Source organism: Fukomys damarensis, unplaced genomic scaffold (assembly GCF_012274545.1).
Source record: "Fukomys damarensis isolate Sample0158 unplaced genomic scaffold, DMR_v1.0_HiC HiC_scaffold_21, whole genome shotgun sequence".
Lineage (NCBI taxonomy): Eukaryota > Metazoa > Chordata > Mammalia > Rodentia > Bathyergidae > Fukomys > Fukomys damarensis.
Genome location: NW_022900933.1, coordinates 34,388,405 through 34,460,129, shown reverse-complemented (window position 1 = coordinate 34,460,129; position 71,725 = coordinate 34,388,405). Strand labels below are relative to the sequence as shown.

The 71,725-nt window shown below is 46.6% G+C and overlaps 1 protein-coding gene and 1 long non-coding RNA gene across 2 annotated transcripts; one reads left to right on the top strand and one right to left on the bottom strand.

Moving 5' to 3' along the window:
* Positions 1-27,482: 27,482 nt before the first annotated feature.
* Positions 27,483-58,392, bottom strand: LOC104851812. The gene is made up of 5 exons (XR_777299.1): positions 58,324-58,392; positions 44,019-44,164; positions 41,726-41,875; positions 30,159-30,403; positions 27,483-27,588 (listed from the first exon to the last, which is right to left on the bottom strand). It is a non-coding gene; the product is annotated as an uncharacterized LOC104851812 (long non-coding RNA).
* Positions 58,393-58,466: 74 nt separating this feature from the next.
* LOC104851811 (T-cell leukemia/lymphoma protein 1A) lies at positions 58,467-62,336 on the top strand. Its single transcript, XM_033766811.1, has 4 exons — positions 58,467-58,689; positions 61,439-61,609; positions 61,949-62,011; positions 62,321-62,336. Exons 1-3 carry the CDS (start codon positions 58,561-58,563, stop codon positions 62,003-62,005), a joined length of 357 nt encoding a protein of 118 aa, XP_033622702.1. The 5' UTR covers positions 58,467-58,560; the 3' UTR covers positions 62,006-62,011; positions 62,321-62,336.
* Positions 62,337-71,725: the final 9,389 nt, after the last annotated feature.

Genomic DNA, 71,725 nt, shown 5'->3' with positions numbered 1-71,725 from the left:
CAGAATGATGGGCAGCCCGAGCTGTTGGTGGAGCTGCCAATGGAGAAACGCAGGGAACTTGAGAGTTGTTAGATTAGATTGGATCAGCCCCAAAGATTTGCTGAATGTGGAGAAGTGAGGGGGACGTGGGTAGCCAGGGGGATGAGAGCAGTGGCATTTCCTGAGACAGGAACCAGGGAGAGAGACAACTTGGGCTCTTAGGTCATTTGCTCTCCGAGGGCCACCACCCGACCCAGGTGCCCTTGACTCATGGCTTAAGAGTGAAGTCCACGCTGTTTGCATCGAGCTGAACCCTCCCCTTTCCTCCCACCAAAGCCCTGACCTTTCCCAGCCCAGCTCGCATTGCGCCTTCTCTGCAGAGCCTTCCTTTGCCACAGCAGGACCCACGACTCCTTGTTGGGGACATCGCAGCACCCTGCCTGTTCAGCAAGTGGCCTTGCCTGCCTGGGGGACACAGCAAACTGCCCACAGTCTGAGGCCCTGGCCCTGTTCTTCTGTTTCTTTGCTTGGCCCAGCACCCAGTGCCACACCTAGGATTTACTAGGATAAGCAAATGGGTGTCACAAGAAACCAAACTGCAGACTTTCTGCTTAACTAGGGCAGGGAGAGGTGGGAATTTCTAGATTCCACACCTGGAAGCCTCATGAGGAAACCGACCAGCCAGTGCACAATGAGATCCAGCCTGGAGGGAGGAGCCTGCAACTGTGTGCACCTCTCCAAGTCATCTGCCTTGCAGGGCTTTCCTCTGGGACAGAGGCTGGCCCCTAAGTGAAGGTGACAGGCGGCTGGCTGCGGCCGCCCACGCACACGGTCATGGCCCTGTTCCTGTGGCAGCGGAATTTGCAATCTGAATCGAGGCACGGGGCAGCCTTGGGCTATGGTCTCCCTGCTTTCTCCCTGGGCTGCCCTTCTCCTCCTGCAGAGAGCGACTGCCCCTGTGTGCTCCACGCACTGCTCAGCACCTGCTTTCAGGGAAGCCATGGAAGGCTCTGTCCTTGGATCCTGGCTTTGGACTCTGCCCCTCACCCAGTGCCACCTACCGCACCTCTCACCACGGACTCTCAAAGCACCCTATGTGACTCCACGCCTTGAGCCAGGGGGCCTGCAAGAGTGGGGGCCACACTACCCCCTTGGGATTGCACGGACCAACACAGGCTGGGTGCCCAGTGGGTGTCTGTTAAATGAATTCTAGCTGCAAGAAGAACCCAGCCCAGGATCTGGCAGAAGAGAGACACTGGGGACCCGGGGTCAGACTGTGATCCCAATGCAAATTCGGCCGCGTTTTTAATGGGCGACTTCGGTCTGTGTGCTGCAGTTTGGTCATCAGTGAAAGCCAGGTAAAAACGATGCTGGCTCACAGGGCGGCCGAAAGGATTCAGTGAGATGGCAGTGGAGGTGTACGGCAGTGTGGGGTGCAGCAAGCGCTCAGGAGCCTCCGAGGAGTGAGTGTGTGAGGAAAGTCCTGAGTGGGTAGACAGAAGGCCCAGGGGCAGGTGTTGTGGGGGAGCTGGATGGAGGCAGGAGCGAGGCGAGGCTGTCTCAGTAGGTGGCGCTGTGGGCACAGCCCAGCAGGGGCAGAGACCGGCACGCCCCGTGGCTCCGGGCTACTCTGCGCAGGGCTGGAGAGGTGGTACTCAAGGCCTCGAGTGCCACCGCACAGGAGTCCCCCAGGCCGTGGGGAGTGCAGGGCACCGGGGCCGGCAGCGCAAGCGGATGCTGCCAGAGGACGGCAGAAGGAGCCGGGAGCCGAAGCACTCTGAGGAGGGGGCCAGAGCCCTGCGAAAATCACTTGACTCGCTTTTCTTTTAAAATGTTTTATTAAAAAGTAAAATATGTATGTGTTTGTGATACATACTATTTACATTCATTTGGGGAAGTCGATACATTTAGTATTTTGATCAGTTTTGGTCCCTTCCCCTTGTCTGTTGATCCCCCTCCCATCTCCAGATTTCTACCTCCCTGCTTCCTGCCATCTCTTACTTGCTCTTTGAATTTTTCTGTTTGGGGTTCCTCATACAAGAAGGTGCTCTTTCACCCTCCAGTGATCCACCTTCCTGCTCGGGGCTTGGTAAGCACTCCAGGCCCAGGGAAAACCCAAGCTCCTTGCCGTGGGCTCCTCCACCTCCCAGGGCACAGCTGAGGGGCTGGGAGGCCCAGGGTGGGGAGGGACCTCTGAATGTTTCTGCTCAGCCTAAACCACCCTCAGCAAAGTCAGCCCTCCAGAGGCTGCGTGTCCACCCATCACTCCAGCACCAGCTGCGAAGAGTTGGCCTTTTGTCCTTGAAGAAGTGATGTTGGGTGTGGATGACAGCAAAATTCACAGAAGACAAGATATAAAAGTACTCTACATGCCCATCAAACAGTGGGTGAACGGGTACACATGAAAATATGACATATAACTGTGGAGATGTGATATATATCATAAATACTGTACCTATATGATCATGTGACATATATACGTGTGTGTGAGCATGCATGTGTGTGTGTCTGCGTGCTATTCGCCATAAGGCACAAAATTATGCCATTTTCAGGAAAATGGGTGGAACTGAAGATGATCACGTTACACGAAATAAGCCAGGTTTACAGGGACAGGTGTCATGTTTCTCCTAATATGTGGAATCCAAAACAAAATAGTTGGCGTGAAATTAGAGGGGAGACCATTATTAGATGAAAGGAAAGGAAGGAGGGAAGGGTTTACAAGGAAGGCAATGGTGAGAATAGATGTGATCATCCATGCCAAAACATGCAGTATGTACTCTATTGAAATTCAATATCTTATAAAATTAATATACACTCTTGAAAATACATTGAATAAAACAGCAAAAGGAAGGCGAGGCAAGGTGCCATTGCCTGTCCAAGGAGCTGATCACCGACAAAGCCTGTCTTTCAAGGTAGCGAGGCATGGGCATTCATTTATTCATTCAGCAGGTGTCCACTGGGTGCCTTCTCCATCGGGCACCACTGTGGGTGCTGAAGGCTGCCTAATGTTGAGAAGGCCGCAGGTTCCACACCCAGCTGCAGGCTCACTCTGGTCCTCCTTTTGCCTGTGTGTAACCTTGGGCCAGTAACACAGAGCCTCGCCATCGTTGTCAAGCGAGGACTCAGAGCAGAGCTGCTGGCCTTGGATTCAGCATTAAGCAGCCGTGTGTAGGAAGTGCCCAGCTTCCTCCCATGGAGGAGGTGCAGGGCAGGTGCCATCCTCAAGCAAGGCACTGCACTCCTAGACAATCTTACCATCCTCCCCCTGAGCTCCCAGGGAGATCCCAGGTTCTGGGGGACTTAATTGTTTCCCTCTGATAAATATCACCAGCCATAAAAGCTGACAGCCCCAAGTGGCGTGTCTGACATTTGAAGACATTGACTCTCCTTGTGGAAGCATCATCTGTGAGTCAGGGAGATGAGGAGGGGCCCGTGCTGCTGGCAGAGAGGAGGGAGCTGTGACAGCAGCCAGGATGTGGTGACAGATGAGGTGCTGTCACTCCCCATCCACCACCGTGCTCAAGTATCAGAGCACTTGGTTGGAAATGCCAAACAGTTTCCTCCTCCAGAATTCATCACAGGCCATGGGGGTTTGGGGACTAAAGAGAAGAGACGCCAAAGACAATTGGAAATGTGTCCCTGAAATGATGAGGTGGGGACATCTGGTCACAGCACAATGGCTCCCAGGCCTCTGGGCAGGACCACGCTTGGGCTGGACCATGCACGGGCTGGATATTGTGCGTGCGGTGCTCAACCAGGGACTGCATTGTCCTCACCAGAGCTACAGTAAGGGCTGGTGTATGCGGGAAACTTTGAGTTTCTTTACTAGATAGCCCTTGTAGCCAAGGAATCTTAGCCCTGGCTGTATGTGAGACCCAAATGGGAATCACTGAAATTACTTTTGCCAGGGCCCACCTCTCAAGACTTTTATGTCACTGGTCTGGCCTTGACCTGGACATTGTTTAAAGCTTTTTAGGTGACAGGAATATACAGCCAGGGGTAAGAACCCTGACGCTGGATCTGCCTGCTCACTGAAGGTTTTCACACAGAGGCAACACGACCGTATTTATGCACCAGAAAGATACCTCTTGGAACTGGTGGAGAATGGGTAGGTCGTGGGGAAGCCTTGGGACTGGGCTCAGGGACACGGATGGGAGCCTTTCTGCTGGGCGTGTGGTCCAGAGACCAGCAGTGCTGGTCTCCTTGTTGGAAAGGCATCATCTCGGGATGCATCTTGAGGTCCGGCTAGTTGAGAACAGGCACTGTATCAGGGTCCGAGGTACCTTCCAAGTAGGAAGCTGGATCAGAAGACAGCACACTGCAACGGCCAACGCTGGAGACCATGACAGCCCGCCCCGAACGGGAGAACAGAGATTCTCAACAAAAAGGTGTGAGAGGAACGAGATGGAAGAAAAGCAAAGCTTGTGGCAGATGACAGAAAGGAGTGGAGAACAAGCCCGTGCTTCTAACTGGGGCTCTGGGGGAGGGAAAGCCTCTGTGCAGGTTTGTAGAGAAAGGCTGGAGAGCTATGTTCTTCAGTTCAGTACCACATTATTTTGCAACCTTAGGACATCACTTAATGCATAGTTTTGCCATGAACACCCTCATTCTTGTATAATAGTGAAAGAGGTTACTCTAACCCAGGTTTCCAAATTTGGAAACGGGCTTGAGGAGGCTCGGTGCTCACTGTTGTTCATATGCCGAGGAGTTGGCAGGATGAAGCCCAAATGCAGGTCTTCTGACTTCAAACCCTGGGCCCTTTTCCAGGTGTTTTTTCTTCTGTTTTGTCATTTTTGTGTCCCAGCAATGTTGGTTGTGATTGCCCATGAGGTGTCCAGTTGCATCAGCTGCTTTGATGGAGCCTCTTTTATTAATCCCTGGTCTCTTCAGAGCCCTCTTCCTACATACAACAGGCACATGTTCAACACAGAACAGCTCTGGTCCCCGAAACATGTAGGTTTTTCTCCACACTGACCCATTCTTTGATAACAGCTGGGTGTCCTATTATTTAATTTAACTATGATGCTCTCTCTACCTGGGCTTGGAGTTAGACCCTACAAGCTTAGGGTTCGGTCCCTCAAGACCACCCCCACCTGGGGGTTCCCACAGCCTCCTCATCAGGCTTGATCAATGCTAGAATTGTTCACAGATCTCAGGGAAATATTTCGCATGTTTTTATCCACTCATTATAAAGGACATGGCAGAGGAACCACGAGATGAAAGGGATGAATCAGGCAAGGTAAAGGGGGAGGAGTGCATTTTCTGTGCCCTCTTGGCATGTACCTCCCCTCAACAACCTAGTGTCTTGCCAAACCTGTAGCTCACCAGGTTTTAGAGCAGCCCTATAATGTAGCTCAATAGCTAACTCAACATCCAGCCCCTCTCTCTGTCCTGAAGGATTGCTGTGGGGACAGCTTTACACTGCCACTCTGTTCTTTCTAGGGACCCAGGAGCCCACCAACTGTTGCCTCAGTAGAGCAAAAGATGCTTCTGTCAGCCCTGGAATCCCAAGGAGGTCTGTGTCAGGAACCATGCACACAAAAACCAAGTATCAGAAAGAAAGGCTGTCCTAGTAACCCCCGTTGTTCAGGAAATTACAAGGCTGTTAGGAGTCCTGTGTCAGAAACCAGGGATGAATAACAAAGAAAATATTTCTTATTGTAAATAACGATATCACAATTAAAAACCATATTGTCTCCTGCTCGGGTGAAAAAAACAACATTTCTCTTCAGGAATCTTCTCATTAGTCATGGTGAAATCATTATTTTTTAAAATGCTGCTAATGGTAAAATGATGTTAATGATAACAACTGTATTACAATAATGAAAACTTACCTACAGCAAAGGTTCCGTCCTCTGTGATCCCCGCAGAGGTTGGCTGTGGTCCTGGAGAAAGAACCTCCTCCAGCCTCTGTCACCCACATCCGTGTGCCTCAGAAGAGCTAGTGCTCCTCTCTTAGTGCTCCTCTCTGGCTTTCTATTTCCCTTCCCGTTGTGTAGTATTAATTAATTCGTATCTGTTTTTAGTAATTAAGTGTCTGGTTCCAGCCAGGAATTCTAATGGACCATCCAAAATCACCAGAACACATTGCTTATGCTTCTAGGTCAAACTGTGCTGTTTTATTGTGAGTAACTGCAGGGTTATCTGTGCATTTTTTAAAGATACCGGAATAGCATGGAATCCTCAGTTCTCCTTCAAGGACTCTGAGCACCCTGGATCCTTAATTTGGGAAGAAGGCCTTTGGAAGGTACAGAAGGCAAAGCAAGAGGGGTCTGGCGCTCTCTTTGAGGGTGATAAACTGATCTTCTCACGAAGCTGAGAAAACGCTCAGGCCCATCCCTCCCTGTCCCCTTCTTGGGTACATCTCCTTTTGTTTCCACAAAGTCAAGCCTGTGATTATTTACTGATCCAATATGAGCTTGTCAGCATGTGAAGGGGCAAGAGGGCAGATGTCAACTAAATACCCCGATGGACTTTCTGCCTCCCAAACTGGAGAAGTGCTTGGAGAGCTTTCAGCTCAGAGGAGAGTGCTGTTACATGTGTCTCAGGACCGTGTTTCTTTGATCAGAGTTCAGGCCTTCAGCACCTCCCCTGGATTCCATTTCTGACTTGGATTTTGACTCCCTCAATATGTCCTGCACGCAGCATCAGTTCAATGTCCAAGAGGGCAACACCAGTCAAGTGACTCCCCTGCTCCAAAATCCCTGTGGCTCCCTATTGCCTTCCCATACACTGTGGGTACTGAGGGCCCCCACAATTTAGCCACAGGCCTCCTCCAATGTGGCCAGACGTTCATCAAAAGCACCAGTGAAAGGGTAGGTGGGAAGTCAGTATCTTTTCTAAGCTGGTCGAGGAAAGGACACTTGCTCTGTGATATTCTCTCACACAGCTATTTGACCTTCTTCAGAATATTTGCCTCAGTGTCTCAATATGGAGACACTGAGACATGTCTGTATTCACCACTGTTTGGGGGTCCCTCAGGGGCAGGAACCCCATCTGCTTCTGTCTCTGAATTTCACACAATCTAACTGGACAGGCAAGGTGCTCAGGAAACCTGTGTGAAAGGGGACCGGTCAACTTCTGCACCTTTGGAGATAGCTGTTAGCTCTCAAACTCAAACCCAGAGAATAATCTGCCAATAAAATGTTGACCCTGGGCAGTAAGGAAATGCATAGGAACACAAGGGAAGGCAGCATTTGGTTACTTAAGATGCAGAAAGTTGCCGTGAACTGGAACCCAGAGAAGCAAGTTTCTCAGAAGGCACTCATGCAAAAATTGGCAAGTTAGTATTGGCTGTGACAACGACAGAGTATGCTTAACCTGCCTGGTGCCATTTAATCCTTACAACGGTCCAACCGGTGCAGGCACAGTTACCATCCCCATTGTGTGTCGAGAAAGGCCAGGCTTAAAGAGGTAGGAAACCTGCCTGAGTTTAGACTCCCACTGCCCTACTTGCTGCTTATAAATTTAAAAATTTGCTCTTCCTGATTACTTCGTAAGAAACTGCAATTTTACCAGAGAGAACTCAGAAGTGCCCTGGGCCAGTTCTGAGGCGTGGCTTCACAAGTGGTCTGCGGCAGACAGGCTTGGATTTTGTCCCAGTTATTCCCAAACTCACAGTGTGACCTTGGAAATGTTACCTTCTCGGAGTCTTAATTTTCTCTTCCGTATACTAGGTAATCTTTAAGCTTCAGTGTAATTCCAACAGTCTATAAGCTCTAATTATAAGCTTCATAAACAATTCCCATTGCTTTGCTAAAATACACACAAAAATCAGCAGTCATTGTTAATTTTGCAAAAGAAAACCCCTCTTTTGATTTTTGTTCAAATTTTTTAAAGGGGGTGGACCATTTAAAGTTACATTTCAAAATGTCACCATGGAATAAAGATAATAAGCTTTAGTTATACTATTTGGGACATTTTTTAATGAGGCCTTTTAAGAAAATCTTGTCCATAAGTCATAACAGACTGCATTCCCTATTATAGACCCGGAGGGTCCATTATGGACCATTTAGAAAGATTAAAGAACACTCTCTCCGGGGGTACTGGGTTCTCAGAGCATTCAGGATATCACATTAAGCATCTGAGATGCTGGTTTTCAGTTCCTAACAGTGGATTAATGAATCTACAAAGAACACACTTATTAACACCGACATATGCCGAGGGATAATGGGACTAATCCACACTTTCATTTATCTCCTTGTGTCTGTGAGCAGTGAGAAGAGGAGGAGAGGGAAAGAGGAACTGCTCTCCTGCCCAGCCCCACCCGCTCCGGTGCGCAGTGGACAGGAAGCTGGACATCACACCAAGCAACGGTTTTGGGGTCAAGTATTTGGGACCCAGGTCCCAATTGTGTCACCGCCTTGTAGAAACCACTTGGCCCTCTCTGGGCCTCAGTGTCTTTGATTTCAGAAAAGGTCAAACCAGTGCTTTTCAGTGTGGCCTGTGCAGCTCCTGGCGCCTGTGGGGAGACTGCTGGGTGATAAACGGACGAAAGTGTTTCTCATCTTTTAGTGTTTTGTGTTAGACAATCCTGGGCTGTGGGGGCCTAGGGTGCCAGGGTCCTGCCCCGACAGCCTGCAGTGTGTGTTTCCCCTGCCATCTTCTGAGCTGCAGCCATTCATCATCATCGGGCAGAGAAAAGGAAGCTTTAGGAAGACAAATCTGTTTCCTTCACTTCTTACACTGGAGCCTCCTTGCACACATTATGGAGTGCACACACCGAGGTGTCATCTCCTGCAGGGAACGATGATTCACCGCGTTTTCCTGCTGAGTGATTTAAATTGGGCTGCCCATCAGCCGGGTGTCAGCCAGCTTCTCCTCTCCGGAGACCCGCAAGCGGAGTTGGAAATAGCATTGCACAGCTTCTCTGCGAGGTAAGCCAGCCTAGGTTTTGTCCCATGGACTTTGCTGGTGGACAAACACGTAGGTAGCAAGGATCTCCTGGGTACTGGGCATCATGCAGGGTGGGGGTGTAAAGATGAAGAAGGTGGACGTCAATCACAAACTGCCGCAAATGTGGTGACTTCAAACGAGATGAATCAGTCTCACAGTTTCTGTTCATCACAAGTCTGACATGAGGGTACAGTCCAGCATCGTGAGGGCTGCGTTCCTCTCTGGGGCTCTCAGGGACAATTTGCCTCTGTGCTTCTTAGGTTGACAGCCAACATTAGTTACTTTGCAGTTGTAGGACTGAGGTCCCTGTGTCCTTGCTGAGCATCAGCAGGGGGCTTCCCTCTGTCTCCAGAGGCCCCTCTCTGAGGCTGGTGTTTGGCCCCTGTGTCTCAGAATCAGCATGACCGGATCCTTCTCGAACTCGGACTCTCTCTGACCTCCCCTCCTGCTCATGTCTCTGCCAGCTAGGGGCTCATTCAATCAATGTGAACACCCAAAAATAGTCTATGGCTCTCTCCTTATGCAAAGGTCCCTCAGCTCAACTACAAAATCACCTCAGCTGCAAAATCCCCTCACACTCATACATAGATGGTGCTTACTTAGTAACCAGGAGATGGAATGTGATAGCTAATTTTACCCCTTGACCAGCTTGGGATGCATCTGGCCCTACATTGTTCTGGGTGTGTCTGTGAGGGGCTCTCTGGATGGGACTAACGTTTGATTTGGAGAACTGAGGACAGCAGATTTCCCTCCCTGTTTGGAGAGACTTCTAGTTGGAGACACCATCAGAACAAAATGCTGATGTTTCTCTGAGTGAGAGTAAATTCCTCTTGCCCAACAGCCTTCCCTGGGACATCAGCTTTTTCCTGCCTTCCTCTTTGAATTGAAATATTGCATCTGCCTGGGTCTTGAGCCTACTGGATTTTAGACTCATGAGCTCTCCTTTTCCTCAGGCCTTCAGTCTCAGCCTAGTTCTGTGTTGTCACTTCTCCCAGGTCTCCAGCTTTTCAATTGTGGATCTTGAGACTTGGCAGCTTCCATAATCGTGATTCCATTCATGTATAAACAGATTCTTATTGGTTCTATTTCTGTCTTATTGGTTCTATTTCCCTAATCTACAGGAAAATGTTATTGAAAGTCCGCCTTTAATTCACCGTTTGCTGGGGCTAGACTTTCCAGCAAGGGTTGCAGACTCAAGGGCCTTAAGGAGTAGAGCAAGAAACCAAAATGTCTGAGGGAGCAGAATGCACTGCAGTGGGGCAGTGATGGGCCTGCGACCAGCTACCGGCTCTCGGGGGAGATGTTCAGCCTCAGGTCCGAAATACCCAAGAAGCTGCCCAGACAAACATTTGTAGTTGGATGTAGCCAAGAAGCTTGAAGTTGCTATGGAGCCACACACACACACACACACACACACACACACACACACACACACACACAAAGGAAGGCTAGAAATGTTTTCATAGGCGAGATGGTGCTTGCTTTGAGCCTTGATGGGTAAGGGAAGTTCTCCAGGCTAAGGAGGAGGAATGGCACTGTGGTCAGATCCCAGCATCAGCAAAGCACAGGTGCAAAGCCCTGACCGGGCCCACACCTGCCGTGCAGTGGGAGGAGCATGGAGCCCAGGTATGCAGCTGGAGGGCAGGTGGACTTGGCCTCAGGAGGCTCTGCTGTCCAAAGAAGTGCCAGGCCACCCCCATACACCTTGGCATTGGTATCAAGTGCCTCGCAGGCTTGGGTTGGGAGGCTTAGGTCAGCCGAGATCCATTTCAGCTTCTACAAAGAATCTGTGTTGTGAGGGACTGAGAGTATCACAGGTACAATAGCAATGAAGTCCTCACACCCTTTCTGCACCGCAGACAGGCTGTCCCGCACATCAGGAGCTGGGCCCGCAGGCACTTGCCTTCTCCTACTTTACTCACTCTCAACCAGTACTCTCTTGCCATTGGGACTTTGTTCTTTCTCTGCCCACTTGGCTTCCAGGCAAGCCATCTTCCCGCTAAAGCCAGGAAAGCCTGCAGCCCCCAGGCTGCTGGAGGGTAGCACCTACAGGATAATGGGCCCTCCAGGCAGGCACGATCTGAGGACTGAGTCCAGCCTTCTTCCTGGGATCACAGCCCCTCCTAGGCCCAGGAATGATGGCCTTGGGCTGTGGACTTTCCAGCTGATAAAGAAACTGAGGCACAAAAAAGGCCATCGGATCAAAGACCACTCACTTAGTGAATGGCAGGTATTCTTGTCTCCTCCTCCTCCTAGTTTACATGTGCATGTACACGCCCACGCATGTGTGTGTGTGTGTGTGTGTGTTACTAGGGATTGAATCCAGGGCTTTCACACTAAGCTGCATCCCCATCCCAGCCCTTTTTTTCAATTTCTTATTTTGAGACAAGTTCTCACTGAACTACTAAGTTGCTTATGCTATGTTCAGACTCATTATCCTCCTGCCTCAGCCTCCCAGAGTGCTAGGATTACAGGTATGAGCTACCATGCCCATCTGAAGTGGCAGGTGTTTAGATGGCAGCACCTTCTCCTCATCCCTCACCATAGACTTGCACTCTTTATGACTGTGGGACTGGACATAAGGTCAATTGACCTCCCCAAGTCTTGGGTTGGTCATCTGTAAAAAGGCCATTGGAATATCCCGGAGCACAGAGTTGGTGAACATCGTGTACCAGACATCACTTCTACTTGTGCTTAATCGGGCTGGACAAACAGCTCATGTAGTGGAAGGATCGTGGCAGGAGAATCAGCCAGGAGATTCAACTCCCATACATTTAAAAGGGAATGGCCATGCCCACCTCATGTAACTCTATGTGTACAGCATAGCATTACTGAGAGAAAAGCTGAAAAAATGCCTGAGCCCTGTCATTTTGTTGTTGCTGCTGTCCTCATTGCTACAGGACTCCCGCCCTTCCTCCTCCACTATAATCTGACCTGCTTCCTTCTGTGTCTCCAGAACTACTGTAATGTCTGGCTGCAACAGCGGCTCTGTGAATATTAGGTAAAGTGGACAGACATCATTTGCTTCCTCTCTGGCCCCTCCACCCACACAGCTCAGGCGAGGTCCCCAGCCACACACTCTTTGGCATCCTGGGCTCCCACTGGAGAGAGCACTCCACACTCCTGTAACAGGTTATTTTTGCTCTGCCTTCCAAACTGTCAGCATCATTCCAGGAGGGCTCGATCTTTCCTGCTCACTGCTCATCCCCGCCCTTAGCAGAATACTGGGAAGATGGAACTCATCAGTGGCTGTCTAGCAGATGGATGAGTGACAGGATGCACAGGTGCGTGAGGGCATGATTGCAAAGAACAACAGCTCTGTCTCAAGCCAAATGTGGGAACAAACCTTGGTCCTGTGCAATTCCAGGCAGGACCAACAGAAGGCTCACATCTCTGAGGTACTTGAGTCTATTGGGATGTGGGCGTGAAATCCATTTCCAACCCCAGCACCCTCAAGCGGACTGTGTCGGATGACGGCAGCAGAGGAAACTCCCGGGAAGTGGCAGCCCTGGAGCAACATCTGCAAGGGCAACGAGTGGACAGGTGAGGGGCCTAGAGAACAGGAGGTCTGGAGGTGCCTGTCCCCACTGCAGTCACAGTGAAAGCCCTCGTGCAGGGGCCAGACACCAAGGGCTTCGAGGGCCAAGTTCCAGGGGCAATAAGGGGCTTTTGAAGAGTTTTAAGCAGGAGGATCAGAATTATGTTTTGAAAGAACACTCTGTTGACCGTGCAAAATGCTGGGGGAGCTGGGGAGAAAGCTGGCATCCCGAGACCTCTCTGAGCTTTCATTTTCTCACCTCAAATGTCTGAGGGCAGAAAAAGATGTCCCCTGTGGTCCTTCTGGACTCAAAAACCCTGTCTTCTATGAATAGAGATAGACTTCAGTCCTTCAGCATGAACAGAGGTTAGCAGAGACACGCCGGGCAGAGAAGAAAGTTCTCAACAAGCTGGGGTCTAAAAATACCAGGACGTCCCTGGCTTGCCTGTCACACACTTCCTCTGGCTCCTGAAGCAGTGTCAAGGAGCTGGTGTCTGTGTCTGTCCTTGGTGCTGGTCGGGATGCAGCTGCAGGAAGCAATCAAGAAGGGAATGTGTCACTCAGCCTGCTTGACAGGCATCCTTCTGAGACAGCTGTATCCCACAAGATGTCCAGAGGTGGATTCTTTCCCAGTCTGCCTTGACTTTCCGGGGAGGCAATGGCTTTGGCTGCCTCCAGAAATAGCACTGGTGTGGTCTTTGTGGATCACGCCCTCCCTTCGCAGTGCCTAGGAAAGAACTGTTCTGTTCTTCATCCCATTCACAGAGACCCTGGTACCTGAACTTGGCACCAAGTATGACTTTGACTAAAACAGACTGCAAACCAGCGGGCCACAGGCCACATCACCCCGTGCATGTGTATTTGCAGGTTTGTATGAAATTAGGAAAGTGCACCAGTCAGCTAACTGCTGTAACAAAATATCACTGGAAATGTGTTTCCTTCCAGTCCTGAAGGCTGGAACCCTGAGCGCTCACAGCCAGCAGTGTTGTTTTCTGTTGAGGATCCCTTCCTGGCTTGCAGACCCTGGGCTTTGTCTGGTGTACTCATGTGGCCTTTTCTCTATGTGCATGCAGGAAGGGACCAGGAAGAGTGAGAGACGAAGACACGGAGACAGAAAGACAACCAGCTCGCTAGTGCCTCTTCTTATAAAGACACCATTCCTACTGTGTCTGGGCCCCACCCGTCTCCTCTCATTTAGCCCTAATTACTTCCTTAAAGGGTCTTTGTCCAAATAGACACTCAAACTATGGACTTTGGGGGAACACAAACATGCAGTTCCTAGCTGAATGTGATTATCTTGCAGCACACACACACTTACCACTTCCGTTCCCTTCTCCTTCCTGCTGTTACCCAAAATGACCTTATTTGTCTCTAGCTCACAGCCTAGCTCAGCCGTATCCTGAGCCGTGTTGTCACCCAGAATCCTGGAGGCCCCGAAGCCAGTCCTCTTCTGCAGACTATGGCCTGCTACTTACTGTCCCACTGAACTGTTACCTTGGATAAACTGCACCTCTAAGTCCCAGGTTTGGGGGTAGCTCTCTAATCAGGATCCTTGCTTTGACTTTTCTCCCCGAACTCTCACCATGCATAAGACTGTTTTCATCACTGTCTCATCTTAGAGAAACAAAACGCAACATCCACCACTTAAAGGAAGACAGGAATATTTTGGCCCACAGTTCAGAAGTCTCAGTGCATGGTTGGCTGCTCACACTCAGAAACAGCACGGTGGATGGGACTGCCTTGCAGGAGCATGGCAGTGGGGAAGCAGCAGAAGAAGGGAGGAGCCAGGGAAGGAGATGCGCCCTTCCAGGCCACGCCCTCCTTGACCCGCCCCCAGCCAGCTTCTGCCTCCTTACAGCACATTTAGGTCTGATCTCATGCGTGGATTACTCCACTGATATATACAATGCTCTATGATCCAAGCACCTGTCCAAGTCCCACCTTGGAGTTCCTGAGGCTTTGAGGGGACATCCAGATCCAAACCACAGCCCTGACAGCCCAGCTCACAACATTGAGAGAGCACCAAGAAGAACACTGGGACTGCTAGGAGCAAATCACTTAAGTTTTCTGAGCCTCAACTTCCCCATCTGTAAACGGGAGGAACCACTTCCTCCTTTCTGAGTTTTTATTCTGGGGATTAAACGGTGTGTTCACAGGAACTGTGTAAATCACAAGCCCTGAGCAGATGGGTCACCTATTACCTGGGAAGCACATTGGGCTACTGGAAAGATAGCACCCCCTTATCCAAGTGGATTAGGGTGTATGCATGTGTGTGAGGGTGTGTGTGCATGTGTGTATACGGAATTGGCCCACATGATTAAGGAGGCTGAGAAGTCCCAAGATCTATAGTGGTCCAAAGCTGAAAAGCCAAGAGAGCCAATGGTGTCATTCTAGGCTGAAGACTGGCACACTGAGATCCAAGAAGAGCTTATAATTCAGTTCAAGTTTGAAGGTCAGAGAAAAAACAATGTCCCAGCCCAGTGCCAGGCAGCAAGAATTTCCTCTGAGTCAGACTTTTGCTCTACTCAGGTCTGCAATGGGTTGAAAGAAGCCAGGCTCCATCACAGAGAGCCATCTGCCTGAAACAATCTACTGATTCAAGTGCTAATCTCACCCAAAAATGCCATCCCAGACACATCCAGGGTCACGTTTGACCAAATGTCTGGGCACCCTGTGGCCCAGTCAAGTTGACACACAAAATTAACCATCACAATGGAGGACACAGAATTTTCAAGGTTGAGAATTTCTTTTTTGTTTCATACACACAGATGAAAATTCAGTGATTTAAACAGTGCTGCAGGGAGTTTTTTCAACAGCTTTGGGCCTTGTCTGTGTTCAAGGACGGTAGACTTAATAGAACAAAGGAGGTAAGGGGAGGGTGATTTGGACAAATGGACATTACCAGACATGCCTGTCAGTGTTAAAATCATAATTCAAATTGCTCAGATCAATTGTTATTTCAGAGAACCAACCCCAGGCTGGAGGCTGGAAACCCAGCAGGAGAGAGATGTATGTCTTAGGGTCTTGAAAGCATCTCATCTCCATGTACAAGTGAGTCCAGTGCAGAGTGTGTGGACAAGGTGACCCTGGGCCACTCCCTGGGCCCCACTATCCTCACTTGAGCAAGGCTCCACATGGGGTGAGGTGTGCAGCAGTATCAGAACCTGGAGACCAATGAGCAGTAGTCAGCCCCGCCCCCAGCCTTGGTTTCCTGGTGAGTAGATAAAGAGATGGTCACCAGTGCCCCCATAGTCCTGCGAGCACTCATGACATGGTATCAAAAGATGCTCCATGCATGTCACAGGTGCCTGGTATGGGACAGTACAGGTGTCACTTACTTGTGACTGTTTACTTGTTAAACATGCACTCTCCGAGGACTTCTATGACCTGGGCTTGTGCCAGGCTGGGCTGGAGGCACAGCAGCAGAGAAAGCAGGCATCTGGGTCTCTCCTATGAGGACACAGGCAGAACCAGCCCAGCTGATACTCAGCATCACCTGTGTAGCTAACACTATGGCAGGAAAGACAGGGCTGTGGGTCCCAAGTAGGGTGGCAACCCTGGGCTGCAACTGGCTAACAGGAATGGCTTCCCGGGGCAGATGGCTCTGGATCCAGTCTTCAATGGTCAGTAGAAAGGACCTAAACACAATGTTCAAGATGTAATCCAATTTTATTGTGGGTGTATACATTAAAAATGTATTACAGGGCTGGGGATTTAGCTCAGCGGTTCGGTGGACTGCCTTGCAAGTGCAAGGACCCAAGTTCAATACCCGGTACCAAACCCCCCCCATAAAAAACAAAACAACAAAAATGTATTATAGTAAAAGACACTTAGTTACTTTTCTCATTGCTGAGACAAAACACCAACACCCAAAGTTAAAGGAAAAGGTTTATTTAGCTCACAGTTTGTAGAGTTTTTAGTTCATAGTTGGCTGACTCCAAGGAAGGGTGGCACAGCAGAGAGGCTTCATGAGGAGAAACAGTTCATGGTGGGCAGAAGGCAGGTAGGCAGCAAAGCAATACAAAGTAGCAAAGTAGCAAGGAAGCAAGCAGCAAGAGACAAGCTAACACAGCACCCCTCCTTCTGTCTCTTATATTCTATCCTGGCTGCATGCCCTAAGGGTGGGTAGCACTGAAACCCGTTATCCACTCCCAGAACTATGGCAAACCAACCAGTGGACTAATTTAGTAATCACACACCCTTGCTCCCAGCATCACACACTTTAGATCGAGCCACCTCTGAAAAGCTCCACTTATGACCTCATGAGGCTCTGGGAGAACATCTAGACATAACAGACACATTGCCATTAAAAACCTGTTATGGCTTATATCTAGATGTCCCCCAGAGTCTCATAGGTGGGGCTTTTGGGAGTGACTGGATCATGGGCATGTGATATTGGATCACAGGTGTGTGATACTGACTAGATCATAGGTGTGTCATGCCAATTAGTTCACCAATTGGTTTCACATAGATCTAAGTGTGGGTGGTAGATTTACTGAAGAGGGAAGACCCACCCTGGCTGTGGGTGGCATCAAGCAATAGGCTTGTAGCCTGGATGGAACAAAAAACTAAAGAGGAAGGAAATCTTGCTGCTTACTGTCTGCCACACCATAGATTTTTCTCTGCTGTGCTGCCTTGTCTTGGCACCAGCTGCCTACAGACTGAAACCACTACAAACTGTAAAAAAAAAAAAAAAAAAAAAAAAAAAAAAACTTTTCTCTCCTTTAACTTGTGGGTATTTTGTCCCAACATGGAGAAAGTAACTAAGACAGCTCCCCTCAAAACTCTCCACCTCACTTTAAACACACTTACCCCATTATTCTTTCTACTTTCTGAAGCAGTTCTGGAAGTGAGCATTTTAACAAGGTGCGATCAAAAGTATGGTGAATGCTGCTGCTCAGCGCCATCCAGCAGACAGGCAGGCTTGTGAAGACATCACAGTGTGTCCTTGTCCACCTTATTCACAAGGTCAGGCACTGCACAGCTTCTGGCTCTTCCCCAAAGTCAAAATGACCACGAAGGGAAATGTACTGAATGGATTCAGGACACTGAGGCAACCAAAGCAGTGAAACTAAAGACACTCAGGAAAGAGAACTTCCAGAACCGCACTGGAAAGTGACAGGTACAATGGGGGAAGTGCGTTGGAAGTGACGGGGAGGATTTTGAGAGGATTAATGGCAACGTATCTTTTACTGTAAGAAAAACATTTAAATTTAAATGTTCACTGTATTTTTTTTTTTAATCACACTGCATAGTTTACACCTTGTTTCTTCCTCCGTATGTGCCGGGAGGACTAAGACTTCCTTTCCTGGGATCTAATGTTAGACGCTAAACATTCCTAAAAGCATCCCAGGACCCACTCTGGCCCACAAGGATGCCCCACTGGGCCCAGTTTTAACCTGCACTCAGGTGGGTCTCTCTGGTCACAAAGAAAGGAGTCACACAGCTGAAAGGGAAGCCCCTTTCTCCACACCCACAACATGTCCCAGATGGGTTATGGAGGTCACATGTGTGTGCAAAAACCAGAGCAAAGCTGGAAGAACTAGATATGAAAATTTACCAAATATCTGGGGGAGAAAAGACTTGCTAAATATAACAGTAATGGAAATAGTGGACAGAGTCAGCAGCAAAAACTTTTAAAGTTTCTGTTTCTGCAGGTGGGTTGGGTAAGGAGGAACCAACAGGAGAAGTATTTGTAGCCAGGCGTGGTTGTGCACACCTGCAATCCAAGCCTTCGGGAGGCTGAGACAGGAGAGTCACTGGAATCCAGAAGTTTAAGACCAGCCCAGATAACACAGCAAAACTTAAAACAAAAACCTGGAGAAAAGAAGTGTCTTTTGGGGGGTATCGGGGATCGAACTCAGGTCCTTGCACTTGCAAAGCTAGGTGGCAAAACCACTGAGCTAAATCCCCTGCCCCAAGAGATGGTATCTTTATACTTTATTCATACAGATTGATAAGAAAAACATTGAGGGTTTGTTTTTCGTATTGGTTTTGTTGTCGCTAAAGGAGTCGAAGATGTGATTTCCAAAAGAAAAGGGGCCACCATTAGCAGGAGGCATAAAGGAAAATGCACCTTCTGCCTCTGTGGCAACAGAGAAAGTATCAGCTGAAACAAAGAGGAGCTGCCATTTGCACACTTAACAAAGCTGCTGCTCTGGGATGGTCCTGAGGCTGGCAAAGGACAGGGGGAAATGCTTTCTGCTTTCTTGCTAACGTACTGCGAAAGGGGATTCATCATCTTTGGGTTTGGGTAAACAACAAATCCAGGTTTGTCTATTATGGGCAAGAGCCATGGCTAACCATTTCTCTAGAGTTCTAAGATCAACCTAAGAAGTGTGAAGGTTCATATTGAACCCCTCTGTGATTATTTCACCTAGTCCAAAATCATTTATTGAGCATTTACTACATGTAAGACGCAGAGCCTCAAGGTCCTCTGATCCGGCCTTGAAAATGGGGCACAGTGTTCCAGCCAGCTGCTCCTCTGACCAGCTGCAGGGTTCCAGCCCACTGCTAGCGGCTTTTCCCAGGATTAGCATCTTCTCTCCAACATCTGAAAGTGGCAGGGACCTGTGACTTCACAGAACCTGCAGCCTGTGGTAATTACAGAGGAGGCCTTCCGTAATTTGTGCTAACATTAATGCCTTGGGATGTTGGCCCAGGCAGGAGGCAGCCCTCCTGGAAGCATCTGAAAGACACTCACCTGGCCACCAGTCCTGCCCCCAGGGGTGAGCAGCTGGGCTCACTGTGCCCTGGCTGTGACACACGGGGCACACTGTGGCACGCTAGACACACAAGAGGGGCAGCCCTGACTTGGGTGCCAGGGCTCCCCTGGAAGCGGGGCATTCTGGTCATCCACCTGATGCCTGCTGCTTGGGCTGCAGCCTCCCATGGAGGCCTGAGCTGCTCCCCAGCCTCGAGCTTGGAAGAGGACCTCGCCACGTGGCCGGAATCCCCACCCGGCCATCACAGGGCAGTAACAACTTCATGACCCGCTTTGTTCGGATCTGTATATTGCCTAATTAGAACTTTTAGCCTGTAACAGATGGCTGTCTCCATTCAATCACGATCCATACGCACTCACTGGAAGCAGCTGGTTTGGAAGATGAATGGCAATTTATTTTCCGCGTGTCAAAATAAGCCACAGGAAAGGAATTCCGATGGAAATAGTACAGGTGGTTCCATGTAGTTTTATCTGTAAGACTAGGGACAGGGCTGTCTGTGTCTTTCTTTCCCCTTGAGCTGGGAGTGGCCCACACTGTGATTCTTGCAGACCCAAAGCAGTGGAGGAGGTGGGGGTGGCCAGCTGCTCAGAACCCACAGAGGGGCTGGCCAGTGCATCACCCCCCGGAAGCAGACCCTGTGCTCTTGACCCTGTGCTCTTGGAAAGGAAAATGTTGCTGTCTTCGTTCTTCACACCTCCCTTCCTTTCACAGGTGGGAGGGAAGGCCACATGCCCAGGAGTCGGGGCCAGCTCCACGCCCAGGGCCCACTGCCGCACCATGGGCACCTGGTCAGGCCACCGGGGTATCCAGTCTGCCCCAGTTCCAAATGGAGGGCTCCAGCCCTGCACCAGTTTTTTTTCTTTTTTCTCTTTTTGGTGATTGTGCAGATTGAACCTAGTTCCTTCACAATGAGCTGCATTCCCTGCCCTCTTTTTCTTTTTAAAATTATTTTGAGACAGGTTCTCACTGAGCTACAATGTTACCCAGACTGGACTCCAATTTGCAATCTTCCTGCCTCAGCCGCCCAAAGTACTGGGATTACAACCACGTACCACCACCCCTGGCTTCTGACCCTGCTTTTGCATGAAGATCTTCAAGTGGTTGGAGCATTTAGGAAGGTTTTAGTGGCCCAGACAACTCTGGTCACATCCAGGAGTATGGGTGGCTTGCCTGTGACTTCCCTGGAAACTGTCATTTGCAAAGCACACAGCAGAAGGCAGGAGCTTTACAGTGTCTGCTTCACATTTAACCCTCACAAAAGTGTTAAATACAAGGTAGATACTTTATTCCCATTTTGATGATGGAGAAATCAAGGCCCTGAGAGGCTGGGTGTCATTATCAAAGTCTCTCAGCTACTCAATGAGTATTAAGCCCAGGTCTGTCTGCTGCAAGCCTGCATTTCAATGCTGTAGCCAGATGCCATGGTTTAAATGCTTTTGTCCTCCAAAGTCCACCAGTGCAATGGCACTAAGATGTGGGGCTTCTGGGAAATGAGGAGGTCGTAAGGACTCTTCCCTCTTGTGTTAGCTTTTCTGTCATGGGACAAAATATCCAACAGACACAACATAAAGGAGGAGAGGTTTGCCTCACAGTTTCAGAGGATTCAGTCCACGGTCAGCTGGCTCCAAGGCAGAAACATCATGGCGGAAGGGTGTGGTGGAGCAAAGATGCTCACCTCATGGCCGAGGAAAGCACAGAGCTAAGGAATACCACCCAAGGGAAGGGCTGGAGACCAGACATAGTCCCCAAGGCCACACCCAGTAATGCACTTTACTATCTAGGCATCTCTCAAGCCTATCATGCTGATGCAATTGGCCACCACACCTCCTGAATGGCACTGGTAGATTGTGTAGATGAAAAGAACTCCTCCTACCGGCTCAAGGATACTAGCTGGTCCCTTCCCACCCCTCTGCCATACACCCAGTGATACTGTGTTATCTTTGCATCACTGTAGCTAAATACCTGGCCCAGGCTATGGGCCATATGCAAAGAGAGATTCACTTTGGCTGATGATTGGGAAGGTTCCAGTACAAGAGTGGGTAGCCCCACTGATTTGGGAAAGGGAATCTCTAGTGAGGGCAGCACTCAGTGGTGGGAGTGGGTGTTGAAGTGAATACTGACACTGTGAACCAGGGAGCAAGAAAGAGGACAAGTGGGTGGGGTCACAGAACCACATTGAGGACTGAAGGACATGCCACTAGACCCTGCCTCCTAAAGGGTTCACTGCCTCCAGCCCTGCCACCGTGGGGACCAAGCCAGACCTTCAGGGGATTCATCCAAACCATCCCAAGCAGCAGCTTAGAAGGAGAGAGAGAGAGAGAGAGAGAGAGAGAGAGAGAGAGAGAGACAGAGAGAGAGACAGAGAGAGAGAGTGCACCTTCATCAAATACCAAATCTGCAAGTGCCAGGATCTTGGATTTCCAGCCTCCAGAACCGTGAGTCTGTCCTTTCTACATTATCCCCGGCTGCCAATAACTTTTTAATCATTTGTGAGCTAACGAGTTCTTCAGCAGCTCAAGATATTACCTTCATCCCCGCCCTCTAAAATTAGTAGCTAAAAATGGTGTTACCTTTCAAACTGGAAATTTTACAATGAGTATCTATTATTTTAGAAAACAAAGAAATCCATACATTCTGAGAACGTACGCAGAGCTATTCGTTCCCTTACTGAATGAACCCACTCAGCTGAATTTTTTAAATAAACTTAATTTTAGAATAGTTTTTGACTTACGGGGAAAAAGTAAAGTTAGTGCAGGAGTGAGTTCCCATGCACCCCATAACTAGTTTCCCCAGTTGTTGTGGTTTCTATCTAGATACCCCCCCAAAGCCTCACAGAAACATAGATAGAGCTTTTGGGGGTGACTGGATTGTGGGAGTGTGATACTCACCGGTGGGTTGTGGCTAAGTGCTGGGAGAAGGTGGGGCCTAGCCTCTGGGAGTGCGGCCTGGAGGGGTTTTCCCCTCCCCCAGCTCCTCTCTCTGCTCTCTCTGCTTCCTGACCACCTTGAGGTGAGCAGCTCTTCCTATACCATGCCCTCCTGCCTTGGAGCCAGCTGACCATGACCTGAAACCTGAGCCCAAATAAGGCCCTCCTCCGCTAAATTGTGGAGTTGGGGGTTATACCTCAGCCATGAGGAAAGTAACGAAGATGCCTGTCATGGGCATCGTTCACTAGTAGTACGGTGCCATCTGTCACAACTAATGAACCAAGAGTGTTCACTTTGTATGGACTGAAGTCCAGAGTTTGTTCAGACTTCCTTAGTTTCAACCTGATAAAAAAAACAATCCCAATGTCCCAGGGCTCCAGGCCATACTTTGCTGTCTGGCTCCCCAGGCTCCTCTTGCCTGTGATGGTTTCTAAGGCTTTCCCTGTTTTGGATGAACTGGACGGCTTTGAGGAAGGCCAGGCCGGAGTTCTGTAGAGTGAGCAGACCAGGGGAGAGACCACGGCGATCACCGCGGTCACACTGTGTGTCGTTCTGACTGGTCCCTGCTGACGTTTGCCTGATCCCCCAGAGGTAGTGCTCTTTAGGCTTTCAGTAATGTTACCGAGTTATTCATTCTCCCTGTCCCCTTTCCACACTGTCCTCATCAGGAGGAAGTCACTGCGTGCTACCCACCCTTACAGAGTGGAGAGTTGGGTTTTGTCTTCTAAGGAGCAGAAGATCTACATAAATTTTGGGGAATTCTGCATGTGGCGTTTCTCCATACCATCCCACTTACACATTTATCCAGCTGTGCATTTGCGTCCATGTGGACTCATGGGTAGTAATTTCAGCATTTGGCTTCTAATCCAACACCACCTTATTTACTCTGTTGCTCACATTGTTGCAACTCTGACATTGGACACTCTTGGCTCCTGTGTCCCTTTGTTTTACCTGCATTGCTGTGGGTTTTCTTCTCTCTCCTTTGTTATTTTTTTTCTTCCTTTTTTTTTTTTTTTTTTTTTTTTTTTTTTTTTTTTTTTTTTTTTTTTTTGGAGACAGGGTCTCACTATGTAATTCAGCCTGGCCTCAAACTCTCAGAAATCCTCCTGCCTCAGCCTCTCAAGGGCTGGTATTATAAGCGTGCACCACCATACCCGGTGCTGCTGTGTGTTTTCTTTTGAGCACATCCTGGCTTTCTGATGCTCCAAGAAGCTCCAGGTTTGGCTCTGTCCCTTGCCCTACAATTAGCATTTCACCAGGAACAAGTATCACGCCTGAGCTGGATCATGTTCAGCAGTGTTTTCCCCCTGGCCTCAGCCTGGCTCCACTAGCACCAGGTGCTGGGCCACTCTGTGACTCTTCTCTCTCCTAGTCTGTGGCATCTAATCAGCTGCCAGCTGCCACCCTGAGGCCCCAGGGTCTCAGAACCACTCGAATGTGCCCAGCTCAGGTGCCTCCACCCCCTTGCCCTCTGCACCGCCACCGCCTGGGGTCAGCTTTGCGCACCTTCCAGCTCCTCGCCGTCCTCTGCTCCACCTCTTAACCCTTCCTCAGGTCTCACCCAGGCTTTCCCTCCTCAGCCTGTCCTACCCAAAGGGAGCCTCAGACCATCTCCTGTCTGGACAGCGGTCTTCTGTACAACTGACAGTGATTTATTGCATCGGTTCATTGATTTTCCATCTCTCTCCGACACTAGGCCGTAAGCTCGTGCGGCAGCGCATCTGTTTTGTACCAGGAAATACACTGTCACGGTTGACCCGGCGACGTCTGGGAGCAGGTTCCCGGGTTTCAGTTCCCAGCAGTGTGATTGTAGGCAACCCCGTCTATGTCACAGTTTCCTCACCTACAAAATGGCTGTGCTAGGAGCACAGTGCATAGGAAAAGCTTAGAACAGTGCTTGCGTCAGGGAAAATGGTTGCGAGCGCTGGCTATTGTTTAGTTGCCTGAAACTGCTGAGATCAGCATTTCATGAGCTGGGGGGACCTTTAGTGACCGAGACCCCACGGCAAAAGACAGACCTGGGTGAGGGCCACGAAGTGAGCACCGCAGCCCCTTCAAACACTGGCACCGCAGGGAAAGGGCACCTCGCGGTGACACGGCAGTAGGATGGAAGATTCTGCCCGTTACTCTGATGAGAGGCCCGAGAAACCGGGGCCCTCAGACTCCTCCACGCCACCAGGGCTCCCATTGCACCTTCTGTTCACTCCACTCCCATCCCTCTTTCCCATCTCCTATCCCTTCTGGGAAGCCCCTGGGATGCAGGGAACGCACACTACCACCTCCTGACTCCTCCCAGCCCACCTCCCCCTGGTGCCTTGAAGCAAGTCATTCACACATGGCCCCAGCCCCAGCAACCTCTCTGCCTTTTCCTCCTCATTCACCATTCAACATACACAGCTGCTAAGCTTTGGATCAAAAATGTCCCCCCAAAGTTCCATGAGTTCAGAGGTGAAGCACTGAAAGGTAGTGGGATCAAGGGGACACTGCGCTCATGGGTGGATTAACCCACGGCATACGTCATAGCTGAATGTGCTGTTAGCACACAGAGGGGTTGGAGAAGGTGGGCTATGCCTTTGGAGGACAGATCCTGTCCCCAGCCCCTCCTCTCTCTGGCCCTCTCATGCTCTCTGTGTCCAGCAGCGTGGATGAGCAGCTTTTCTCTGCCATGATGTTTCTTCTTTGGAGTTAGCCAACCATGGACTGAAACCTCTGAAACCATGCACGGAAATAAAGCTTTCTTCCTTGAAATATGGCGTGTTAGATATTTTGCCCCACAGATGCAAAGTTGCCTGATACACGGACCTGTGCATCCCAGTAGGCGTGACTTCACAAACAGTGACGGTCATCCACGCCCAGGAAGCTCCTAAAACACCCCCATCACCTCCCCAGAAACACATGTCAACCCTTCAGGCAGGAGATGAGGTTCCGTGCCCCACCTTATAGAACCCTGAGGATTGCCCAGGCCCCCAGCACACATGTCAACCCTTCAGGCAGGAGATGAGGTTCTGTGCCCCACCTTATAGAACCCTGAGGATTGCCCAGGCCCCCAGCACACAGCCAGCACTGAATGAACATTCACTGAGCAGATGAGTGAATGAACAGACGCAGGACAGCAGCTCGGGGCTTTCTGTCTTCAGCTGGGAAGTGTGGGTTTGGGGCCGGCTCTAGCTTCCCGGCCCCACGCCTGTTCTTGGCAGGATGACAAGGAGGAAGGGCTTCCAGGGGACACAGCTAAACCACATTTCCGCAGCTGTCCTTGGCACCCCCTGTGGAGTAGAATAGGGAGACAATAGCCATGTCTCTGGCTCTCTGATTATTAATATGCCATTAGTATTTAGTAGCAGCTCTCACCCATTAAGGTGCTGCTATCCTTTCTATGCCTCCCTGTTCCACCTGATTCTCTTCACTGCAGCCTGTGCCTCTGGCAGCCTAATCCCTCCTTGCAGGCAGAGATTAGAAAAGACAGGCTTTGTGGAGCGAGATTTGATTCCTTGTCCTCCACAAATACTGACTTGTACCAAACCGGGGCAACCCACTGGGGCTTAAATTAGGGCAGGAAGCACAAGGGGAGAGGAAGTACATGGAGGAGAGGGACTGGCAGTGCTGCTTTGCTGAGATCTCTGCATCACAAAGCACAAACGTAGATGCCCTCCCTCCAGATCATTTACTCAAGCTCTACGTGGCTGGCCATGTTTTGGCTACTTTCTTGTTGGTGAGACAAAGCACCGACACCCACAAGTTAAAGGAGGGAAGGTTTGTTTTAGCTCATGATTTGCAGAGGTTTCAGTCCAAGTCGGCTGGCTGTAAGGCAGGATGGCACAGCAGAGGAGAGTCCATGGCAGGCCAGGTGGGAAGCAGTGAGCCCTCCCTCTTTCCCTTTTTATTCCGTCCAGGCTTCAAGCCTATTGGTTGGTCTGACCCACACCCAGGATGTGTTCTTCCCTCTTCTGCAAATCCATCATCTACACCCAGAACTGTGTTAAACCCATCAGTGGATGGATGCAAAATCACACACACACACATGATCCAGAATCACACACTTATGATGTGGTCATGCCCAGTGCCCACCCATGAGCACATGAGGCTTTGGGCGGGCATCTAGATAGAAGCCATGACAGGCTACTTTCCCATGTCTTCACCCCTTAGGTGCCCATGGAGTCCTCAAATGTCAGTTCTAGAAGACATCCATAAATCACCAACTTGCTTCCTCCCAGAAATGATATAATTACAGATCAGAGAAGGCAAGAGGTTTGCTCAAGGGCAAACAGCAGATCGACACAACAGTTGGCTCCGGGATTCAGGGCCTCTGGTTCCTAACTCGTTGCCCCCCAGGGCCTTGATATAACAGGGTGATCCTGGTTTCACAAGGCAGTTGCCACAGGGATGTGCATAACTCATCCTCCATTCCCTGCTAGGCTGGTCCCAGACGTGAAAGAGCTGGGGAGGCAAGTTGCCTTCCACTGTACCCACCTAAGGACTTGCCCCGCAACACACAATTAGGCTTTAGAAAAAGACAGCAAAGATTTTTCTCGGGACCCCTCTGGGTTCTTCTTCCCACCCCCAAATCCCAACCTGAGCAGCGGGGCGTGGCTGCAGAGCCCAGAGCACCGAGTTGCTGTTGGGTGAGACCCCAGGGTCATCGGGCACCCGCTGTTGAGTGGGGACAGAGACTGCAGCGTGGAGAATGATCACGAGTCATCTCCAGCCCCAAGGCAGTGGGACCGTGGGGAAGAGAGCCCCACGCGAGGGAGAGGCAGGGGCACAGAGAGGAATATTTTTACCATACAACTCTGAGTAAATTCATCTGAGGGCCTGTTTAGCTTCGGGTAAGCAGGAAGAGGTGAAATGAGTTAATGGGTGCAATAGCAGCTCTAGACTGTAAAACGGTTGTGAAAGCAGTTTCTCCTGGAGCGAGTTATGTAAACGCGAACTGAGACTCTGGAAGCCCCTCCTCCCTCTGGTGAGGCCGCTCCTGCGGGGTGGGGAGCAGCGAGGAGCTGCACCCGTGTTTCCAGCTACTTCATGAATCTGAGTTTATAATTCTGCTGTCAAGTGAATGCTCTCTCTCCTCCTTGGCAGTCGGACGAGCTTCCCTCCTGTATGGCTCCGGTAGAAAAGTCCATGCTGATGGCAAGGAAAGTTCCCAGGCAGCCCTTGCCTCAGCGAGAGCGTGACTCTGCATGAAACTGTTATATGGAGGAAGCCCTAGAGAAGGCAGAGAGATCCCGAGAAGCTTCCTACAAGATGGACAGTGCTGTGAGAAATTTGATTATTTGTCACACCGGTCATTATTATTCATGACCACGTGCAGCCGTCAAACTCACAGATTATACACGTAAATGTGGCCAATTTTGTCATATGTAAGTCACACCTAAATAAAGCTGATTTTTTTAAAGGCCTAGAAAGGCTTTGGAGGTTTTTAAACAGTGTTTATTCATTAAATATAAATTAATGTATTTCCAGGTATTGCAGGAAGGAACACAATCTTTTCTTTATCCATCACCAAAGTTCATGACAGAGGCCCCTGTAACAAAAGACAGTCAACAAGCAAAAAGTGCATTCGTTCAGTCTCTATCAGTTTTGTGTGGCCCAGGGGAAAATTAAGACACAAACAAGTGAGCTTTTTCAATAAATCAGAAGAGTGGCTAGTTGCAAAGAGGGTTGAAAATAGCCATGGATGTCTAAATTATAAATTTTATTATAGTAAAAGACATTGCCTTCGGTAACCCTCTCTTCAAGCACACTTAGCCTATCACCCTTGCTGGCACCAGACAGGGCCCAAAGAGGTCCCCACAGTGAAGATGGGGGTCCTTGACACCTTGGCTCACCCCACCCCTGGTACAGGTTGGAGGTGTGCTGATTTTCATCACAGAAAAAGAATTTTCATGATGTGTCAGTAAGAGGCATAAAGGGATGTATTCGGCATAATTTTAAAAGCATATACTTAAAGAAATATATATATACAGAGAGAGAAAGAGGGGGAAGAGGGAGAGAGAAGAGAAGAGGAGGGAAGGAAACAAAGGGAAGGGAAGGAAAGACAAGGGGAGGCCTTACAGTTTGAAGCTGGGGATATTTATGCATTTTTGGAGAGAATCTGTGGAATTCGTGAATCTCTAGGAGATTCTGTCTTGGTCTTGGTTTGCAGGGAGGACAAAGGACAGCACATCCACAGAAAGAAAGTGGTCCATTTTACAGTGAAAGGCAGAACCCAGTCTTAACTTTTAAGAGGGTTGATCTACGATGTCCTGCCTAAAAATATTCTTTGAACTCTCTCAATCCACACCTTTATCTTAAGATCAGATTTCTGCCCCTTTTTTAAACCAACTAAATCTAATCTATGAGCTTAGAGTGTCTTTTAAGGAATTTGGGGTATGGTGGGCCTAAAAGAAAAGTAGCATAAACAAACCTAGACAACGCAGATATAGATAAACTTGGATAACTTGGTCCCCTGAAGTCACGATTTTTAAAATACAATTTATAAATTATGACTTTCCTCTGTCTCCTTTCTACCTCATCGCCACTTTCTGAGGCAGGTCTGGAAGTCCTCTTCAGTCGGTGTCTTTAGCTGTGCTGTCGTGGCTGCCTCGATGTCCTGAACTGATTCTAAATATTTACCTTTCATGGTCATTTTGACGTTGAGGGAGGGCCGGAGATGTAGCTCAGAGGCCCTACCACCTGCCTCACCAAGTGCAAGGACCGGAGTTTGATCTCCGGTACCAAAAACAAAAACCAAAACAAGACTTTGAGGGAGAAACAGAAGTTGCCCAGTGCCAGATCCAGTGAATAAGGTAGACAAGGACACGGGGTAATGTTTTTCTGTTGGGTGGCACCGGGCAGCAGCATTGGCTGTATTTTTATCTCAGCTCATTGGAACACTCCTGAAGGAGGACTTCCAGCTCTGCTTCAGAAAGCAACAAGAACGACGGGATGAGTGTATTCAAAATGAGGGGGAAATAGTTCATTTCAAAGAGCATTAATGGCAAAGTGTCTTTTACTATAATACATAGGGTTAGGGTTAAACATTAACCCTAGGTATTTTGATCACACATCACACACCTGATCAAATGGTAAGAGACAGAGAAATGTTGCAAGGCTTTTCAGACTCTTTTCCGGGACCCTGTGACTTTCAGGACGCCTCCCCTTTCTCAGGACACGGGGAGTGCGCCTCTCACAGGAGGATCTTGTGACCTATGTCAGGAGTGGGGTGGAGGAATCTGAGCATGGACTTCCTGTTCTGCCATTTTCTTAGATATTACAGCGCTGCATTCCTGAATCCTATCAGTACAGAAGGTCCTTGCTATACTGCTTTAAACTGAATCTTCAGGACTCACATCTCAGCCCAAATTAGAGTTCTGAAACCTCAGGCAAGCTTCACATCAAAAACCTCTAAGAATTTTCTCATATTTTATAGCTTTGCATCTCATATAAGGAAATCATTCTTTTCCACATAGCTCCTGGCAGTGTTTCTTTTCTCATCTTTAATAAATGTAAAACCTTGCTACCTTTTGTGAATGCTTTGTTCAATCCTTTGTTCATAACAAGAAGAACCTAGGGACCACCTCTGGAAGGAGACTCCAGAACCCCAGAACTAGGTAACAATCCTCATGTCCTGGAGCCAAGCTGGGCAGACCCCTCCGCATATGGGCCCAGTGTCCAGTCGCATTTCAGCTGTTGGACCAGGTGAGCAAGACAGTCCAACCCTAGGGTTTAATTTTAGTAAGCCCACCTACTCAAGATTACAAGGCATGGCCTCTACCCTAGTCTTTGTGGTATGCTGATGCCCCACCTGCCTCTTTTGCACAGGGAAGGGCATTGTCGTTACCAAACCATTCCCAGAACCCCAGCACTTGTACAACAAGGAAATGAACATGCACTGACTTCTCAGTCCTACCACGTAACCAGAGCATGACTAACATGTTCCTTGCTGCCATGTCTGTAAAACTTAGAGAATATTAATACTAGCATCACGGGGCCGGTGTGAGCATCAAATGAGCTTGGTATCCTGTGGACGCTTCTATGCAAAGGAACCACAGCCAAAACATTGCTACAAGGTCATTATTAGTGCATGTTCATGCAGCAATCCAAGCTATTTACCTGACATCTGTTCACTCAGCTTTGCAAACGTCATGGTCCACTCTATAGTCTTGGCTCTGAGACCAACCTTGCACAGATTCTGAGGCAGGCGAGGGGTCCCTTTGCTGGATGTCACGTGTATGGAATGAGGTGGCCAAAAGCACAGGCCCAAGAGCCAAGCAGAACTGCTTGATTCCCGGCTCAGCACTGCCTCACTGGGTGTCTGGGGTAAATTATTTCACCTAATTTAGGCTTGGATCCTTTGCCTGCAAGATAAGGATAGCAATACATTACTGTGATAGTGGGACGTGCTTTGTGAGGTTATTGAGGGCCAAATGAACCCAGTACAAGTCTGGATGCATCACAGGCACCCATGGCATATTTACAGGCATGACGACGTCTGCCACCACAGATGTGCAGCATGCAATCCTCCACCAGCGCTCCTGTTGGAGCCCCGCCTCCTTCTCAGCCTTCATCCTGAGCATCTCAGCACCCCTTATTCTATCAGTGCCCCTAGTCAACCACCCACCCGGCACCCAATTTACTCCAAGGTCTTGGAGACAAACAGGAGGTATGCTCACCCACTCATCCATTCACCAATCAGGAGCCTACTCAGTGCCTCCTCCGCACACACCCTGGGCTAGGAGCTGCAATCCCAGAGGCAAATCAGCCTCATCCTCTTACCCTCTGGGAGCTCACTCATGCCTCAGCAACAGACATGCCTGGTAATATTCTGTGCCTGGTTGGGAAGGGCCAACTCCAGAGGGCCAGACAGTGCTTCAGGACCACAGGACATAATTCCTTCCAAAGAGGTTATGTTTAACTACACCTTCCAAAGCTGTCCCCTCTACTATTGTCCAAGCCATTTACTTGTCTTTTTTCAGCTTGCTTTCTAATTCCTTTTTCACTCTTTTTGCTCCATAAATTGTCCCCTCCCTTGACTGCGTCTTTAGCCTCCTGTCCTCAGTGGGCTCCTGGCTCAGATCTGTCTCCCTTGCTGGCTCTCCCCTGTTTTTTTCTTCCCAACCTGTCAAAGGAGCTCGTTACTCCCCTCCACTCACTTCCATTCACTTCTCAGCCCATTAAAATTGGCCTCACCCCAACTGCCTTTCTGGAACTGCTGCCAGAAGACAACAGGGAGCTTTCGGGAACCAAGGATGACAGCGTCTTCCATACCTCAGCTCATCACACCTGACTTTTAGACTATTCTGCTGATCATGGGATTTTTCCCTAAGTCTCTGATTTTCATGGATCATCTCATCCCACTTTATTCTTTCCCAGGATTCTTTATGGGTGCCTCCTTCTTTTCTAGCCCTTAAATGTTAATCTTTACAACTCTATTTTCAGACCAAGACACTTAATTTTATAGACACCCTTACCCAGTGCTCTTGATTAGTATTGTTCAAATTACCAGCTCTGTACTGAGACTGTACTTTGCACCAGATTTTAATCAACTCTATCTGCATACCAGATCCCTCACCAGTGATCCTCAAACTCAGCATGTCAAATCCGTCCCCTCTCTCTCTGTTGGTGGCATAACCACCTACCTGGTTAAACCTGGAAGTTGTCCTTGACTCCTTCTTCTCATATCTTTCATGCCCCCAGATTCTGATTATTTTGCCTCCTAAATAATCTCTGAAAACATTTTCCCCTTAATATTCCCCATTGTTGAATGCATCTTTAATATCTCTCCCCAGAATTCCTATAACCCTATTCCATTAGCTTCAGCCTGGTTTCCTTCACATCCTTTGCATTGTTGAAGAGAAATCCTACAGAAAAACTCCCTTCTTTAAAATTTCTCAATCTCAGATGCTGGGGCAGGAGAATCACAAGTTTGAGCCCAGCCTGGGAAATTATGCAACTTAGCCAGACCCTGCCTCAAAAAAATTTTTTTAAATGGACAGAGATATAGCTTAGTACAAAGGCCCTGGCTTCAATGAACAGTCAAAAAGCAAAAACAGAAACCAACGACAACTTTGAAAGGTCCTATGTTGCCCATACCAATATTCATTAAGGAGGTTTTTAAGTACTGCCATTTTAGATTGTTAAAAATTATCACCAGTTCAATACAACAAATAATTTCTTCACTAGAGGACTTCTCTATCCCAAATGAGCTACTGTTTGGGGGAATTTTTAAGACATTGCCCAAACACACCTGGCCTCAGTACTTTTTCCAAAGGAGTTTTTTGGGGGTTATTTTTCTAAGAAATGTCGCAGAATTGATCAGTGAACCTGATAAAGTCAGCTCCAGAGCCAAGCTGGTAGGATACCCCACCATGTTACTACAGTTTAGATTTTAGGTCCACATGTTAAAAGCTTGGTCTCTAGCATGGTCCCAGCCCAGCTCCAGCCCCACCCTGCCGACCAGCTGTGTGCTGCACGTCTTACTGTTCCCATCCCTCTGGGCGGTCCAAAAGATGTGGTCCTGCCTTCTACTTACTTTGTTGTGCTTACTGAACTCCAATTCTTGTCTTGTTAAAAGTGGCTACACTAATATATACTGACGACTCTGCCAACGCACAGAGCCCTCTTTGAAGCCCTGCGTGCCCAAAGGTGGCCGAGGGGACACAAACGGGGAGGAGCTGCATCACCATCCGGAGGGCTCATCTTCCTTCCAGAATCAGTGAACTATGCAGATTTTAATTACATTTCTGGCAAACAAAAACAAGACCTAGTCCCCTGTGAGAGATCCACCACCGTTTTATGGTGAACGGAGCCAGCTGCATCGGAGAGCGGGGGAAGAAAACAGGCAGGGACCATCACAGCTCACGTGGAACAGGCACAGACCTTTGCCAGACTCTGCAATGGGGACAGCTCGTGTGTCACCCTTGCCACGTGCAGGAGAACAAAAGCCCCCAGCGTCCCCTTGCCCAACCCCCCCAAGGTGTCCGGCCTAAGGGAGGAAGAGAGATAGACACGTTCTGTGAAAGCCTGTACCTCCCAGGCCTCCCATAGCAAGTGACTGTGGGGCCCTCACAGTCCCAATTGTCCTCTTTAACTCCGAGTCTGAAGCTGCAGCTTGCAAGCGTGTTAAGAACACTTGGATTGTTGGGACTCGGGGGGTTCATGGCACGAAAGACTGAAAGTTTGAGTCCTTGGGAAAGTGACTCCACTTTAGCCTCGGTTTTCCACATCAGTAAAGTGGGGCCAATGCTTCTCACTCCAGGCTGCTGTTGCACTGAAACCTACGAGGACACACCAGATGCAGAGTTGGACTCATAACCCCCTCTGCAAGCTTTAGCTTGAAAGTCCGAGAGTCACACTGAGCGATGCTCTCTTCTGAATAAGGGCGGTGGGGACAGAGAACCCCAGAGATTCTCCTCCCACAGCGGTGACCCCCTGCCACTGGTCAGTTCTGCCTCTGACAAATCCTCTACCAGCCAAGGCCCGCAGAGGGGAACGCCCTGGGGAGTCCATCAGGACGCACTGTTCTGGATGCAGCCTGGTGTGATGCATTCCCGTCAATCTTGCTGGAGTTCTGAACCACCTGAATGACGCACCCCATCCCGCTGGCCCAAGCCTCTGCCTGGGAGTGGGGGCGAGGGACAGGGGCAGCTTGAAACTCCTAGCCACACTTCTTGATGCGCAGCTGAGGTGTGTTCAGATGCCTTGTCAGAAAGGACAGTGCCTGGTGATCCACAAGCTCCCTGCAGTACAGGAAAAGTGGCCTTCACATCTACACTGTCCACCCAGGACATGTAGATGGGTAATTCTCAACTCAGCATGATTTTGCTCCCCAGGGGCATTTGGCAATGTCTAGAGGGATCTGAGGTTGACACAACTGGGGGTGCTACTGGCCTCTGGTAGGAAAGCTGTAGCGATGCCACTGACATCCAGTGGTGAACAGGACAGCTGCCCACCACAAAGATCCAGCCCCAAAAGTCAGTTGTTCTGGGGCTGTGGGGTGCCAGCTTAGATGACAGTTCAGGGCCACTGTAAGTATTTGCAACTGCCTGACTTCTGTCTCCCTTTGATGGTGAGTTCCTGACCAGTCATGGGGACCACTGTGAACCAAGTAACAGGATTTAACATGAAAGAACTTGACACTGTTCTCTTTTGGAGAGAACAGCGATGTTTACCATTGTATTTTAGCTGAGGGTTTATGAGCCTTATGCTGAAACAACACACAGGCAATTTTAATTCATTTCCCTGCTGTTCTGTAAAGGACAGTGCTGAGTTTTGCTTTATCAGAACAGGTAGGTTTCCAAGGAATAAAGGTCCTTCGCTATCAAAGGGCTTTTTTTATTGCTTTTCCAAATTAGAATTCTTTATGCATACAACTAAGCATTACATTTGCACATCACGATGCTAGCTCAAAATTAAGTAAGAGTTAGAGGCAACCCCAGCCATCATTTGTGCACTGGCCAATGTGTCAACAGAAAAGAGCCCAGCCCAAAATCCCATGCTCCAACATGGAACTGCAAATGAGCTCAGCAGCACATGCACGGATGGGAGCAGACACCATCTGATACCAGGTGGTAGGTTCCAGGGGCTGCCTTCTAGGTGCTTGGTGTCCCCAACAAAGAATCAGATGAGACACACAGAAAGGGCAGTGAGGGCATACATTTGTTGAAGTTAGAAAAAAGGTCCTTTCTACAGGGTGAGAGCAGGCTGGTGAGGAGGCTCAGACTGCCTGAGGATATAACAAAAGGAGTCTTTAGTGACCAAAATACTAGGGTTGACCTCACCTCACGCAAATAAGGCATTGGGACACTTGTCCTGTCATCTGCCACTTAATCTGAGCCAGATGTAAATGAAAGATCAGGAACAGTGTGTTTTGATTGGCTGTGCCACCTGTAGATGAAGGATTGAGAATAGCATCTTCTGATTGGCCCTACAAACAGTGCCAGATTCAAAGGAAGGATTGAAAATGTCACTTTCTGATTGGTTCTGCATACAGTGCTCAGAGTCAGAAATCTGGAATCCTGTGGGGTCCTACGCTTTGCACACATCTCTTCTTGGGAAACATCTCACTTAACCTGTTAGCCGTGGGGTTTTATGACCCTTGATACCTTTTGGCCAGGTGGTTGTTCAGTTTTCCCCAGACCTAATCTTCCAACTCATATCTGCAGAGAAGCAGCTGCAGGAGAGCTAGATGGATTTGGTGTAGAGGTCAGTGGCAGACACTAACCAGCTGTCCTCCCAACCTGCTCCTCTCCTCTTGCACACAGAGCTAGTCTCTGTTTCCCATCCCACTATGAAGCTTGAATCTCTGCATTCTGGACATCAGACTATGAACCAGAAGAGTTGCAATCCAATCAAGGCCTAACCTATGAAGAGCATTCCATGGTTGGCCATTATCCTGTCCCCATTTCCTACCCAGACACAGAGGACCCAGCAAAGGACTATGAGACTCTGTGGGGTTACGCAGCCACAATATGGAAGAGACATTGGTACATGGATGGCTGTGCTGGAGACACCCCCAAGAAAATACCCAGGGTTCCCCAGAGATACACAGTCAACTGGGTACTGGGTGGGTGAATGGATGCATGGATGGACTGATGGATGGAAAATAGATTACAGCAGCTGAGAAGTTCCACAATTTTATGTCTGTAAGCTGGAGAACCCGGAAAGCTGAAAGTATAACTCAGTCCCAGTACAAAGGCTGATGAACCAGAAGGATTGATAATATAAGTTGAAGTCCAAATGCCAAGGCCCAGAACTGGGAGGCTAACAGTACCAGTCTTGATCCAAGACCAAAGACCTGACAACTGCAGAGCTGATGTCCCAGCTCTGAGAGCAAATTTTCCCTTCCTCTACCTCTTTGTTCAAGGTGGGCTCTTGGCAGATTGGAGGATGCCTGCTCCAGCGCTGAAGGTAGATTTTCTTTGCTTAGTTTGTTTTTTCAAATGCGAATGTCTCTGGAAACATCCTCACAGACACACCCAGAAATAATGTTTTACCACCTACCTGGGGATCATTCAGTCCCATTAAGTTGGCTCATAAAATTACCCATCACACACTCTTTGGAGTGGGGGATCAATTTGTGTCATGTTAAGCTACTGAAATTTTGAGATTTTTTTTTTTTTTTTTTTTTTTTGCTATAGCAGCTAGGGTTAGTTACACTAAGTAGTGTAAGATGTGTGCATGCCCAGGCCCTCCTCTCCAGGGAGCCCATTCTCCTTCACACCCCCACTATTCCTTACAAAGAACTTTACCATAGCACCTGGGAGGTTTGCTGCAGGACATGCCCATCTCTTCCCTGACAGTGGTGGTCACTGTCTTGACAGGAGGGGTTTAGGGACTGGCACCCACCTCAGAGGCCAGGTGGGAGACTTGTCTCACACTGTATCTGCCCTTCCATCTTAAACCAAAGGAGTTTCGAAAGATGCTTTCAGTCAGGTGCCCTGCATGAGGTTGTGAAAATACCTCTTGCTTCATTCTGAGAAAGCATAAGGAATTCCCCTACCAGTCTGCAAATACTAATGGGCCCGCATCTAGGCCCTGCCGCTGAACACCTGTGATATTATTAAACAGGTTACTTAATCACGATCAGCCTGTTCCTCCACCTATACAACAGGGAAGGTAAGAGCACCTACTTCATAGGGTTCAGATTAAGACGATACGATACATAATACTCATCTTACGTCCTGGTCCTGAACATGAGGCATCATGATTATTATTTCCAGATACCCAGCATTAGCCTAGTGCCTAAAAGCACAGTGTTTGTTGATCAGATAAATAATTAAGAATTACCTATGTCAGAGAAATATAAGGAGAAAGACGTTGCCCATCAAATACCAATTCAGCTATCACGATTAATTTCAGAGATACATTATGTTGGAATATTTTGAGCAAGGGTTCTCCCCCTAGATTTAATTAGGGAAGCAAAGGCAATATCCTATCAGGGTAATTCTCCTTTTCTATGCTCTTCTTTTAAAAAAATCTTTTAAGCCTGCAATGCTGCTTTGGCTGGTACAGCAAAAGGTGCCACCCTGCGTCCTCTCTGTAGCAATGCACATCACTCCGAAGAGTCTGTCAGCTGTGCCACAAGCTCTCAAACAAGCCAGGAGATGGCCTTAAAGATCCAAGGGCCAACAGAAGGTTACAGAAGACAAAAATAGGGCTCAGAGACAAGCAAAGCCAAAAAGACCTCGGGAGTCATTTCAAGTTATACATGGGGAAACCGAGGCTCTGGAAGGGTGCAAGGTACCCCAGGTTATCAGTTAGGAAGCAACGGTTGTGATCCAAAGGCTTTGCCCTAAAACCCTGGACAGTTCAGGTGAATGTATCAGGTATGTCTCCTAAATGTGCCTCCAGCCTCTGTCCCCAGGATGTAAGACAAATAGTTCACCAGGGCTCCTCCAGAGCTGGCTGAGGGTGTAAGGGGACCTTGGCCACAGTCTGAAGCTGCACGTCACACTATAAGTCACCTGAACCAGGGGGCTGAGTTAGGTCACAGCAAATACTTTCACCCATTCAAAAAAATGTTCTCGGAAGTTGCGGCTGGGCAACTCATCCAGTTCAGTCCAACTCTGATCCAGTGTCCAGGCGGATACTTGTTCATCCACAGGGGCCCCACATGCTAGGGATGAGAAGCATAATTCTGCAGAGAGATTGCCTGGGTTGGAAGCCCTCTTCTGCTTAGTTGTAAGATTTCAAGCTTGTTATTCAATCTCTGCAGACTCAATTCCTTCCTCTATAAAAGAGACATCAAGCTGGACGTCGTGGTGCACACCTTTAATCCCAGCACTGGGGAAGCTGAGGCAGGAGGACCGCTATGAGTTCGAGAGCAGCCTGGGCTACATAGTGAGTTCCAGGTCAGTCTCAACTACATAGTGAGACCCTGTCTCAAAAAAACAAATAAACAAAGAGACATCGATAGTGCCTACTTGGTGGGTCTGCTGAGAGGATGGCGTGGCCGCACACACACACACACACACACACACACACACACACTCCTTGACCATCTCTTCCAGATGCAGCACCGGTCCTATGCATTCACCGAACCCAAAGAAGAATGGTACTCTATGCTCTCCAGGAACTCCTCCCACTAAATAAAGGCTGAAAAGCATCAGAGGACTCCAGTGTTAGATGAGCGATGTCAGGCAGGGACAGGATCACACTGTGCATTTTGGTCAAAGGAGGATGGAGAGTTCCACTGGGGATGAGAGACAGGATAAGGAGTTCTTCAAAATGGATTCTGTGGACAGCTGGCTCTGGGAGAAGGGAGCCTAAGGAGAAGGGTGAGTGGTGGTGAGTGGGAAGCCAGAGGTGAGCTGAGACCCCAGGCTCCAGTGCGTGTCTTCCAAGAGTGGTTCCAGAGTTTCTACAGAGGACAGGTCTTGGAGAGGAAAGGGTTCCAAGTGGAATCTGCCCCAGCACGGCCCTGTGTCTTACAGTTGATATAGCATACACTATCCCACAACAGCCCCAGAGCAAGGCTGGGTGGTCACCTTATAATTTGATCACACAGTGGGTGCACTTGTTGCTACCATGTGCCAAATGCTTCCTAGCACGAGGCCCACAGCTACTCCTCTCATCTTTATAGGTGCCTATCATCTCCTACTTACAGATAAGCAAACAGACTGGTAATAGTTCAGGAGATTTGTCCAAGGTCACTCAGCTGGTCTGGGATTCAGACACACACAGAGCTGGCTTCACAGTCCACAACCTTGACCATCAAGCTGGCAGGATGACTGGGACAGAGAGCTGGGGAGTGAGTGAGTCCTCCAGGGTCCAGTAATCGAGTAGAAAACACAAAATTCAATCCCAGGTTCTTGGAGGCCTGGGTAGTGGCCTCCTCTCCACAACACCGTCCACCCAGTCATTCTTCGTGATTATAGTAGCTCCCCTGCCAGGTAAGTATATCCAGGCACTCTGGATAATACCCTGGACTTATCTATCTCACATTCAGGTCTGGCCTACCTGCTCTAGGGGGGATAATAATCCAGGCTCTCATTCATTAGGGAACTCTCCCTTTCTGATGTAAATATCTTTGTATTAGACACTTCCCTGTTCCTTGGATGAAACATCCAACACTCACAACATACAAGGACAGTTTTATCTGGCTCATGGTTTCAGGGTGTTCAGTTATTGTCAGTTGGCTCCAAGGCAAAAAACAGCATAGTAAAAGGGCACCAAGAAAGAATGTTGCTCACCTTGAGGCAGCCAGGAAGCAGAGAGAGTGAGGAGGGGAAGGACTAGAATACAAGAATACAGTAAAACCCTGGTTTCTGAGCATAATTCATTTCAGAAACATGCTTGTAATACAAAGCACCTGTGGATCAAAGCAATTTACCCCATAAAAAAATGGAAACGCAAATGGTTCATTCCACAATCCAAAAGTATTCTTATAAAAATGATTACTATACTTTAATATAATAGAAAATAATAAATAAAGCACAAAACATAAAGAAAAATAAATTAACCTGCACTTACCTTTGAAACCCTTCACTGCTCGTGTGAGGGAGACAAGAGAGAGGAGACAACTTTCACTAACATTAATGGAATCACTGCTAACTTGGCTCAGTGAAATCTTTTCCTTTTTGCTTAGCTCTAACAAGCAACCTATCCAGTGACACTTGCTTTTGCTTCCTTCTTAGGATTTTGCAGAAATTTGGCATTGCATTGTTGTCAAACAGATTCGTTGCTTGCACTGCTATAGCCTTATTCAAGTGGTGCTTTGCTATAAAAGTTTGCACTGTTGCCCACATTTCACACATCTCCCTAATCTCATTTGAAGTGAGGGCTTCCTCTGCCTTTTCCTCCCCTCCTCCTCTGCAGACGAGATCTCCTCTATAACCTCTTTCTCTTGGGAGGTGATTACCCACAATCCTACAGTGAGAGAGAGAACCTTTGGCTCAGTTGTATTCGTGACACATTCGGTATCGCGTAATACTTGTATTGCAAGACATTGCTCATTTATCAAGTTACATTTTATTAGCAAAGTTTACTCACAATCCAAGGTTTTACTGTACACCTTCCCAGGTCACACCCCCAGTGAACCACTACAACCAGCTCCCACCCCTCAGCATATCTGGTTACTGAACTCACCAATGGGTTGTTTCACTGATGAGCATAGCATCCCCTGATCTAATCACTTTCCAAAAGCCCCACCTCTGAACATGAGATTTCATGTTCACGAAATGGAGGACATTTTAGATCTGAACCATAATAGAAAAGTAGCACCTTCTCTCTAGAATATGCCTTCTGTCACAAGTTTGGAGGCCCGTGGCTGTCCATGAATGCCCTAGCTGTCTTGCTGGGAGAAACACCCAAGAGATGTTGTATAAAAGAAAACAAACAAACAAGAGAAGAAAACAAATATTTCCCTCCATGGCCAGAGTCAGGGTAGAATCTACTGTAGGCATTTTTACAAGCAACATTTGCTTTCAGCTGTGAGGGATCATTTTTCTCTTTTTTAAAAATCTGCAATCTAAAATAAATGTTTGCAGAAGGAAGAAGTTTCTGCAGATAAAATTTAGTCTGTCTAGTGCTTGGCTCACTTGAGGATATGCTGGGATAGCAATGGGCTTGTGGCCCCACAACAGGCCTCACACTGATAGACAGGAAGGAAGCACAGGACACTAGCCATCCGTTGCCCAGTGTGCGGCAAGAACTGGCCGCCGACCCTCTGGCTGACTGAGAAGATGCTTCACCTCTCATTGCTTCTGTTTCTTCTTTGAAGAGTAAAGTCATAAGGGTAATGGTCTTTTTTGCTTTGTACAATCAATTTGGATTAAACCATGTTGGAAACACCTTTGCACAAATAGCACTGCATATGCTCCCAGGAGTATCATCCCAACCCCTGATGGCCAACCTGTCCCTTCCCACCCATCAGGCCCAGCATCTATTTCATCTGATAAATCCAAAGGATTCAAAAGTTTCGCACCCTTTCTGTGCCACTTATTGACATGGCTTTTGACAATGTGTCACCATTTCCTCATCTGTGACATGAGGAAAACAGGCCTTCAGTGATTTAAATGAATGAACCCTTAGGAAACCCTGGCACAGACGAAATGTGTACTCCCAACAATTAGCAGTAGCACTCGCACACTCACCACCTTGTGTTATCTCAACTCTAGATGTCCCCCAAAAGCGTCACACACTCATAGGTGGGGCTCTTTAGAGGTGGCTGGATCTTGGCTGTGTGAATATGGATTAAGGGTGTGTGATTACTAAATTAGTATACTTGTTGGCTTAGCATAGTTCTGTGAGTGGATAATGGGACGGCTCACTGTGAGTGTGGGTGGCACTAACCAATAAGCTTGTAGCACGAATAGAATAAAAGGGAAAGAGGAGCTTGATGCTTCACTGCCTCCTGCCTACCCTGCTATGGACTGTTTCTTTTCTGCCATGCCCTTCTGCTACACCACCCTACCTTGGAGCCAGCCAACTATGAACTGAAAACTCTACAAACTGTGAGCTAAAATAAACCTCTCCTTTAACTTCTGGGTAGTAGGTATTTTATTCCAGCCATGAGTAACTAAAACAACTTGTGTACTTTATTTGTCTTCCATGAGACTGTAGGCTCCTCCAGGTCATCAACCATGTCTTTTCTATTTAACGTTTCCCTCTTTGAAGTGGATATTGGATACCTGTTGCAAACCTAAGATGGAATAAAATGCTACCACCTTCAGCCTCACCTACTCCATCCAGTGCCGGTTCAAGGCTGTTCCCTCAAGCTTGCATTATCTTTATACTGGTGCCATTTGACATGGTCTTGTCTCAGGTGATACAATGGGTCTCTTGTCCTGGGGGGTCCCTTGCAGTGTCACCTTCCTGAGCACTCAGACCTGTACAACCGGAAGCAGAGGAATTTAACACTATGGGAAGCTCTTCACCAGTGCAGATAGGAGCCAATGTTCTACACCTCCTTCACCAGGGGAAAGTGCCAAAATGTATTTCATAAGGTGACTCAGAGGCCCCTGAGATTGAGCAACCAGTCACTTGGGTGGTGGCCAGTTTAATAAGATCTCCTTGCACTGGGTGGATCGCTGCTTCCCATTTTATTTCCCTAGGCCCTTATTGAATCTTCAAAATTAAAAAAAAAAAAAAAAACACTGTAAGCCTTTCCTCTAAGGTTCTATCATTGGGAAGCACAGGTGAATGAAACCCACTCTGTTTCCTGTGTCCCCCATTACAGTGAAAGCACTGTCTTCATTGTTTTCAAGAGGGAATCTGGGCAAAAGATTTTCTATTTTTCACCCTCTTTGGCCACTACCCCCATTCATGCAATCTGGTGATTGTCTTCCTGTTGATTGCTTTTACTTCACTTCCTGTTGATTCGATTTTATTTCCGGTCACTATTTCCTTACTTCCTATTGATTGTACTTCCTTAGCTTTTTCAACAGTTCATTTCTCGTCATCTCAGCTGTCTCTGTCTTGGTAGAGGTCACCATCGTCTTCTCAGTGGATCTTGACAGTCTCTCTGCTTCCAGTGCTTCATAAGTCAGACCTCAGAAAATCTAACACAGCTCACTCTGGAGTCTGAGATTTAACCTGAGGACAGTGACTTGCTCAGATCCATAGTTTAGAAAATCTCACCATGTTATCAGGAGTGACGAGGAGCATCTCCAAACAGGGAAGTAAGTTAGCCTAGTTTAGCCTAATTGAAGGCTGCTAGAGGAAGATAAAGCAAGAGATGGCAAAATCCAAAGAAGCAGAAGACTTGGCAGAAGTTTTGTACCTTTCTTCTCATTTCCTGGGATTCCTGCAGCTCCTGCCAGTGCACCTCCAGGGTTTCAGCAGGAGGGAGCAACCTCACAGAGTCTGACAAACCAGGCATTTTTGGTATTGGGGAACTCAACAACCTACTGTGATCTGGCATCCTGTCCTCAAATGAAAGTGCTGCTTCATCGCTAGACAGAGCATGGAGCAACCAAAGGGAATTCAATTAATGAGCTGCGTAACAAGCACAGACACACTGTGTGACTCATCCCAGCACCAGTGCCCTCAGCCTTTGTGCTGATTAACAGCATTTCCAACCTGGGGACAGGAAGCCTGAAGTCTGCTGTTTATATATTTATTGCTGTCACCCATAAGCACTTGGAGGGCAGAAAGTCCAGAAAAGTCTTATGTATGCTTAATCCTAAATTATAATACAATGCTTATTCAGAGACTAATAAAACCCATCTGGGGCTCTTTTTTAAAAAAATACATTTTGCTGCCAACCATCATATTCAGCTCTCATAACTCTCTGAAGAGACATTATTTTATTCTGTTTACACATGAAGAAATTGAGGCTCAGAAAAATCAAGTAACTACTAGAGTAATACACTCCCACATTCATGACTCTTTGCTGAAATCCCTTTCCAATCTCTTCCTTCAAGAATTAAACTATGCTGGTCAGAAAGACTTCTCTGGGTGGAAAGAACCTCTATCACTGACCCATTTCTCAGAAGTTACTGTTTTATCTAGAGCCAGAGGACCCATTCTCTCTCATCCAAACCCTGGCTGCTTGCTGAGGTTATCCAAGTGCTACTTTGTCAGGGAGGCCGGTGGGATCCCCCCAGCACACAGAGACCACACCTGCCTCCAACTCCCACCCCACCCTCGCCTGTGTCTGGGTCTTCAGGGTCAGCACTCTATATACCTCCTCTTTATTACAGAAAGCTTACTGGTCATTTAATGCTAACAATAAACACACTTTAACTACAGTGGAACACAGAGCAGAGGACAAGCATCATGAATTCGTAGCATGCTGGCTTTTCACAAACAATATTGTTACCTATTATGAGCATGCTGCAATGAATGTTTGCACACACAGGCATCCTCTGAACATTTACGTTCATTTCTCTTAGGCAAATATCCACAAATGGTATAGAGCAGTATCTCACTACAGTTGTAATTTTCATTTTCCATACTATATTAGTAAAGTTGATTAGGTGATCGCCATATATCTTATTTGTGGAACAGCTATTCAAATATTTTGCTCACCTAAAAAAAGTAGACTGTATTCTCTCGTCGTAAGAGTTTTTTATGTATTTTTGATATAAGTCCTTCGTCAGATATGTATTTTCTCCCAGCCTGTGGCCTGTCCATTATTTTCCTTTTGAAGAACGATTTAAATTTTTATGACAACCCTGAAATACAGAGAGAGAGTGGCACAGTCCTGGCTTCAAAGAACCCACAGAGCTATGGGAAAACAGCAGGGCACCAAGTGGCAGCCTGGCAGGATTATAGTGATGGTGGTGACCACAGATGTCACAGGAGCCCAAGAGGTACAGCTCATCTGGCCTGTATGGAGGTTTTGATGATTTTGAAGAAGAATGCAAGGAAAGGAGAAAGACCATTTAGGTTAAAGACAGATGTGTGAACAGACACAGTCACGTGGTTTGCACAGTACATTTGACCACTGTAAGCCTAGAAATAGACAAATGGGAAAATGAAACATTAAGAAAACTGGAGCATTATACATAGTCCAGAAATCAGCCACATATACAACTCGACATTTAATGAAAGGGGTATGATAGGGCTACTGGTAAAGAATGTGTTATTAGATCAATAAGACGAAGGAAATTCATGTGGAAAAAAGATAAAAATTTTACTTGACATATGCCCCCACAATGTATTTCAAAGACATAAAAATGTAAAAAAAGAAAAAATCTAACATTTTTAACTCAAATACAAGACTCATATAACTTATATAACAGAATATCTTTATGATATCAGAGTAGGGAAGAGATTCTTAAGGGAACAGCAGTAGGAAAAAGGATTGGGATCTATTTCCGTTTTTGCCATTCTCGTGGGTGGAATTTCATTGTGATTTCATTTAAATTTTCGATGAGCAAGGGCATTCAGCACCTCTCCATGCTGTGATTCCCCAATGGATCTCCTCTTTCACTGAGTGCCTGCTCAAGCCTTCTGCCTATTGTTCTATGTGTTCTGGGTATGAGCACTTAGTTCAATGGGTTGCAAATATCTTTTCCCACTCCATGGATTTTTATTGTTTTGATAAAGAGAAGCTCTTAATTTTCAGAAATCTAATTTAGCAATGTTATTAAAGGACAGTTTGGGTGGAGTTGGGGACACATCCTGCCCACTTCCATTCCCAGCTCTGGGTGGTCCAGTAAGCCTGGCCTATTTTCCAATATAAGGTCTTTCTGGATGGCAGTTCACTTGCTCAAGGGTTCCTGAGTGCCTCTCCCCTGGCTGCTCAAGATATGAGGAAACAAGACAAAGGCAACTTCTCTGCCCTTACGGAGCTTACATTCCAGTAGGGAGTTACAAAACGCACAGCCTGGAGGCTTCAGTGTGAGTAACAAACTACATCTGCAGGACTGCAGAGTGGGCCGAGTGGGGATTAGACATGATGAACGTATAAAATCAGAAAGATGGCACGACCTTCTCTGGCAGTGCTTGGAGGCCTGGGAAGAGATAAAGCCAGCGGTAAAGCAGTATAAATTAGAGTGAGGACCAAACAGCAACTCTCTGGCTTTATTTTCTGGAAATATAGTCCAATCTCCAAAGGCTACAGCCACACTTGGCTCCGTTTTAGCTCTAGCAATGCTTAAATGAATCTAGAGGTAATTTTTGGGCACAGATGCAACCAGGGAATGAAAACATTCTCATCATTCGTCCTTTTCTATTTTTAGTTCCTGACTCAGATAACCCCGCGTAAAATCAGGGAACAGATCAGGAGAAGGGATTTGCAGGCACAGCAGAGCGCCTGGCTGACATGAAGTGTTGTGGTTTATATCTGGATGCACCTTTGGGGAGGTGACTGGACCATGGCGGAGTGACGTTCATCAATGGATCAGTCCACTGATAACTTGTAGCTAAATGCAATACTCATCAGCAGATTCGGTGCCTGCTGCATTTATAACCAGGTGCATCGCTGGGAGGTGAGGCCTGTTGAAGCACTGTGGGTGAAGAGTTTATATCCCTCCTCCCTTGATCCCTCTCTGCTTCCTGCCATGCCACCCTGCCTTGGAGCCAGCTGACTGTGGACCAAAAGCTCTACAAACCCTGAGCCAAGATCTGCCTCTCTTCCTTTAACTTGTGGGTGTCAGTTATTTTGTCCCAGCCACAGAAGAAAAGAAAATAAGTAGACACTTTCTGAAGAAAATAGAAATAGAAATGACAAGAGTGGAGGAAGCTTACTCCTTAACAATTAAGCGATGACAATTCCAACTCAAGGTGTATGCAGACTCTGTGTGAAAGTTTCCAAATTATAACTTCGCCTGGTAAGAGTCCATAAAAGAAGCTTTATTTATGCAGAGCCGACTCAGTTTTTGAACTGAAAGACAGATGGAGGAAGATACTTTTTGCCCCCAAAATATATTTAAGTAGTCATAAAGCAGAGGGAAAACTTTGTCGAGAAAATGAACCATGTCATTGATAGTTCTTAACTTGTACAAACTTAGACCGTCTCCCCAGAAAAAAGTCAAATAATTATGTATTTAGTTCCCTTGAATGCAATACAGTTTTTCATCAGGATCCTGCTGCCTAGCTCTGAACTTCCGGTTGCAGGCTCTGACTTGTATTGCCTCATTTCCCAGTGATGCAAATAAATAGTGTTGCTATTTTTGGTCCACTTTGCCACTCTGCAGTTGTACTCCTTCCTAGTGTGCTTAAAACCTGTGCTTATAAATCTAGTGGAATATTGATTAAGTATCCCCAGCTCCACTTCACAGTTGAATAAAATCGCAAGGAGCTAGGATCTACACAGCAGTTCACTGAACCACCTGGTGGCCCTGCCCACCTGGAAACATACTGCCCTGGTCTTTGCTACGCTCCAGGCTCTCAGGCTGGATGCCCGGGTCTTGGTGTGCCCTCTGGCAGGCACACCCGTGTGTCACATCCCTGCATCCTACCTCCACCCAAGTTCTGAGCGATTATCCTGATCCCACATGCTTTATCAAATGTAAATATAACACCCTTTTTCAAGGGAAAGTTACTGTGACATGATCCCTGCCCAGAGCATACTCAAAGGCCAGCCTCAATTGTCCAGAAGAGTTTCCAATACTCGATAGTCCTTGAAAAGCTCTTTGTGCAATTTTCAGATGATGTAATATCTACCTACTAAGCGCAAGCCTCTGCTGGTAGAGAGTTTTGCTGATACTGTTGAGAAGCCATCAGCTTGCATGGCTTTTTATTGACAAAGATTAAAAGAAAAAAATTATGGTAAGAGAAATTGGCATATTTGAAGGTAAGAACAACACTATATGTGTGTGTGTCGATAGGCACTGTCTTTAAAATACTGTATAGTGTATATTTTACAGACACAGCACCTCTCAATATAAGTCAATATACGGAGACTTGTCCTCCTAACCTTAGCCACAGTTACTCCATTTTGCAGTGGGCCCTGCTTAGCTGTGGGTTGGGCCACCTCCGGCAGGGCCTTGTGCCAGACAGGAACATGAGAAGCTCACCCACTGCTGTGCTGGGCAGTGCTTACTGAGTCCGGTGGAATGTCTGATAGGGGTGGGATGGGAATAGAGTATGCACAACTCTTCCCAACAGTTCTTCTTGCTCTTGATTCAAATTTTGCTATTTTAATTATAAAACCAGTTCAGCAAAGCAGGATGTGTAATTTCTGCTACTCTGTAACCAAATAAATGTAATATATTCCTTTATGCACCACGCTGGACTTGTCCAAGTCATTCTTTGGACTGTTTGGTGCCCTCTCAGATCAGAGGTAGATGTTTCTTTTATGTCTCTGAGAGATTTATGGAGCAAAGAGCAACATTGTGAGGTCTTAACAGCCACTTGTAAACAGGACTGGACGTTACATTATGTTGGACATAATGGACACTTTAGAAAGTTTACCATACACAGGACTCTTAAAAGGTGTTCTTACAGGAACCACTTCAGCCAGTAGTAAATTTAGTGGAACAGGAGAGACTAACCTTCACTATCCCCAGCCCCCCAAAAATTTCAATAAATAAATAGAGAAAGAAATCTACAAACCAAAATGCCCTAGGAGGGTTCAAGGTCTCATTAAAGAATCTGAAGCCACACTGTGGAGAAAAAGAATCCAGAACTCCACACAGAAAGGGTCACTGGAGAGATCAGGCTCCCTGAGATGCCAGGAGCTTTCTAGGAATAAGACGAACGTCAGAAGCTGTTGGTATTGGCCAACTGGGGGCAACTACTCAGTTCCATGACTTGCTCCTCCCAGCATTTTTTGCCACTGAGGAACCCACAGCCATTACTGTAAGATAAGGGCCTTGAAATGGCTGCTGCCATTCTGATAAATAACTTCCTCTTCACCTTAAAGTTTCCATTCCCCATCTCACGCATCCCGGGTCACAGTAAATGTCCAAGGGCGGCCCCTGAGTGGCTGTCCATGCAGCTGACACAATCCTCGACATGCCTACAGCAGTCACCCACTATATAACCAAGCCCCTTTCCCGCTCCCTCTCTCTCTCCTTTGTTCCCTTTCCACCGAGTGGGCCACTGTGCTGCCACAGCTCTTTAATAAAATCTCTCATACGAGCTCAGTCAGTGTGTGGGGTGATCTTTGGCAGGTGCCAGGTCCTTTCCATTACCATCAGGAAACCCAAGAAGGGACAAACCCTGGAGTCCAGAAACCCCACTCAGGAAGCAGCCACCTCTCCTCTTGGATATGCCTCTGAATTGAGCTGCAGCTGCCCTGAGAGTGCCCACACACCCTGCTCTGTGGCTACGCTGCACTTATCCATGTCTTCAACGACACTGGAGCCACTGTTATAGCCAGCTAGCTTACACTCCAGGTCCCTCTGCATGTGGCCAGACTCTGGGAAGCCGCTCAGCTGCCATAGAGAACTAGGCCCCATCCTGACCTCAGGGCAGCATAACTCTGACCACACTTATGCTTCCATTCTTGGCTGCTTCACAAGCGTTCATACTTTGCACGAAGTTACTAATGTAGCACAGGGCACCAGTGGCACCAAGCTCTGAGAACCTTAAACTATATGCTTTCCACACATGCCCTGCTTCAAGATCTAGGTTCCATGGACATGATATGGGTGTCCCTCATAAAATACTAATGCCACTGCCAGAACAAGTAGACCCACAGTCTGGATCCACTGATGGGAAGGATCCCCCTACCCTCAGCATCTCTGGTAGAGAACAAGAGATTTGGAGGAGTTTAGCAACTATTGTCATTAAAAATGCAAAAACCTTTGCCACCACTGCAGAGATCCAAGTGCTGGCTGCTAAGGATCCATGCATCACTGCCAAGGCTAACCTTTGCTGACAGAGATACACAGAAACTACCCAGCTGTTCCTTCACTGGCAGCAGAACCACTGCGTTCGATTCCCTCCTCCCTAAAAGAGGTCTGGCCACGATGTAACTGGTCCATGAAGTTTGGAAGAGCTGACTGATGCACCAAGTGTACAGACATCAATGTAAAGAAAGAAGACAAATGCAAAACCAAGGAGACAGATGACCACCAAGTCAACATGATAATTTCTCAACAGCTGACCCCAAAGAGATGGTGAGACACAAACTGACAAAAAATGAGGAATGATCATCTTAAGGAACCCTGGTGAATTTCAAGAAAAATGAGAGGAAATTCAATGAAATCAGAAACACAATCAATGAACAAGATGAAAAACTTAAGCAATTGAAATCATTTAAAAAAAGAAATTCTGGAGTGGAAGAATGCAATGAAATAGAAAATGCAATACAGAACATCAGCAGCAGAGTTAATCAAGAAGAAAGACTCTATGAACTCAACAACAGGTTAATTGAAAGTATATAGTTAGAGGAGAAAACAGAAAAAAAGCAAAGAAATGAAAATTAATGGGTTTTAAGAGGCATATCAAGAGAACAAGTGTTTGAATTATAAGAGTTCATAAAGAGAAGAGAGACAAAGGACCAGAAAGCTTATGTAAAAGAGTAGCAGCTGAAAATGTCCAAAATCTGGAGAAAGATATGAATATCCAGATACAGGAAAGCCAAACGTTACTAATCAGATTCTGTGCAAAAAAGATGATATCAAGACATACTATCACCAAGATGAAGAGAAGATCCTAAAAGATGTAAAAGAAACATATCACATATAAAGGCATTCTAATAAATCTAGCAGCACATTTTTCAGCAGAAGCCATAGAAGTCAAACAGGAGTAGGATGACATATTCAAAGCACTGCAAGCAAAAAAGAAAAGAAAAATGTGCCTACCATGAGTACTTTATCCAACAAAGTTGTTCCTCATGAAGTGATAAAGACTTTCCCAGACAAAGAAAAGCTCAGGGAGTTCAACACCATTAGACATAACAGTACAAAAAATGCTAATGGGAATACTGCAAACTTAAAGAAAAGGACACTAATTGTGAACATGAAAATATATAAAAGCAAAAAAAAAAAATCACTGATAAAAAGTACATACATAAAGCCAGGCATGGTGGCACACACCTATAATCCCAGCACTCAGAAGGCTGAGGCAGGAGGGTCATTGTGAGTTTGAGACCAGCCTGGGCTAGCGACATAGTGAGTTCCAGGTCAGTCTCAACTACATAGTGAGACCCTGTCTCAAAAAAAAAGTACATACATAGTCAAATTAAGAAATCTTAAATTCTCTAGTGGGTGATATATAAATCATATATCTTTAGTATGAGGGTTAAAAGATAAAATTATTTAAAATCATAGTAGCAAAAAATGTAGACAACATAAAAAGATGCAAATTGTGACATCAAAAACAATAAAATGGGGAGGGAATCAAAACTGTAGTTGCTTTATGCAATCAAAGTTAGGTTGATATCAGTTTAAATAGTTTAATAGTATGTATACCTCAAAGTAACCACAAGTAAAACTCTATAGTAGATTAAAAAATAAACCTTAAGTAATCAAAGCTTAAGTGATAAAGCTTAAGTAAATCTAGTAGAACACATCATTTAATCACAAAACAGCAAGAAAGAAAGGAACAACAATCTATTAAATGACTAGGAAATAAAGATCAAAATGAAAAAAGTAAGCCCTACTCAACAACTAATACCTTGAATGTACATGGATTAATTCTCCAATCAAAAGACTTGGAGTGCCCAAATAGATTTTTAAAAATAACTAAGTCCCTACTGTATGCTGCCTAAAAGAAACTCACTAAAGGCACACATAGATTTAAATGGTGGAATAGAAAAACATATTCCATGCACATGAGAAGCAAAAAAAGAGCATCAGATAAAGTAGATTTTAAGTCAAAAGCCATATAAAAAGTTCACTGCTATAGGTTAGATATGATCTGAGTATGTCTCCCCACCAGAGGCTTGTGTGCTAGAAGTGTAGGGGCCAGTGTGATGGTTTTGAGGCAGAGAGCCCTTTAGGAGGAGCCTCCTCGTGGAAGGTGGTTAGGTCACTGAACATGCCACCATCAGAAGGGACTGCAGTTCATGCAGGTGTGTGTTAGCTCTTGCAGGGCAGGTTGTTTTAAAAAGGCTAAGTCTGGCCCCTGAACCACCCTGACTTCTTGTCCCACCACGTGATCTGTCCCTCTTGCATGTACTCCCACCATCATGAAGCCATCATGTTTAATGGAGCCAATCAGTCCTCACCACAGCCTAGCAGGTGCTGGTGGCATGCTTCTGAATCTCCAGAACTGTGAGTGTGACTTACCCTTTCTCTTTATAAAGAACCCATCTTTAGGTATTTTGTTGTAGCACTTGAAAATAGATGACTGTGGCCATTATATAATAATTAAGGGGACAATTCATCAAGAAGATAAAAATAATTGCAAATAAATATTTAGTCAACATCAGAACAACCTAACTATATCAACCCAATACTAACAGACCCAAAGAAAGAGACAATAAATACTTTACTGGAGGATATTAATACTTCAGTAACAATAGACAGATAATCCAGAGTAAAAAGTCAGTAAAGAAACAGTGGGCTGGAACTACACGTTGGAGAAGACAGACCTAAGAGCTATATACAGAACATTCTCTCCAACAAAGTGGATGCACATTCTAGTCAAGAGCACCCACCCAGAACATTTTCTGCAGTAAGTCACACATGAGGTACAGAACAGGTCGTAACAAATTCATAAAAATTGAAATCCTATACATCATCTTTCCAACCACAATGGTATGAAACTAAAAATCAGTAATAGGAGTAATTTTAGAAATTCACAGATATATGAAAATTAAACAACGTGCTCATAGACAGCCAATGGGACGAAGAGGAATTTTAAAATACTTTTAAATAAATGAAAATAGAAACACAACACACCGAAATATATGTGCAGCAGTAAAAGCAATTCTAAGGGGGAAGTTTATAAGTGAAAGTTCCTATATAAGAAGAGAAGGACCTAAAAACAACAACAACAACAAAAAACTAACATTGTGTCTTATGGAACTTCAAAAAGGACATATTAAGCCCAAAGTTAGTAGAAGAAAAGAAATAAAAAGATTAGAAATAAATGAAATAGACACTACATAAACAACAAAAAAGAGTATAAAATAATTGTAAATAAATATTTACACCAACATTAGAGAACCTAAATACATAAACCCAATACTAACAGACCTGAAGAAAGTGACACTAAGTACATTAGTAGAGCATGTTAATACTGGTTAAGTGAGGTTGTTAAAAGCTGGTTTTAGGAAAAGATAAAATGTATAATCCTTTAGTTAGACTAAGAAAAAAAAAGAAAGTTAGTTCAAATAGAATCAGAAATGAAAGAGGAAACATTAAAACTGATACCACAAAAATACAAAGGATCCTAAGAGTAGCACAGACAATTAATTATACACTGACAATTTAGATGATGTAGAAGAAATGTATAACCGTACAACCTACCAAGACTGCATTTTGAAGAAACAGAGAAGGCACAAAAACTAGTAACAGTAGGACATTTCTTTAACCTGGCAAAGCTTATGTGCCAAAACATAACCAACAGCACAAACTTTACAAGCATTCTTACTAGAGACAGAAACAAATGTATCCATCACTCACTCTGCTTATCTATGGTATCTAACACACACCAAAAGTCAGAGAGGCAGAAAGACAGAGCTACAGACTGAAAGACAGAAAGAGAGACAGATCTGGAGGTAGAAATGATGGGAAAAGAAGAGCGGGGACAGCCTCATTTGCAAACAAATTAACCATTAAAACTAACATGAGAGTTTAACAGAGATGCTAAGTGCAAGATCAACAGCAAAATTCAATAGCATTCTGTTATGGTTCATATCGAGATGTCCCCAGAGCTTCAATCTCACAGGTGAGGCTTTGTGGTACATGACATCATCCGTGGGTTCGTCCACTGATGCATTTACAGCAGACTTGAGGTTAGGAGGTAGGATCTGGTGGGAAGCAGTAAGTCACTCTTCTGTGGGTAAGGTCTGGAAGTGTTTACCTCTTCCCTTCAGTCTCTCCCTCTCCTTCCCACAGTCAAGCCCTAACAGCTTCTCCTGTCCTGCTGTGCCTCGCTGACCTGCCTTGGAGCCAGATGACTATAAACTCAAACATCTGCAGGTTGTAAGCCAAAATAAATCTCTCCTCCCTTGAATTGTAAGTGTGGAGTACACTGTCAGCAAAGAGGGAAGTAACATTCCTTTAGGCCAGAAAGTAGCATTAAAAAATACCATTCACAAAGACAACAAAATTATAAAATAAGCAGAGGTAACACCAAACAAAAGTATGCAACATTTCTGTGGAAGATAAAAGTCTACTAAAGCATAGCTTCTCTCCACGGCTGGGGATTTAGCACAGTGGTGCCACCGCCTGCCTCATAAGCTCTATGTCCTGAGTTCGATTCCCGGTATAAAAAAAAAAAATACGTTCTCTCCAATGCATAAACTCGATGAAAGGCCAATAAGAATCCCAAAAAGCATTAAGAAGAAATGCAGAGGTACAAAATTTCATGAATAGCTAAAGCAATTTTGAAAAAGAATGAAGACATAGAACCTATCTCATCAAGTATTTCAAATTCATAATGATTTCTTTAGAAGTGTAGTTTTACCTAACTGACAAAAGGGACGGAATAAACCCAGACCCATTTCTACAAAGAAACTTGGTATTTTTATAGTAGTGGTATAAGAAATCTCGTGTAGAAGGAGCCTTTGGGAGACTGGCTTAAAAAACTGGAAAAAAGATACAACTAGATTCTTAATGTGTATATATATTTTTTCTATATATCTCAAATATAAAAATAAATCCCATACCACTTTTTTTTTTAGGTACTGGGGATCAAACTCAGGATCTTACACTTGCAAAGCAGGTGGTGGAACCACTGAGCTAAATCCCCGGCCCCCCACACCATCTTATTTGACTAGAATTCTATATAAAACATCTTTAAAATTGAAAAGCTAGGTGAAGAGATATTTTGTAAATGGTACAAAGGGCATTTTCAGTGTGAAAGCTAAAAGCAGTCATAGTCAACGTATTTATCTGTCTGTATATGCTAGAAGCAGGAAGACTGTCAGCAGTCTTTTAGGAGGGAGTAAAATAGATTCTGTATAAGAAATATTTTTCTGAGAAGTTAATGCCACCAAGTGAAATTCAAGAATCAGGGGAACTAGAACAACCATTCTGATAGTACCGCCAGTACCATCCAAGGTACCATCCAAAGTAGGGGAGTAATCTCTTTTCTGATATAAATTTAGCAAATTTTCCTCTGGGCAAATTCAGGGAGCCACATTTCTCTTCCAGTGGCCCAGTACAACCATATTACACGCTTCTCACTCACCAGCTGGTAAGGGTCAAGTATTGTGTACTACTGTGCACACTTTGGTGGTTATGGGTTGTGTTTTGGTTCTGCATTTGGGTTTGGGGCATGGATTGTGGGTGGGATGAGATTAATACAAGGTAATAATGGCAAACCTTTCAGAGACAAGTGCCCAAATGGCAAGCCAAATCTCACATATCACAAAGTGCCAACACTGCAATTGAATCTGAATACTGAGGTTTGAGTTTTTTAAAAATTCATACATTAACTTTTTTTGTCTTGAATAAAAAGCAAATAACGTATGTGCCATAGGTTTACCACCATTGCTATAAGGCCTTGTTACTAGGAGGTGTTTTGTAAGCCATTAGAATCTATCTCACCAAGCAATAGTTTTAAAACGCAGAATCTTGAGGCCTGCTCCAGACCTACTGAAATTAAAATCTGTATTCTAACAAGGCCCCTTGTGTACATCTTAAAGCAAGGGAAACATTTAACACTTTTAAAACTCTATTAAAGGGAGAGAGAGCAGCTAAGTAGAAGCAAAGCCAGGGGCAGTCTGAGTTCTACTTGGAATACCCTTATCCCAAATTCTCCATTAATAAAGACAACATACAATTCCATCCTTTAGCAGTAAAGGTAGCAACTTCTCTGTACCCTGAGCTCACTTGATCAACAGTTTTAATTATCTAAGATATGGTCCAGACCTAGGAATAACCAAAAAATCCACTCTGAGCACTTGCTTGGGTCCTTAGAAGCCACATATGAGAGCTTCTGTGAGATTGAAGATTCTTACAGTTCTAACAAATTTAGTGTTCTGGTTCCCTGTCCACCAAAGATTGCAAGCAGCAAATTTAAAGTAGGGCAAAGGGGAAAAAGTAAAATATGGGGTTGGGGTGAAATGTACAATGAAAATTAATGGTAGAAAGAACAGCTTTGACATTTTCATGGTTATTTAGCTTTATAAATCTGTTCACGTCTCAAAAATTATAACTCCGGTTTTACTGAAATGATACTCATGCCTCATCATGTGGCAGAATCACATAAGTTCTTTTTAAAAAATATAAAACTCAAGCTTCAGTCTCAGAGATTCTATTTGGTTGGGGGGTAGGACCTAGGCCCAGGTATTTTATTAGAGCTTCCCAGGTGAATGTTGGTGGACTCGGGCCAGTTAGTAAAGGACCCACTGGCCAGGACACCTGTGTAGCTGTATATCCTCTCTCTACAGCTTGCTGCAATCAATGGCCATAATGAGGCTAAACTTGTGACCAGGATTTCCTGTTAAGAGGAAAACACTTTATATATTAGAATACATGTTGACAGAGAATTAGATAGCTTGGAACTAAATGAAACAAAAACACATACACATCTCCCTTTTCCTAAAGACATAGGCACCCCACACACACACACACACACAGGTCAGATCTTCTCTTGCTCTGTCCACAAATCACCTAGGGCCTTGCGCAGTGACGATTCTGACTCAGGAAGCTTGGAGAGGGCACAGGGTCTGCAGCCCTGGAAGGTTCCAGCTGCTGCCTGGAGGCCCCATGGAGTATCCTGGCAGTCATGACTCGATCTGTTTTTGGGACCCAAACAAGGCTTCCTCACTCCCGAAGAGCGAATTCCACGGACACCCTTGGGACTGAGCTCTCAAATATGCACTCAGAACCACAGGATTCCATGAAGGAGTTTTCTTTTGTTAACTGTTCCCTCCTCCCACTGGGCAACTTTATGGGGGGATCAGAGACATACATGAGAAATAAGCGTACAGGGCATCTAACTCAGCCTGTTCATTACAAAGTGAGGAACTTGAGGCCGGGTTGGCAAGGATTTGCCAAGTTCACAGGTGATGGTGCTAAAAGTCAAAACTAGTCCTAAGGTGAGATGCCCAAGCATCAGTTAAGGAATCCTGTCAGAATGATTGCGTGGGGAACATGCACTTGTGGATCCCCAGAAAACCTGCTAATACAGGACAAACTTGGAGAGGAACAGAAAGTCCTAAAGCTAGGCAGACTGGCCCTGGAGCCCTGAGATGAGGTAGATAACAGCTGTGGAGACTCCTCCGTCTGAGACCACACAATAGCCATTGTTTCCCCTCCTGAGGAATTTCCACAAGCAAGGGCCTGGGCCTCCACAGAAGCTGCCTTTGAATGCTTCAGGCATCCTGATTTCATTTTCATTTTTGGAACCTCTTCTCTAATAATTTTCTAAATCCCACACAATAATGATGTATGGTCTTGCTCAATACTAAGAAGCCCTTGTACAAAATTAAAGACATTTTTTTCAAAGTGAGGGAAAAGGGAACCATATTCCGGGAACAGTCGGAAATTTATCCAGCCAGCGATCTGATTTTCGTTCCATTCTTTCTGTCTTTGTTGCCCCTTAGAAAAACAGGGTAAGTGCAAAGGAAATCGGCAAATTCAGTTGCATCCTTGACCATGGGTCGTCCATGTGGCTGAGTGGCCACACTGGCTCCTCAGGGTCTCCTTCCCTTGCCACACAAAACAGTCCCAATGCCACCGTCTGAACTCAAAGCTCTGGGTGTGGCTTTCTCTAACAAAGCTTATTCTCAAGGATTTCATCTTATTATATGGTTATCTGGGGCTGGAGTCAAAGAGCTACCCACAGGGAAATCATCCTGAAAGCTACAAGTTTGAATATGAAACAAGAGCACCACTAACGACCCCACTGGAATAGAACTTTGCTGGGCTCACAGCCTCTGCCCACCCCACCACCCTTGCTGCACTTGGCTTGTCTTTCGTTTGCACTCTGGTTAATCCAACAGGACCTCTGATTGGAGGCCACCTCCGCATCTCTTGGGCATCTCGCTGTCTATACTGGCTGAGCAGAACCCCACTTGCCAGGCGGATCAGGGCATTTGTGCGACATCTCAGAGATCACAAACTTTTCTTAGCGCCTTGTCAGAGAGTGGCCAGGTGAGGTGTCCGACTCCTACCAGCAGGGTTGTTGAAGCAACAAGCCTGGAGCTGGTTTTCATGTTCCTCATTACACTTTACTTTCTCAATTGCCTTAACGGGCATGTGTTACAACAAAATTAAGTGCAATTGCTTTCTTTATTGTAATTTACAAAGAGATGGGTTTGATCACGGATCCTAGGGACTTTTCAAATCCACTGATCTTGGGCTGAAGGGAGGTCTCTTTTTACACATTCTTCTCAAGCAATGAATTCAAAGAATAAAGGGAAAACCCATGTTTCTTCCCCACCATGTTTCGCAATGGCCATTAGATGACCACAGCACCATCAAAGCCACGGGAACTGCATGTTCTGCCTGGAGGAGAGGGAAGGGAGCTTCCGAGAGTTACACTCTCCCAAGAAAAATGATTCCGATACCCCAAAAAGCCAGGCTGATGGTGATTTCAGGGATCTAGGGAAGCAAGGACTGGTTCAGACTCCTGCAGGTCTTTTCTGATCCCTGATGATGCAAAGGGGACCCTGGCTCTGGAGCGCCTAGAGATCACCACGAAGCCTGGGTTCTGGATGTGGCGTGAGCAGCTACAGGCGGAGCGGGCCAGAAGCTGAAAGCGGAAGCTTCCCCATCAGAGGAAAGGGCCACACCCGAGGGCCAAGAGGGGAAGGCTGGCTGTGCCCTTGGGGAGCCCTGGGGCTGGGGGCCTCGTCTCCCCGCCCACTCACCTTGTTCTCGCCCCTCTCCTCGCCCCTCTCCCCGCCCAACTGCCTCATGCTCCCACGTGGGCCCCGCTCACCAGCTCGTGCTCCGCCCCGCGCCCCGCCCTCCTGCCGACCCGCCGCGCGGGGGCGCCCACCAGTCCTGCCCACCGGTCCTGGGTTATATAGTTGCAGAGGCGCGTCTCGGAGGTCAGCGAGCGGCCTCCAGAGGTTACGCTCTTGTTCTTGCACTGTTCAGGCGCCATGGCCGAGTCCTTGTTCTTCAACAAGCAGATAAAGCACATAACCCAGGACCCCAGCCGCCTGTGGATATGGGACAAGGCCACCTTTATGGATGAGCAGCGGCGCACCTGGCTGCCGATCATCCTCCAGGTACAGCCGGCCCTGAGGCCACAGGAGCCTGCCCTCCAATGGCTGCATTGCCCCCGGGCCAGGAAGGAGGGTGGGCGAAGCTCGAGGGCTGCGGGGCAGGGCGGAGGAGGGGATCCGGGGCTTCCTCAGAGCGGAGGAGGGGATCCGGGGCTTCCTCAGAGCGGACTCTCTGGCCTCCGCTCCTAATCCGTACCATAGGAGTATCTTTAAAGTAAGTGACTGGTGCTTGGGCTAATAACCAGCATCTCCTTAAACTGGCCCCGGAACCTCTCATTTATAAAGCGCGCTGTCTAGGTTGAGAACCAAGGCCCAAGCTGAGGGGTGTTCCTATCTCCCCCACGCTGGGGAACCATCGGGCCTGGACTGCGCTCTTCTGGGGGTGTGTGGATCTTTAGTTGTTAACGTTCTTTCTTTTAAAAAAATATAACTCAAAACACGGCTGACACGCAGCCACTCCGTAGACTGAGGCAGGAGGATCGCAGGTCTGAGGCCTGTCTGGGCTAACTAGTGAAAGCCTGCCTCAAAATCTTAAAACAAAAAGCCAGGGATGTAGTTCAGTGGTAGAGCAGTTGCCCAGCATGCATGAGGCCCTGGGTTCAACGCCTAGTACAGCAAAACGTACCTATTTCTTTTAAGTATTTTCAATCAGAGGGTGGGTTTACTCAAAGCAATTGAAGCAAAAAGTGGTGAAACTCTCCATACATAAACCAAAGAAAGGTGGGAAAGCAAAATTAAAACACATGCTAGTGGAATATTTATTAAACATAATAGCACACAGATACACTTTGTCTCCACTTTACAGATGGAGAAAAGGAAGTTTAAAATGTAAACTTGCCCCAGGTGATCAGCTGGGTCTGGCAGTTCCAGGCTCTTAACTGCAATCTGAATTTGCATTTTAATTGCCATTTCAGTTTTTAAGATAAATACTTTTTAAAAATCAATTTAAATCTGTAGCCATACCGCCCTGAAAATGCCTAGTCCCTTCTGATCCAAAGCTAAGCAGGGTCTGGCCTGGTTAGTACTTGGAAGGGAGGCCTGAAGGTCAATTTAAATGTTTACTTCTTTTTTGGTCAAGTCTTAAAAATTTTTTAGTAGATCTCATTTTAAAATCTCTGACTAGGAAATAACTTCTCACCAAAGCCACAAACCCAACATTTTTTTTTTTTTTTTTTTAGTATTGGTGAGTGTCCTCTGAAAAACAACCGTTTGGCAAAGTTGGGCAGGATTTGCCTCAACTAGGAAATATTCTCACTAAAGTCCCAAACCCAACATTTTTTTTTTTTTTTTTGTAGTATTGGTGAGTGTCCTCTGAAAAACAACCGTTTGGCAAAGTTGGGCAGGATTTGCCTCACAGGTGAAAGAAACATTGTTCTTGATAGGTGGTAATTTAGTTAAATTCACAAGAAAAAGATGAATAATTTGAAGTGGTTAAGGGATCTAAAGATGAAATAACACAGCAAGAATGGTGATTTCTAAGGCACTTGGACCGTGAAGAATGATCTGGTTTTTGTTTTTGTTTTTGTTTTTCTGGGTTTTTTTTTTAACGGTTAAGTTCTAATTTATTTTATTGGCAGAAATTTTCACCTTAGAAAAATACTCACTGAACAAATGTTAGCACTTGATTTATACTGAGTAAACACGGGGGCGCCTGGAGACTCATTGGCTAAACGTGGGAGTGAGACCTTGCAGTGAATGTGCTGCAAAACCAACACAGCTGGGGGAGACGGTCTGGGGAACAAAGCTGGGGTTAAGTCGTGTAGGAAAAAGAAACACGTGAAGGAGGCAGCAGTGCTGTGTGCATCTTCTGTGTAGAGTCTTTCTGAGTCTTCGGGGCCTGCCTCTTGTGGGTATCTTCGAGGTGGATTTTGCAGGGTTTTTTTCCCTTGAATTTTTAGCTGAAACTCATTTTCAGTTACTGATAAAAAACTGTGCTTGGTCTCCATCCGCGTCTGCAGGCAGCGGAACCACTGAGCTAAATTCCCGGCTCCCGTCTGTCTTTAAGGGACATGCACTTGAGCAGAGGCGGCCTAGAGGAGGGCTGTGAGCTGTGCAACCCAGGGCCAAGGCTCCAGGGAGGACAGCGGTGGGAGAGGCTGGTGGAACCAGGCGTGAGTGTGCAGGTCCCGAAGTGGCCCCAGGCCAATGTGGCTGGAGCAGAGCGGAGGTTGGTGGGACCTGCTTCCTGGGCCTTTGAGGACCTTTGTGGGCCTTGATGGGAAGCTGTCAAGCATGGGAGAGATGTGATTTTTCAGCTGCTCAGCCTGGCTGTTTTGCAGGGACCTGGCTGTGGGACACAAGACCAGCAAGGCAATAGTAAGTTAGGAAGGAGGTGGCTACTGTGGTGCAGAAGACAGGATGGTAGAGGTTAGGGAGGGTGAAGAATCCTGGCTTCGGCGATGTCTAAAGGAAAAATAGAACAGAATAAAAAAAATCAAAGCCCCATGCCAGTTAAACAGGTACCAAGCCAAGGGCCATGCAGCCCAAACCAGCCTTGGAAGCTTGGCAGGAACGAGCGTGCCCTTTGTGGCCCTGTCTGGGTGGCTAGCTCCCTACTGGCCCAGCTGGAGTCCCTGATAGCAGCAGGCACTGCCCACAGGGCTGAGCATTGGGCACAGTGACCACCTGCATCTCGCCCTGGCATCTGTGGCTCAGGTTGGGGCTGTGGGGTGGGGAGGACCCTGGCCAGCTGCTGGGCCTGGAGGAGCCTGGTGCATGGGACCTGAACATGTACCCTGTCTGTCCTCTGTAGACAGAGAATCACCTGCAGGTGCTCCTGCGGCAGCACACGATCCAGGTGGGGCAACCCCTGAGCCCCAGCCAACTCACCTCCTGCCCACTGCCTCTGATGTGGCAGCTGGACTTCAACAGGAAGTACCGAGCCAGTGACTTCTCCATCTGGCGCGTAGTGTATCACATCGAGGCAAGCGCGGCTCCCCGGGCACAGGCGGGTGGTCTCGGGTGGCCCTGCCCTGGCCACTCTGCCTGTTTTTCCCTCTGCCACAGCACTAAAAGCTGAAATAATGGATTCACAGCTACAGGTTTATAAAGGGCTGGGCCAGACAGGAGTTAGAACTGAAGGCCTGGAGGTCCCCAGAGGTCCCCAACAGAACCCCTGGGGGTGCAGAAAGGCTCACTATAGTAGTGACAGGCTGAAGCGGTGCCACACCCATGTCCTACCAGTGAGGACCCAGGGAGGACAGAGTGGGGTCCCGGGGCTTTGATCTGATCACCCCCTCTCTCCTTCCCCTCCTGCCCTCAGTTCTGTGGCATGGAAGACATCCTCCTGGAGAAGTTGCCGAACCCAGAGTGTTCTTGATGTGGTAAGCACCTGGGCCCGTCCCCCACTGTCGCCCCAGAGGGTCCCCAGGCTGGACAGGCTTCCAGGGTACCCTGTTTCTTCAATACCACCTCCAGAGCAGAGCCTTCTGGGCAGCCCTATGCTCCCTCCCAGCTGCAGTGCATGGGTCACAGTTGGCGCCTTCCTTAACAGACTCGGGGTTTGAAAAGCACGTTTCCCAGTTGTCCTGTTACTGCATTGGGGCACAGTGAGGCTCAGCCCCTGGGAGCCAGCCCCAGCAACCCTGGTGCGGTCCTTCCCTCTGACCCTGTCCCCTCTCGCCCCTCCCTAGGTCTTGCAGTTCTGACTCTGCTCGCCCTGGGCCTGCAGTGGATGTCTGTGCTATGTTCACCCTGTTGACTGTCCTGTGTGTTGTTCGCTGTGCTGGGAGGAGATGCCCACCACAGCCCTCTGGGCTCCCTTGGCCGCACTGCTGCCCTGGCAGGAGGTACCAGCAAGGACCATGTCCATGTCACTTCCTCCAGCGTCCAACCCTACCTGTACCTCTGGTTTCCCAGCTGGCAGACGATTTTCAGTCTCTCTCCCTTGTTGTGCTCGTACCCAGAGACCATTTCCATTCTGTTCCCTCAACTCTGCATCCGGGCCAGACCAGCCCTCCTCCCCAGGTGCTAGGCCTGCACGCATACCTGGCCTGCAAAGTCTCTTTCACCCTGCAGGCTCACACCTGCGCCTGCTGGTCCATGGCCCACAACACCCGGCACTGCGAGAGGCTGGGCGAGCAATCGGCATGGGTGCCTTCAGGTTGCCCATCTTAGAAGGGAGAGGAGTCAGGCTCCCCTCTTTCACGGGTACCTGCACACACAGGCATTGTGAGGTTGGATGAGGCGTGAACTCTTGGTAATGTTGACTGATTAAATGCATAATGGTTTGTATAACTCGTGCTGAATCTGCTTCTGGCTTTGACCTACATCCTGGGGCGAGCAAGGGGAACAGGCAGTCACCCTGTCCCTGCATCAGGAAACGGACTGGGAAAGAATGCCAGGGACTTTGTGCATTTCTGACACTTTGAAAATAGCCTTGAAGGTTTTCTCGCACAGTAATCCCAACTCTCTGACCCCGTGTTTCTGGAGGTAGAGTTAAGAGTGAGGGACCTCAGAAAGGCTTTGTCGGCAGCTCCTGTAATGGAGCCCGTGTCCAGTCCTACCCTGTCACACTCTTTTTCCAGGAACCCTTCCTTAGCCCCCTTGCTGCCTGGGCTCCAGGTCTGTCCCTTCCTGGGCAGTTCCCTGCTGTCAGTCTCAGCAGGAGACACCCCACACACACATACCCCACCTGATACTATCCCTTCCCACCTCCACAATTCATGCGTGGCCCAGCCCACTCTAGGCCCCCCTCAGTTGCTTCTCAAAATCCCCTGCCCTCCTGCACCTTCAAGCAGAACTGGGGATGCCTTACAGAGGAGGCCGGGAAGGAGCCAGTGGAGTCCTGAGTCCCACTCCTGTCCACAACTTCATGGCAGAGACACGGAAAGGGTGGGACTGGTGGACAGAAAGTTGCTGCGGGAACTGCACAAGAGAAACACCGTATCCTCTTACATCCTGGACAAATGAGAAGCACGACAGGACAACAGCTCTTGTCTTCCTCACCCTTCCTTGCACACTGCCCTTGACAGCACGGATGCTGCCTCTGTTGGGGTACACAACCAGACTAATGCCTGAGCAGGAGGAGCTCGGGGACCCCTTAGTCCTGGGGAAACGGGGTCCAGGAAGAGGAACATCTGTTGCAACATTTTGTTTACCAAATATTTGCACACCACCCAGACTGTGCTGGGTGCTCTGGATACAGTAGCAAAAGATGCAGGCTTGCAACATGGAAAATCTAGGAAGTAGGAGGAGGAGACTGAAGGCAGGGGCAGGGCAGGGCAGGGCAGCAGTTTGAGAGGTTTTCATTTTTTATTGGCACATACTTGTACACAGTGTTTCCATTCCTTGTGGAGAATTGGTATCTGTACATAATGTATCTTCCGTGTTTTCATCCGTTTTCCTTCCCTCCCTGCCCCTGTCCATCTCTTCATCCCCTTCCTCTTTTTTTGTACATGTTCACGCACAGTGTTTGCATTCCTTGTGTGGGGTTGGTACACTTACATGACACATCCTGATTCCTGTTTCATCCCTCTCTCCCTTCCCCTTTGAGAAAGATCTATCTCCCTACTTCCCATTATCTTTTATTTTGTTCTTTACACTTTGGGATTCTGCATAAGAGAAACCATGCAATATTTAAGCTTGTGTGCCTGATTTATTCCCATATAGACTTTTCAGACTGAATTTTTTTATATTCACTGTTTCGTATATGACAGATTCTGCTCTGTCATTTTTCATTACCATTATTTCCAAAAAATTCCACATTTTTTTTTAATTTCCTCTCGACTTAAGGTTTGCCTTGGACCAGTGATGGCGAACCTTTTAGAGCTCTCAATGATACAAACAGCCCAATGGCACAAGCACCACAGGCCCACCACCACTGGCCTCTACCTATGCTTAAGAAGGCCTTTCCTTCCCCTTTCCTTTCTGACACGGCCTTGCTGTGCTGCTCCGACTAGATACCTTCAATGGTTCACAACCCTCCTGCCTCAGCCTCCCAAGTAATGGGTTATAGGTGTGCACCACTGTACCCAGCTTAGGAAGGTATGATTTTTTCAGATAGGGGATGTAGCTCAGTGGTACAATATGTGGTTAGTGAGTACAAGACCCTGGGTTCAACCCCCAGCAACATCTCCCAAAAAATTCCAAGTAGAAGGGCCTTTTTGTTGTGTAACTTCTGTTAGTAATTTATAGTTCTATTACCCGGAAGTCAAGATGTTCTATTTAACTTAATTTACTTACATAATTATTCACATGGCCTAATATACTCGTTTTGTGAATGTTCCATGTGCATTTGAAAAGACATTTCCCTCAGCTGGGTGCACAGAATTTCTGCTCCAGTGTTAATATGCTTAGGCTTTCTCTGATCTCAGTCATTGTGTCCATTTGATTTAGCCTGAAAAATTCCATAAACACCTCCTATAAGTGGTATATTTCCATCTTCTCTCTGAATATTGATTGTCATGCCTTTTGAATTCTAGTCTTTGAGTCTGTGAGTGTTTCCTGGAAAGATTTCTACCTGGGCCTGTGTCAAGATCACCAGCTGTGTGCTGGCTTCTATTGATCTGCTTTTGCCTGCCATGTTTTTGCCATCGTCTGAATTTCTTTGTGTTGGGGGTGTTTCATAAATACGTGTCATACATTCACATAGAGGAGGGAGGGAGAATGTATGTGTGTGTTTATTGGATTTTGCTGTACTTTCTGAGTTGAATGAAACCCATTTTCAGTTATTTGGTCTTAGCATTGTTTGTTTTTCTTTATATATGTATAAAATCCTCCGTGCTGCCTGCTTTCTAACTTCTCTTTTTCTCTTGGCAGTGCATTTTTTTTCCCCATGGTTACTAATGTTTCAGAGTAATATCTTCACTCATGAACATTTCAGACAGTTGTACCAAAGGCCTCTCGATGTCCCGTGTGGTAGCCACAAGCTAAACATAACTGTGCAGGACTTGAAATGTGGCTTGTGTGAATAAGAAAAGGGACTTCCATTTTTATAAATGTTGATTAAGTATAAATAGCTGCATGTGTCTGTTAGAAGATGTTTTGGTTCCCTACAATGAACAGTATTGGAATTAGTAACTTCTTCCCCCTCCTCTCCCTCTTTCCAGAGCATCAAAAGTGGTAACATTTAAGAGCTACATAATATCTTTAAGGTAACCATTAGGCTTATCTTCTGACTATTCTCTTCCCAATTTTGATAGAAGCATTATATCTTAATTATCAGAGAATATATCAGATGGAGGTTAGATATCCCTAATCCAAAGATCTGAAGTCTAGTACACTCCAAAGTCTAAAATTCTTTGAGCACTGATATGAAACTGTAAGTAGAAAATGCTGTATTTGACCTCATTTGGGAGGTCGTGGTCACATTAATGGTTCTGTGTGTACAATTTTCTTTTTATACAGAAAGTTACTGAAAATATTTGACATTGCCTTCAGGCTACATGTGTAAAATACATCCGAAACACAAATGAATTTCATTTGTAGACTTGGGTCTCATCCTCAAGTTATCTTGATTGTATATACACTATGTAAATGTTCTAAAATAAAAAATCCGAAATCTAAAACATTCCTGTTCCCAAAGCATTTCAGATCATCCTCATTTCCTTTAGTTACTCTTAATCCTAATGAAAAGCTTCCAAAATATTTCCTTGTGGTCTGAAACTTGTTCAGTGAGTTACTTGGGAAGGGAATGCAGGAGCAGTTTCCCTGGTTTCTGTCATTTCCACGATAGTTTGTAACCTTGGTACTTGAGATCACTTTGGCTGAATTTTGAAACCCTTGGCTCACATTTTCTTTTTTGGATGTCTAGTCGATGTTACTCCATTTACTCCAGTGTGTTTTAACTTAAAAGTATCCTGAAAATATTTAACCCCATATAAATTGCTTAATGGTTTTAGCTTATGCTGAAGAGATTTTGTTTTATATCATTTTAATAGACTTTGCCTTGGTATTGACTGTTCTTGCTCCTTTGTTCCTTCACATTCTTTGGCTCAAGTCCTCCTTTTGTTTTTAGGAGAGTTTTCTTTAATCATTTCTGTTCCACTGTCTTGAATTCCTTTTTCAGGGAGGAGGATTATATTATGCATCTATTGGATCTTCTTTGCCTATCTTCTATATCTGGTATTTAAAAAATATATTTTTGTTCTTTTTATTCTACTGGGGTTTTTATTTTCCTGTTGCTATTTTAATCAATTTTTCTTTTTGTATTCTAGTATCTCTGCTAGGTTTCATGGGGGGAGGCTGGAGAGGTTGGAAAATGTGTGTCATTTGGCCAAAAATTTTACTGACTTTCAAAGTTACTTTGTTACATTAATTATATTTCCTTACAAAATAATTTTAATTACCCTCTAAAGGAGAACCTCTGAAGAGATAATGCCAGTTCTAAAAGATTCCAACCTGTCTTGGGTTACTGTGGTGGTTAGGGCAGAGTATCAACCAGGACATTGGTGGAGCACACTTCTGGGTGTATCTGAGTGTGTCATGGATGCCTGGCCTTGGGGTCTGAGTCTGATCCCTTTCCCCTTCCTCTCTGGCACCATTCTCTTGCCCTGCTTCTGAGCCACTGCGAACTGAACAGCTTTGCTCTCCACACCTTTCCATCGTGGTGATGTTCCTGCCTTGGAGCCTGCAAACCAGGAACTGAATCCTCTGAAACTATGAGCCAAATTAAACGTTTCCTCCTTTAAATTGTGTGCAGTGGGTTCAGAAATAGGAAAACTGACTAATACAGGTACCACATAAGTTAACCTTCACCAGCCCAGTGAAGCTATATTGTCAGTGAATGAACCTCCCATGCCAAATGCAATTTAGACATTTAAGTGAGAAATGTTTCAAGAACATGTTCTCCTAAATACTTTACTATAATGTATGCTCATAGTTTTAAGGTAAAAAGTCAATAGGTCTTGAAACTCCTAAACCAAATAGTTCAGTAATATGGAACAGCTCTTTGCATTTCTCACCTGTCAATCTTAGAAACTAATTTTGAGCCTGGCCCAGTGATGTGAAACTTACACAGCAGGTTCATTGGCCAAGATGCCAATTATTCGAGGCCCAAAAAGGCCAAAATCCAGGGAACTCAACTGCTGTTACTCTAACCTCGTGTCGAGTCCCCTCAACACTGGCTCCATCAACCCACTGACTGAGGGCACAAAGATGTCACGTCCTTTTAGCACCCAACTTGCTGGACTGTACTGAATTGTGTATCTGAGGGTCTCATCCCTACTACTCTGACTCCTGAAAGTCACGAGGAACACAGTAAATCTTCATTTTACAAGGAGCACACAACACATATTTAGCCTGTTGTGTATAAGAATCCCAGACTATGATCATAACTCAGTCGTCCATCTGGTTCATCGTGAAACCTCTGCCCCTACTCTATCTGCATGTCGTGGAGCACCCCATCCTTTTAGACTTTACTTTGGCTTGAACCCCCACTCTACTCTGTATCACCTTCACGGGGTCCCAAGGATTCAGTGGCATCTCACGCTTCTCCATCTTTTACCCTGAGCTCCAGCATCTGACGACTTAATTTGGGTTGTAGATGATGTTATTTTGTCATTCACGTGCATCCTGTTCTCCAAGGCATCCCACCCGCCCCACCCTGTCCAGGGGCACCACTCTGATTCTTAATTCTTCATGAGGCTGCCGGTGACAGACTTTAGGGGCACATCAAGAATTATTTGAGTATTCGGGAAGGTTTATGGGTTCACATTCAGACTACAACATAAAGTGGGAGATCGGACACGTGTTTTTTAAAAAGCCCGGTGACTAGTTATAGCACAGCCCGAACCCTACCTCTACTCCTGGAGTCCTGCCCCCCACACGATTCTGGGCTGTGCTGTACCTGGCAGATCCCCTTCTGCCTTCACACCAACACACCTACTCCACTACGCAGAGTAATTTAGCTCTCTCACCTGGGGCTACCTTTCCTTCATGCAAGACCACATAGGTATGATTCGTTAAAAAGAAATCTGGTCCCTCCCATGGGCAAACGTGGGAGACTTTCAGTATTCTTTCTCCTGTTGCCTCCTTTCTCCCTAGTTTACCTGTCCTGTAAGTTCTCAAGTTTAGAAAGAACAAAGGAGGGGGAAGTCTTTGTATGAGCAAGAGCTATCCTGGAACTCTCAGGAAAGAGGGTAGCATTGAGGGAGGCTGCTGAAAAAAGTCAGGACCTGAAGAAAAGTTCACACTTTCAAAAACACTGAAAACTGGGATTCATGAAATTCAGGATGCAGTCTTTACAGATCTGTCTTTGGGGAAGGGATCATCTAGAAGTCTAGAAAGAGAAAAAATGCGCATGTGAAAATTTATGGTTTTCCTTATGTGTTCCAAGGCTTCTGGGGCAGAAGTCCAGGAGGAGAGACCGGGACCAGCCAGGAATGAGCACAAACTGCTTGGCTCAGAAAGAGGCACTGTGCCCCTACCCCTGGGGAGGTTTTATTGTAATGATGCCGCCTTTACAAAACACAGATAGCAAGGGCTTAGAGAGATTAGCACATCCTCATGCAGCACAGGACAAACTGGGATTCATACACAGGTCCCTGTGCTGTAACGCACAGACCCAAAAAGAAATCACACCTGCAGGGAACCCGAACCCGGCTGGTCACTCAGATCCTCCGGTAAAGTGTTTGAGTTACAGCCTCAGTTTCCTCATCTATAGTGAAATAGTTACATTAAAACCTTCCTCGTAGTATGGCTTTGAATATTAAATCAGCTAACAGATGGAAACTGCCTGGTACGCAGTAGATTCAATACACTTTAATACTCTTCCTTTATGGTATTTTCTACTTTAGTAGAAAGCATCGTTAACAGTGTTCTTAAGGGGGGAAATTCAAAAACTTTCCTAAGATTATCTTACTTTGTAAGAGAGGTAACACAGAGACACACCAGAGCTTTGCCTGATCTTTTATTTTTTGTTGGAATAATTTAAACAGGAGAGAAAGAACGGCAGCCGGTCTGTGGTTACAGAGAGCTAGCATGTTGCAAGGACAATACAACTTGCTCTTTTAAAAAAAAAAAAATCAGAGAGAATAGATTCATTCATAGGAAAATGGATACATATTGAAGATATACTCCTAAGTGAAATAAATAAGTCCCACATGTGTAAATACCAAATAGTTTCCCTGGTGTGAATATTCTGCAACAATGCATAAGATTCTAATAAGATTACTGACATTTAGAAATGGGAGGAAAGGAGCTAAAGGTGTAGGGAAGGTGTGATACGTAGGGGAAGAACAAAAAGGGAAAAGAAAAAAATGTGAGAGAATGAAAAGATGAAAATAAAGTGTTTGTAGATGGGGAGGGGAGGAGGGGGTGAAGGGAGGGCAGAGGTAAGGGGAAAAAAATGAGAATCAAGGCTTGCCATGTAAAGGTACATGATCCCAACAATGAATGTAACTGTACTGTATCCCTAAATGTACCAATAAACTCAATAAAAAAAAAAATCAAACCATGGGCTCATCTAAGGGGCGCCCTTAACAAACATGGCATAATTGCAAATAATTAGGCCGATTTTTGCTCCAAATTACAACTGCCTGTATTCATCATTTCTGCTTTCCCAGGAGACTTTTTAACAGGGTGACCAGCACCTTGGTCCCCAGCGCCACAGGCTACCTCACAGACCTAGGGTCACCCAGGTGCTGCCGCCACACACTGGGAAAAGCTAAACCTGAGATATAGGCACATGGTTGGCCTTACAGCCCCCTGAAGCAAGGACTTGGAACACATAAGGAAAACCATAAATTTTCACATGCGCATTTTTTCTCTTTCTAGACTTCCAGATGATCCCTTCCCCCAAAGACAGATCTGTAAAGACTGCATCCTGAATTTCATGAATCCCAGTTTTCAGTGTTTTTGAAAGTGTGAACTTTTCTTCAGGTCCGGAAGACTCCAGGTGATTTGCCACTGGTTGTCAATGGGAGGCTGAGGCTACACGTGGGGTCTCCATGGGATCTCAGCCCCACTTCAGGACCGAGTCACAGCAGCTCTATTCTGCACCTTCATTGCTTCCTTGGTGGAGAAAAAAAGCTGGGCTAAAAAATAATTACCATGAAATAGGCATGCGTCTGATGTAGCTTATTTCCTCTGAGCCTTACAAAGAAGTGTGAAACAAAATGTACTGGAGGCTGACAGGACTGAGCTCCTGCCTGAGCCTGGAGCCCCACCAGACCAAACCAAAATGGAGTCACTTGTGCTAATGTTTTCATCACTAGATTGCAACTAAGCTGTTTATCTGACCTTCCAAGCAGATGGGAAACAGAAATCATAGCCAAATCCCTAAATAAGCATGATGAGAACCTCCCTCTGCTTTAACCTGGGCAAGAAAAGTAACCTTGAAACAACCAATTTACTTTTCCTCGCGTCTCTGCTTTCCTCGGCCCTTCTCTCTTTTACCAACCTCTCTACTTCCGGTCACTGGAACACTCATCCTATTTTTAGAATTCTGGGTTGCCTGGTTCTAGAATCAGAGAAGGTGACACCCAGGCTGAGGCTGGGGTGAAATGACACAGTTGTGAGGCCATTTGAGCCCAACAGGATGACTTCATACCCGACAGACAAGCACCCTAGAGGGTAAACTGAAGTGAGAGGCCAGGTCTTGCTGTTCTGGGCAGGACTTTATACTGAGAGCCTGGGGAAGCCTGGAAATAGTATGATCTGGCTCACCTCTGCCCCTCCATGGAGAATGGATCAGAGGGGATAAGAATGGATGCAGAGAAACCAATTAAGCTTAAGAGGTCTAGGTCAGAAGTTGAAATTTTTTCCATGAAAGACCATAGAGTATTTTTGGCTTTATAGTCCACTGTTGTCTCTGTTGTAGCCACTCAATTCTGCCATTGTTGTGTGAGAACAACATAATGATGCACAAAATAACAACATCAGTGATGTTATTGGCTGTGTTCCAATAAAACTTTATTTATAAGAACAGGTGACTAGTCTTATTTGGGTCACGGGTTATAGTTTGCCAATCCCTGGCTAGGTGCTCAGTACTAAGGTACAAAGTTATTGGCAATGAAAACACTCAGATTAGTGGGTGGAGAACCAACTGTAATTTTTTTATCTTTGGGTAAGAGACATTTCTTTTTAATGTTTTAATATC

Excerpts from the sequence above, each read along its gene's own strand:
- LOC104851811 (XM_033766811.1), top strand. The coding sequence starts at position 58,561 with ATGGCCGAGTCCTTGTTCTTCAACAAGCAGATAAAGCACATAACCCAG. Across the intron at positions 58,690-61,438 it reads GGCTGCCGATCATCCTCCAG|ACAGAGAATCACCTGCAGGT; the intron begins GTACAGCCGGCC and ends TGTCCTCTGTAG. Across the intron at positions 61,610-61,948 it reads GCGTAGTGTATCACATCGAG|TTCTGTGGCATGGAAGACAT; the intron begins GCAAGCGCGGCT and ends TCCTGCCCTCAG.